Source organism: Euphorbia lathyris, chromosome 10 (assembly GCF_963576675.1).
Source record: "Euphorbia lathyris chromosome 10, ddEupLath1.1, whole genome shotgun sequence".
NCBI classification, from domain to species: Eukaryota; Viridiplantae; Streptophyta; class Magnoliopsida; order Malpighiales; family Euphorbiaceae; genus Euphorbia; species Euphorbia lathyris.
The window spans coordinates 25528016-25600104 of NC_088919.1; the positions used below are offsets into that span (position 1 = coordinate 25528016).

A 72089-nucleotide genomic window follows, 5' to 3' on the forward strand; every position below is an offset into this window, starting at 1 on the left:
TCTTCTGGTGCTCAAATGAGGAAAAAGATGGGTTGCATGTTAATGGGTTAAGAAAGAAAATTGGTTAATAGACTCAAATGGGTTTTCTAAGGATTGTGAAAAACAAGAAAAGAATAGAAAAGAATTAGCATAAATGGGATCATTTTATCATCTATCATTCCTATACCGAAATAGATGTACTTAACCCGGTATTTAATGCAAACCTTATGACTCGAGTAAAGCAAAAAATCTTAAAAATTGTGAAGAAAATAGAGTTCTCGTGTGAACTCTTTTTGGCTCAAAACATCTCACAACAATTTTGGGTTTATTTTGTGCTTTTTTGAGTTTCTTAAAAAAATTCAAAAATCCGTCTTTATTGCCTTTTTAAGGTTAATTAACAAAATAACTCATGAATTTGAAACTATTGAATTCGTTTTTGCTAGGTACGAATTTTGTCTACTCATAAATTGTCTAGTTTCGAAATCAAACTTAATATTTCTCAATTGAATCAATCCTTCGCATCGAGTTATTTATTTTTGAGGATAAATAACGAAACCAAATTTTGGAGATGGTGATATGTTCGATTTAATCTTGAGCTTATTTATTTTTATTTTTATTTTACTTTATTTATTATGCATTATTTTATTTTTTAAATTTTTTTTATTACGAAACATAACATAGAAACAAAATGATTTAAAATACCGAAAAGAATTAGCACACACAAACACTAGTGCGAGGGTGTCGCTACCCCTCCGCACAAACAAAATTTGTACTAATTCCAAAAGTACAAAACAAAAATCATAATAAAAAAAATGAAATAGAAAAACTTCCTCCTCGGTTTTGTTTCTAATTTACACGGCGTATATGCGACTCCATAGACCGTGTAAACTAGATTCACATCAAAATTAATTTTGGATATTAAGGGGGTTTTCATTTTTTAATTATTTTTAATTATGATTTAAAAATAAAAAATGGAAAAATAGAGAAACAATGGTTAGAGGAATTCAAACCGATAATATGTTTATAGTCGGGGTAGCTCGACTTTCTCGTGTTTGTAGCTATTATAGGGAGTCCGTATTGGAAACCGATGGATCCGAATCCTTACCATTTCGTAGAGTCACCGCTTGACCGGACTCTCTATTTTTGGACCGTGGGTTTTGCTCGGTGTTGGTCGGGAAAGACCCTAGTTGTCTCTCCTGCTGTTGACGATTTAACTGAGCCACTTGGTGACCCAGGTCCCTACAAAAAGCCTCATTATCAACAAGACGTGTTAGGATATCCTTAAGCAAGGAAGTTGTTGTTAGGCAAATTCCGCAAGTGCACGGTTCCGCTTGTAGTAATAATAAGATATCGTTCCCACAGAGAACGTTGATTAACTACTGTAACGGATTTAATTTATAAATTCGTTTTCTCTTGGTTATAGAAAATAATTAATTAAGTTTGTAAATAGTTTTGTTTAAAAGATGATAATAATACTTAAGTTAGATTTCTTAAGTTTCTATTCCGTGCATAGCTCGGGATACAAATAGATTTTCTTAAATATAAACTTGCAAATACTTTTCAATTTACTGCAGTTGTATCAGATAAGAATATTTAATCCACGATTAAATAACTTAGATGTCTTTAGATAGATAATCCTAATTCCTCGACCTATCGTAGTGAATTAGAATTAAGAATTAAAAACGAAACAAGTAGATTATGTGACACAATTATCCTTTTATGAACTGAATTTCTTCTAACTTCATAAAATGATAGCTATTCCTATGTCTTGCTTAAATGGATTTCCCTAGAATATTCATTAAAGCATTAACAGATTCAAATGATGAACAGAGAATAATTTTCATTGGATTAAATTGTGATTTTGATAAACAAGTGTTTGACAGGGCTGATCATATGTCAAAAGGTAAAGAATACATAGAATAAAGACTGTAACAGATGAGAGTATAGGGTTGTGAATCCTTTTACTGTCTCTGTAAGGATGTCAAGCCTCTGGGCGTCTTCTTCTTTTGTATCTCATATATCGTATCTCGAGGAAGTGTATCTCTCCATCTTGCTTCCTTCAATGCTAGAAATAAAAGCTTTAGAAATTATAGTATCTTGATATCTTCAATTTATCTCTAAATTTCTCTTAAGAATTTTTGTAGAGTATCAATCTGTATTATTTTTTATCTTCTTTCTTGTTGTATATTGAATGGAGAGAGGAGCATCCTTCTTATAATGGATGAAGGATTGTGTCTTTTCAAGATGATAACTCTTCAAGTGTTGTTATGGAGAGTCACAGCCCGTGGTGAAGAAGAATGATGATTTAGGTTGAAGGAGATGCCTTTGTACTGAAGAATCATGTCTTTTTTGCAATAAAGACGTCGGTCACGAATGAGACAGGAGTGTCACGTTCGTGAATTTGCTTTGCCATACAAAGTTGGCAATATTGTCTGTCACGATCGCGACATATGTTCTTCTGTCAATGGTTGATTTTGGGCATATCACGTCCGAGACAGGTGGGTCACGAACGGGACAGATGTTTTTTCCCTAATTCTGGCTCATTTCTTTTGTCTTTGGCTTGTTTCTTGCTACTATTATTTCATATTGAGTTTTTATCCATTTCAGACCTATCTATGTACAAATCATGAACAAACAAGTGAAATCTTTCCAAAACCTATTCTATTCTAAACTAAGCTAAATGCATTAATATCAATATGAATATGCATACGTAAATACGTAAATTTAGGACTTATCAAATTCTCCTACACTTAATCTTTTGCTTGTCCTCAAGCAAAGACATTTGCTTCTTCTTCAATCGTTTTAAATTACGATTATATAAATCCATATTTATCTGAAAATTTGGAAATTTCTAAAGAATTTCTTTGAAGACAATTTATATGCAAAATCTAAAGTATGTAAAAAGAATATGACTGTCAAACATCTCGTTTGCACTTTTGGTAACAAGATGAAGTTTTCAGGACGTTTTTGAAGCACACACTTATGATAAAAAAAAAAGCCTCAAGGTATTTTTAGGTATCCTAACTTCTATTTTCGCTCATATGGTTGCATTTTATGCTCCGTACCATACTCACCTTTTTCCGCTCTTTTTTTAACTCGTTTGCATTTGCTTTTGTTTTTTACTCGTTTTTCGAGTTGCAATCTGCATATATTTTTTCTTTTGGCTCACTTAAGTGGTTGCATCCATACCACTTCTCACCTTTTTCATATCACATTGGATATTTCTCTCAACTCGTTTTTTCTCTCAAACGCATATACCCTCATCCTTTATTGACTTAATGACCTTATATGTATTATGGCTGTAGTTTCCTTAGTTCCTCATCTGTATTTTTGAAATAATTTTGAGAAGAATCAAGTCAAAAACAGTTTTGTAAAAACATGTTTTAAGAAATCACAAGTTTAAAAATTGCATATAAACGCTCAATTTTAAAATAAAGATAAAGATATACAAGAATAATGTAAAATGACAAAGAGGACGGGTACCAGGATCGATTTTTTGATTTATTTTTTCGATCGCTTTCCCTGATTCAACTCAGTAAAGAAACACATATTTCTTGATTTTTTCTATAAAAAAAATCATTTCATTGATAATAATTTTTCTTTTTTTTTTCTTTTTCGTACATAGACTCGATGACGACTCCTCCGACACTTAAATTGGACAATGTCCTCATTGAGTGGGGATAATAGAAAAGTAAACATGCTAAAAACTAAAAACTAGAAAACGTAAAACTAAAAAGTAAAGAAAATAAAAAGAAAAATATGGAAAGATAGAACCTATTCTGCATGTGGTGAAGTTGGTGGAGATGGTGTGAACTTAATAATGTTATGTCGGAAACAAGAAAACAATTTCCGACGTGTTGAAGCATGATCTTTCTTCAATATCTCAACATCTTGGTCGATTTTGTTGACCTTCTTCAGTAATTTTTCATTATCTTCATCAACACGGTCCAACTGTGTCGAGACTTGTCTCTTAAGAATAGTTTCTGCTTCCTCCTCTTCACTCATTTCAATTGCAAGAAACTTTGTTGGGTCAATTTTCCATAAGCGATACATGATCATCATTTCGTGACGATGGTTGACAGAAGCTCTAGGGCGATGCGAATCCCTAAAAATAGGACAATCAATGATTGCAAATAAACTGTCGACCCATTTTTCCTTTTTCTTCGTGAGTTTGGGAAGCTTCAGTGCTACGCATGACCAGCTCTCCTATATGAAATTGCATGGGCCTTACTTTTTTTTATCGTAAATGGCCTTCATTCTCTAGCGGTAAGCTTCCATTTTTATCTCTGCCACCTCTCTCTTTTCCTCCATCATGTCTAGGTTCCTTCTCATATTGGTGTCGTTATCAACTTCCGAGTAGAAGAGCGTTCTTTCTCCTCCGATGTCCACGGGTATGTATGCCTATATTCCATAGCATAGAGAGAAATGAGTTTCTCCTATAGCCGTTCGGGGTGTAGTTCGATAAGCCCATAGAAATTATGGCAATTCATCTTCCCAATCCTTGCTCTTAAGCTTCAGCCTCTTTTGTAAGCCAAGTACTAAGGTTCGGTTTGTAACTTCTATGGACTGAGGGTAGGATACAAAAGTGAACGGAAGATTGATTTGTAGCTTGGAGTAGTAGGTCCTAAAAGTTGTAGATTTGAATTGTGCGTCATCGTCAATTATGATGGTGCGAGGGTTGCCATATCTAGTGAGGATGAGCATGTCTACAAAATCTATCACCACGACTGTGGTTATAGAGGACATGGCCTCAGTTTTGACCCCTTTGGTGAAGTAGTTGACCGCAACCAGTAGGTACTACTTTTGCTTCTTGACCTTCAGAAAGGCCCCCACAATGTCAATTCCCCAAGTCGCTAATGGTCAAACCGGGCTGATTACCTTCATGATCGAAGCAGGAGATCTTAATACAGGTGCAAATTTTTGACATATGTCGCATCTTTGGACGTAATCCATGGCATCACAAGTTAGCAAATGCCAATAGAACCCCTGCAATTGGATTCACCTAGCTAATGTAATCCATGACAAAAATTGCATTAATCCTTCGAAGAATGCTTGGAATTCAGTTGTCCATTAGAAGTCTTTTGCCCCCTTCAAACTTTTATAGAAGGGAAAACATATTTTTGTCGAACAGGAAATGAACCTTCCTAGTGCGTTGATCATGTCGTTTAGCTTTTGAATGTCATTGAGCTTCCGTTGTGGCTCTATGTCAATGATGGCCTGGATCTTATCGGGATTGGCATCTATCCCCCTTTGAGAGATCATGAAGCCTAAGAATTTTCCTAATTCTACACCGAATGTGCATTTTTCAGGGTTCAGCTTCCGGTTGTATTGCTTGAGGGTATCAAAAACAAGCTGGAGATCCTTAGCATGCTCCTCTTTGGTTCGGCTTTTAATGATCATATTATCGACGTATACCTCAACTTTTCTCCGATGAGGTCTTTGTAGATTTCATTCACGAGCCTTTAGTATGTAGCCCCTACATTTTTTGAACCGAAAGGCATTACATTATAACAGTAAGTACCTTAGTGACTGTTGAACCTCATCTTCTCCTTGTCCTCGGGATTCATAGGGATTTGATGATATCCATGTGCCACATCTCCGAAGGAATAGATTGCATAACCAGCTGTAGAATCAATGAGAGTGTTTATCATGGTTGTCAAAACCGGACCGGTCAAACAACCGGAAAAGACAAAAGGTCAAGGGTTTGAGGTTTAACCGGGATCCAACCGGGGTTCAACCGATATTCAAAAATCATGTGCAAATTATATTTTTTATTCATATTTAATCTTATAACATAGTATAATATCAACTATATTCATAAAAATTATACTAATGTAATAACATTTATTTAGTATCAAAACATGATATCAAATTAATAAATTTAACATGACAAATAAATATAAAAATTAAAGAAAATATATACTTTAAAAATTAATAGTGATTATTTTTTATTAATAACTAACATGTAAATATGCTAATAGGATGTGTATTTTATAATTCAACTTAAATTTAAATTTATTAGATTTTTAAAATTTATTTGTATATATTTAAAATCAAATGCTAATTAAACTGTATTAATATTGAGAAAATATAATAATTTTTTTAACCCGAAAATATAATAATTTTTTAATGATATTTATCTAAATTGAAAAAATAATACTAAATCATATTTTAATTATTTAAGTTATAACATTATTATTTATTCTTAAATAGTTAAAAATAGACATAAGTGAAATGCTAGTGTAGTGGTGTTTATTAGAGTTTATAGACCAAAGGTTCAAGGTTCGAATCCTACCTTTGTCAAAATTTATATATATATTTTTTTAAGCAAACATGCCTAAAGGCAAACCGAACCAAACTGCTTAACTGGCACTGGGTCAACCGGTTCATGGTTGAACCGGTCGGTTCGAGCGGGTTTGAACGGTTTTTAAGGATTTAACAACCGAACCACCTCCGACCCGAAATTGTGACCGGTTCTGGTCGAACCGGGTTGGACCGATCGGACCGGTCTGGGTTTGATAACCTTGGTGTTTATGCATAGCAAAGATTGTGAATCTTTCAGGGTCACCTTGTTCAGATCTGTGAAATCCACGCATAGTCGCCATTTTCCGTTGGCTTTTTTCATCAATACAACATTGGATGTCCACTTCCGATATTGAGTGCTTCCAATATGGCCGCAGTCTAACAACTTTTTGACTTCGTTACTGATTATCTTTTATCTCTCCAGACCATGATTCCTTCTTTTTTGGCTGATCCCTTCCACAGACTTATCAGTGTTGAGGCAGTGCATCATTACATCTGGTGAAATGCCCGTTACATCCGAAGGACACCATGCCAATGCGTCGATATTATCTCGAAGGCACTTTGTAATGTCTGCTTTAATGGGTTCTGCCAACCATTCGGCCACCTGACCAGGCTTGCCTTTGTCAAAATTTATATATATATATTTTTAAGTAAACATGCCTAAAGGCAAACCGGACCAAACCGCTTAACCGGCACTGGGTCAACCGGTTCATGGTTGAACCGACCGGTTTGAGTGAGTTTGAATGGTTTTTAAGGATTTAACAACCGGACCACCTCCGACCTGAAATTGTGACCGGTTCTGGTCGAACCGGGTTGGATCGGCCGGACCGATCCAGGTTTGATAACCTTGGTGTTTATGCATGGCAAAGTTTGTGAATCTTTCGAGGTCACCTCGTTCAGATCTGTGAAATCCACGCATAGTCGCCATTTTCCGTTGGCTTTTTTCATCAATACAACATTGGATGTCCACTTCCGATATTGAGTGCTTCCAATATGGTCGTAGTCTAACAACTTTTTGACTTCCGCACTGATTATGTTTTGTCTCTCCAGACCATGATTCCTTCTTTTTTGGCTGATCCCTTCCACAGACTTATCAGTGTTGAGGCAATGCATCATTACATTTGGTGAAATTCCCGTTACATCCGAAGGACACCATGCTAATGCGTCAATATTATCTCGAAGGCACTTTGTAATGTTAATGGGTTCTGCCAACCATTCGGCCACCTGACCAGGCTTGCCTTTGGCCAACCAAACTGTTTCTAAGGACCCTACGGGCTCATCCCTTTCTTTTTCCTCTTCCTGCTTATCTTTAAAACATGGCTTTATCCTCAAGGATGGGTACGTCTGATGAGCTGCCAGTTGGTTGCCTTGGGCAATTGCCATGCCCTCGTCTGTGGGTATCTGCCACACCAAGTGCATAATGGACAAGGCTCCTGCCGAACTAGATAAGAGAGGTCAGCCCACGATGGCATTATAAGGAAGGGCAATGTCTACCACAAGGAATTCTGCATTGCTTCGCCACTTGGGCCCAGAATCTCCAATTTCCACATTTAAATGAATACTACCAAGAAGGGGAACTGTGTGACACTAATCAGAGGGGATGTGCTAGTGGTTAGCTTTCCTTCCTCAATATTGAGGCCTTCGAAGACATTGCGGGGGTGATGATGTTGACTGAGTTACTCGTGTCTACAAAAACTCTCCTAACTTTATATTCGGCTATCATTAGTTCAATTTACTAATGTGTCATCATGCCATTCATATGGCTTATTCTTAAGTCTGCCAAAGCAGAAATCTGAATATTGCTCCTTTACCTGCTCTATCGTGGCATTTTCTTCTCGCTTCCTCTTAGTTTGCGAACCTCTTGCAATCACACCATGAGGGGCTCGACCATCCCTTTTTTTCTCCCTCTCCTTTTTGCTCTCCTTTCCATATTTATTAAGGAAGCGTCGAGTTTACCACTTTTGGCCAGCTTCTCCAATTCTATGATCAGTTGTACCTACAGTCTTCTGTCTCGTGCCCTTCACTTTTGCGGAAGTGGCAATACTTCACATTGCTTCGACCCTTCTTAAGCTTGGATTGATATTTGATTCACATCTTATCATCTTCTACCCAAAAGAGCATCTCCTTCTGAGGAGCGTTAAAGGATAGTTGCAGCTTATCCCTTTGCTCCTAAGGCTTATTAGTGCTTCAGTCTCTCCTATCTTTGTCTCTAGGAGGCTTGTCACTACCGGAGGCCGAATCCATCCTTAATAAAGGGTTCGGCTTATGTTCGTCCCACCTGTGTAGCTTCGAGCCCTCTTCATGAGCTCTTGGAAGTCCTTTGGTCTTGCCGTGATTATGCTTTGTTGAAGGGCTCTGCTTCGGCAATTACTCGCCATGGCGCCAATCGCTCCTCCAACACTAAATTCTTTATTTTGTATGGCCAACGCCTTTAATGTTTCAATGAACTGGGCCAATGTCTCCCCCTCGGCCTGGATCGTACGGTTGAGATCTTGCATCATTTTTCCCTCTAGTATCGATGTGACGAAATGATCTACGAATGACTCGACCATCTGATTGAAATCGTAGATTGATTCGGGCAGGAGTTGCTCATACCAAAATGCTGGAGAATCCTTCAAGGTTGTAGGAAAGAGTCGACATAACATTGCATCTTTGGCGGTGGTTGCCTCCATAGTCCTTCGAAAATTCTTTATATGATTGATTGGATCTCCCGTACCTCCATATTGGCTAGAGGTTAGAATTCGGAAACCTCGATGCATTGGTTGTCGTTAAATCTCCTCGGATAAAGGTGTGCACATTTCTGACAAGCCGAGTATCCATTGTTGAAACACCTTTCCACATGATTTTGATTTGACAAAATTATTTAAGTTAATTCATGATTAAGGGACAATTAAATTTAAGTGCTTTGATTTAATTGTACTAATATGTTTGTTCAATGTTGAGTATAAATATAAATACAAATAGAAATAAAAAGTAAGACAGGACGAAGTCAGCATAAGATCACAGCACAAGCTGAGTAGAGTGGAACTCATCGTAAAAGAAGATAAGTTATCTTCAGAACAGAAGCGTAAAGATCAAGCTAATCAACGAAGCTGAGTGGAACAAAACTCAGTATCAAAAGTAGAAAAGTCTTCTTGAGAACTATGTCTTGCAGAACAAAGGTGACCATGGAAGCTGAGTAAAAGAGAACTCGGACAGCATGAATGATCCGTTTGCTAAAAGACAACGACTATCAAAGTCAAGCTGAGTGATCTTCAGGACAGCATGAATGATCCGTTTGCTAAAAGACAAGATCCGACAACTGTCTGCACCAATCCAGAACCTTGGAATTACGCAAAAGCCAATTTCGAGATGCATGGGTCAACTGTTCATTAGCTAAAAGACGAACTGGCACAAGAAGACGAAACCTGCAAGAATAAGACAAGCCTGGCGACTGTGGAAATTCAGACGACAGGATTGGCCTGCAAATCTGAAGCTGACCAGGGCCTTGTCTCAAAAAGGAGCCGTTTGGATCAATGGACAAATCCAAGATTCAAATCATTTCTTCTTCAGACCTCAACTATAAAAGGACATGATCATTTTTGGATCATAAGCCGATCATAACAAGAACAAAAAGAGTATACATACAAAGCACACAAAAACCAAAAGAGATCTTACACCAAATTTCTATTCTTGTGTAAAAGCTAGATTGATTTTCTGTAATCATCTAAAGTGTTCTTCATCTGAAAAGAACAATTTGTATCAATTGTAAAATTGAGAGTGTTGTGCTGAGTACTCGGTGTTGAGTGCTTAGTGATAGAGAAATCTAGGTGTTTGGTTATAGCACTTAGTAGGAGTTGAGTAGACGAATAGAGGATGGTACTCTTGCATATTCAACTGCCTTGTAAACGGTTTGTGCTCTATCTTTAAAGAGCTCAGTATTGGATTTAAAAAGCCCGGAGGGATTCTGGGGACTGGACGTAGGCGGAGAGGCCGAACCAGGATAAGTCGTGCTGAGTAATCTCTAACTCTCTCTCAATATATGTATATATATATATATATATATATATATATATATATATATATATTTGTATGTGTTGCTTGTTATATTTACTCGGCATATAATTTGTTTAAACTGACACTGAGTAAATAAGAGTGCTGAGTTGGAAGCTGGCCACAAAAGTGTTAATTCCCAACTCATATGTAAAATAGTTCTAGTCAACATCTGACTAAAGCTGTCTTACGCTACAATCGGACGTGCTGACCAGAGCTGAGTTAACAAACTCAAGAAAATATATTAAATCAGCTTAATTAAAAAGGAAAAAGTTATATTAGTTCCTAACCCCCCCCCCCCCTTTGGAACTAATCACATGGGACCAACATCCATCTTGTAAGTTTACTTTTTCCAACGCATCCTTTCTAAGGAGCTCCAATATGTCTTCCTTGCTAAGCGTTGTGGCCTCCTTCGAATTCAACTTATATGGCTCCGGACGTCCATGCCGACTGTCGAAAGGTTTGGTAGTGGAACGATTCCTGCTACGACCCCGCGACTGATCCTTCCTCTTTGGTTTTTCATGACAGCATGAAGGACTCCTCTACCAAAAATATCTCCTAGTGGGTGATAGGCTTTACGAACATGCCTTTGGGGATTTAATGGATTACCGACTGGATTCCGCTACTTAAGCGGGCTTATTTCGGAGGTCCTCCTTTTTCCCAATTGCTACTGCAGGAAAACCATCTTCCTTTCATAGGACACTTTAGCATCGTCCATCTCCTTCTGCATAACAACCATATTCTGACTAAATCTCCGAGATACTTCTTCCGCCAAAAGTTGGTATTGGGGATCCAATTGGGGTTGTTGATGAACTTTCTGCTCGTTATTTTGATGGATTTCTGACTGAACTCGACTGGACTTGGCCATGACTGAATATTGTGAATAATCGTAGAGGATTCAAATTCACGCTCACCGCAACTGGTTACCTGGTATTGCTTACGTGTCCAAATCCGCTGGAGCAATCTGACATCGTAATGAACCTGTAAAACAGAACGTAGGCCAGACGAGACCGAAGTCCGGCGAACCCGCTCTGATGCCTGGGTCAGTTTATAATTGGATCAGATTAAATGATATGAACTAGTTGAAAGATAGTAGTTAACGTACCGAACCTTATGCCAATACATGTTTATTTATAGTGTTTGTTTAGGTTTAAGGTTTGTCTCCTCTTTCGGATTCCTTATCCATCAAGGAGTCCGAATCCTGGAAGGAATCCTTTATATCCTAAGATTCTGGAAGGTTCCTTTGTATTAGGAGGTTACTTCTGCTAGCCGTATTTGGGCCGCAATCATTGGACTTGGGCCGCTAGCTCCACATGTGCTTTTGGGCTTTGAGGAGGGTAGAGTTGACGTCATGCTTGTAATGTCATTTTGCATGATATCAAATGCGAAGTAGACTAACCTCAAAACCACCATAGAGATTAGAGAAAATGGCTGAAACAAGTCACGGAACCTCTAAGAAAAACTGCAACAGCACGACCCTCGTAAAAAGAAAGCAAGCTTAGTAGAATTAATAAAGTAATCTATATGTCCAAAATGTTTAAACAAAAGAGGAAAGAAGTCATATTTATAATAGATTGTGGAAAACCAAATGACACAGTCAATAAATGGTCATCATTAATAAAGGATATGTCACTTTACAAAGACGGCTAACACTTCGAAAACAGCGAGCGTGTTTGGTTAATCATTGAACCAATACATCAAAAGACATGTGTCAAACACTATGACACCAAAGGAAGAAGCTATGCATCCAATAAACCCTTTACAGTCACAATCCAATAAGCCCTCAGTGGTCACAATCCAACAAACCCTATGTGGTCACATTATCGCAATCCCCAACAAAGCTCCATTGTTTCAAACAGCTCGCACAAAGTACCTCGCAGTGGGAGGGGGATTATGATAAAGCATTTAGGCTCAGCCCCATTACAGCGCAGGCCAACCCCACAAAGCGCCATAGGTTAAACAGACAAAGCCCCTGCAACCACCAATAGGCATGCCCTCCAACTCCACTACTCCAACCCAAAAAAGGGGCACTATGGACATCTTACCTCCATCCAGTATCTACAGGGATCTACATTGTCTCTTATTCTACATACTTTTTCTCATTAACTTGATCGTCAGAGTGTTCTAAGGATTGTTCTCAATGCAAGTTAATTGAACCCAATGGAGTTACAACTATTCAATCTCAACACCTTATGAGGATGATTATACTAAAATGTAGATATTTAAGATATATGAATAATTGGAGAATTTTAATAGGCATGTTACAAATTAAATAATAAGTCTGAGTCTGTATTTATTGTTTCATTATTGTCTGTTGTGTCTCTTACATTATTGAATCTATATAGGTATTATTGAGTCTGTATAGGTATGGGTCTCCTTACTAGTCATGGGTCTCTTCCTACACCCATACTTGTTGGAAATTAGGCTAAGGCATTGCAGCGAAAATATAAAAAATTTAACCTATTTCCATAAACCATAAGATCCGTTAACCGTTATTTCATATAAAGAAGGATAAGAAGAAATACCTTTTAGAAGTTCTATCTACCGTTGCAAACGAAGTGCCCACAACTTCAAAAGAGATAGAAACTGTCTACCAATCTGCCCCTATCCGAAACAGACCTTCCAGACCTCCGAACGACAATCCCTTCGGTGGAAACGTGGAAGAATATGTCTAAAAGCTCATGTCCAACAATCGCGACGATCCGATGGTTCAATCTCCGGGAATCCGCGAAATCGTGAACTGACCTGATGTAGGAGTAGTAAAACGAATTTCTCCCCTTTTGTTTGTTTTTCTTCTTCGAGTTCCCAAACACGAAATAAAACACGGGAAGATTAATTTAGTATCAACCGTTGAACAGCAACCAAAGTAGATTGCCTCTAACTAATCAACACAAGATCAAGGATAAAAGAAATAGATGAAAATCAATTGATCAAACGAAGCCGTAGAGAAATCTCGTCCTCGAACTAGGGGTGTCGAATTCTCTCTCTCTTGGACTAGGTGAATTTCGAAAATCACAAGTAGGGTATGGCTTGCTTGGATTTTGAAAATCTCAAGGGAAGGGGTATTTATAATCTCTTGTATCTAATCCCTAGTTAGATAGAATTAGGTTACTGAATAGGAATTCCATTCAGAATAGAATTCCTAATTATTATCTCACTATATATCTAATATATTAAGGATAATAATAATAACCTTATTGGATAATAATAGGAGTATATTAATCTAATTAAAACTCCTAACTTAATTATCTCTTAATTAATTTAATTCATATTCCTAATCTAATTAGGATTAACAAAATCAAATTAATTATTCATGTATATCACTTGGGCCTTATTGGGCTCAATTGGGCTTCTATCAATTAATTAACATCTATCTCTCTTTTAGGTTCCAAGTCTTATGTGTGATCCATTAGGTTCTTATTGCTTCTAGCCGTATGCAACGTTATTAAATTAATTTTCAAAGAATTATATTTAATCTTTGCATAACGGAATGATGTACAGAGTATGTGATTAGCAAGTCCGTAATCATTCCCCCAGAGCTATAAGAAGACAGGTTGATTCTGTCGTTAACCTTTCCGTATTAGTTACAGTATAATTCGATCCTTTATCAACTACATCCTTGAACTGAATCTTATGACTATGGGTGATGTCAAGTCACATATAGCGAGACGTTCGTTTTACTTGTACAGGCCGAGTCAACTCAAAAAGATAGGTTAAGTGAAATCTGTATTTCTTACTCTTAAGCTATCACCATGCAAGGATTTAGAGTCGAGTCTTCCACAAGCGGTCCATGGATGTATCTCCCATTTATCGGGAGTGATAAATGCTCAATCCAATATATAACGACTTCGCAATTACTTCATGTGATACCCAACGTCTACTGTTCACACCCCAGAGTCATCTCTGTTAAGGATCGTGTTACACCAGAGTCAAAGCATCACATTCCGTAATCCAGAATACCAATTAATATTCCTTTGAGTCTGAGGATTAGTTATACCTATTAATACCAATGAGATGAACATGTGACAAGGATGAATCTACCCATCCTGTTATCTCAAATCGGATCCCCAATCCTAATGAACAACGTTTCATCGGATCTATGTAACTGTCCAGATATCTGTATATATGAAGCTTGTGAGATCAGCTTCTGTCGGACAGAAGACATTGTTACATACAAGTCTCAACAGTGATATGTCAATCCCAAACATATCACTTGACTTGGGGTGGTTTTAAGTTTATCAGTTTACTATAAAGTTTTGTCTCACTTCATGCTTGTATGAACACTTTATAATCACTTTAAATAAACTTACGGATTTCCTTTTATTAGACTTTATTTAGTGCTTAAAAGGGATTGCCTTTATATAGTTACAAAACATATATCTCATTAAACAAATGATATAAAGAACAATTCATTTACATTAAGTTTGTATCCTAGAACAATTGTCTATAGGACACTAAACCCCAACAATACTTTCATCATGTATATATATATATGTGTGTAAAGCTTACCTATCAAATGTATGAAGTAAGAAATACTTTCATCATTTCATGGTATCAGAGCTGCCCTTGTGAGCAGTGATTCTGGAATTTTTTTTTCCTGGAAATTTCTTTTTTTTTTCTTCGCTACATCTGGTTTGTGTCTTGTTCTGTCATAAGTACAGAACAGTTAGACACTTCTTTTTTTAGGGGTCTCACAGCACACTCCAGCAGCAAGTCCTCCCGGTCTGTGGTTTCGTACAAATCCGGTCACCGGAACTGAAGCGCGTCCGGCGACCCTCCGACGTAGTCCAGATTTCCGGCCTCTTTGGTTAGTTTCCGGTTCCTCCAACTTTCGGGTGTTTGTTGGTCACTCTCTACTGTCTGGGCTATTTCCTTCTTTCTTAGAAGCTTCTGATGCTGATTTCTACTTGCTGTTCCTTTTTCTTTTTCTTTCTTTTTGGGAAATTTGTTATCTATTTGTGATCCAGTGTCATGGCTGCGGAACAAAAACAAACCTCTAAAACTGTAGTCACTACCAGCATTATTCCTGTATCTCACAAGATCGCCGAACACAAATTGAATGGTTCAAATTATTTGGACTGGTCCAAAACTGTGAAGATTTATCTACGTAGTATTAGAAAGGGTCGACACTTGACTGATGAGCCCAAATCAGAGGATGAGGATTGGTCAGAAGATGATGCTCGTCTCTTCATTCAAATTAAGAACTCGATTGACACATCCATTGTAAGTTTGGTGCAACATTGTGAGTATGTTAAGGAACTGATGGATTATTTGCATTTTTTATATGCTGGCAGTGACAATATGTCGCGTGTATTCGATGTCTGTAAAGCTTTTTATCATTCCGACTGAAAGGGTCAACCTGTTAAGACATATTTTATGCAGCTTAAGCAAGTTTTTGAAGAATTGAATGAATTGTTACCTTTGGGTACTGATATTAAGGTGCTTCGTAAACAACGGGAACAGATGTTCGTAGTTAGCTTTTTATGTGGACTTGGATCAGATTATGAGTCTGTCACCTCTCAAATTTTGTCCAGTGCTGAAATTCCTAATGCAAATGAGGCACTCACTCGTGTTCTACGGAGTGACATTTCTTTTTCCACACCTTCAGCTCCTATTGTGGCTCCTGTATCTAGTGCACTTTTTAGCAAGCAAAGTGGGTCTGCTCACCCTTATCCAGGAAAAGCTATTGATGAAGGAAGAAAAGTTGTGTGCTATTATTGTCACGAACCTGGTCATACCAAACGTAATTGTCAGAAATTACAAAACAAGTCAAGGAGGAATCATTTTGCTCATGTTGCCACCACCGATGCCACATCCTCTTCCTCAGGTCCAACCTACACTCTTACTGCGGAAGAGTATGCCAAGTACCAGGAAACATTAGCTTCACAGCCTTCATCATCACCTATTGCTGCAATTGCTGAGTCAGGTAATACAAATACATGCCTCCTTTCATCCTCTTCCAAATGGGTCATTGATTCTGGTGCCACAGATCACATGACAGGTAATTCTCAAATTTTCTTTTCGTATTCTAATAATGTTCCTTCACATGTCACCCTAGCTGATGGAACAACTTCAACTGTAATTGGCACTGGCACTATTAAACCCACCCCTACGCTTTCTCTTTCATCTTTCCTAAATGTACCTGGTTTTGATTTTAACTTGATATCTGTGAGTAAACTTACTCGCTCCCTCAATTGTTCTATCTCATTTTTTCCCGATCATTGTTTGTTTCAGGATCTCTTGACGAAGCAGATTATTGGTAGTGGATGGGAATTTGGGGGTCTCTACGTGTTGGATACTCATGTTAGACGACCTATTGCTTGCTCCAGTGTATCCACTCCGTTTGATGAGCATTGTCGGTTAGGACACCCATCTCTACCCCTTTTGAAGAAGCTGTGTCCTCAGTTTCAAAATTTATCTAGTTTAAATTGTGAGTCGTGTCAGTTTGCTAAACACCATCGCGTGTCTTCCTCTCCAAGAGTCAATAAACGGTCCAATTTTCCCTTTGAATTAGTTCATTCTGATGTTTGGGGACCATGTTCGGTTATGTCTAACTCTGGTTTCAAATATTTTGTTACATTTGTGGATGATTTTTCACGTACTACATGGTTATATTTAATGAAAAATCGTTCCGAATTATTTACTCATTTTACTGCTTTCTGTGCTGAAATTCGAACTCAATTTAATGTTTCTGTACATACATTAAGAAGTGACAATGCAAAAGAATACTTTTCTGGACAATTCCAAACTTTCATGCTTCATAATGGTATTCTCCACCAATCTTCATGTGTTGATACACCGTCTCAGAATGGTGTTGCTGAACGCAAAAATCGTCATCTTCTTGAAACTGCTCGCGCTCTTTTATTTCAAACACATGTTCCCAAACACTTTTGGGCTGATGCAATTTTGACAGCCTGTTTCCTTATCAACCGAATGTCGTCAACCATTTTACAAGGTGAGACTCCTTATGGTACTCTTTTTCCTAACAAACCATTATTTCCTATCTCACCAAGGATTTTTGGTAGTACTTGCTTTGTTCGGGATGTTCGCCCACAAGTCACTAAACTCGACCCTAAATCCCTCAAATGTGTCTTTCTTGGCTATTCTCGTCTTCAGAAGGGGTATCGATGCTTTTGTCCCTCTCTTAATAAATATTTGATATCTTCTGATGTCACATTTATGGAACGTCTTTCCTTCTTTTCCACATCATCTGATATACCTGCTACTACAGACGATGATAACGTGTTAGTCTATCAGGTCCACCAAACTCATCCGCCTATGCCTACACAGCTGCCAAAACCGCCAATTGTTCAGGTATATTCAAGACGTCAAAATCCTCCTACTTCTGCTCCAGTACCAATATCTGTTTCGCCATCGGATCCACCGTCTAACACAAGTCCCGATGACTTTGTTCTCCCTATTGCACTACGCAAAGGTAAACATTCGTGCACTTACCCAATTTCGGCTTTTGTTTCTTATGATAAACTATCCTCGACTTCACGCTGTCTTGTTGCTTCCATTGACTCTACTTCTGTTCCTAAGTCCGTTACGAAGGCCTTATCACATTCTGGTTGGCGTGATGCTATGATCGAAGAAATGAATGCTTTGGATGCTAATAATACTTGGGATCTCGTAACTTTGCCCGTTGGGAAGAAGTCGGTTGGATGTCGATGGGTGTATGCAGTTAAAGTCAATTTTGATGGATCTGTGGCTCGTTTAAAAGCTCGTCTTGTCGCAAAGGGGTATGCTCAGACCTATGGGGTTGATTACTCCGACACTTTTTCTCCAGTTGCTAAGATGGCTTCTATTCGATTGTTTATCTCACTAGCAGCCTGTTCTCAATGGCCCTTACATCAGCTGGACATCAAAAATGCTTTCTTACACGGGGACCTTCATGAAGAAGTCTATATGGAGCAACCACCAGGGTTTGTTGCTCAGGGGGAGTATAGCAAAGTTTGTCGTCTCCGTAAATCTCTATATGGCTTGAAACAGAGTCCTCGAGCATGGTTTGGGAAGTTTAGTCAAGCAGTTGAGCAGTTTGGGATGAAAAAGTGTAAATGTGATCACTCTGTTTTCTATAAACATTCTGCATCGGGCATCATTCTCCTTGTCGTCTATGTAGACGATATTGTTATTACAGGAAGTGACATTTCAGGAATTTCATCCCTAAAATCCTTTCTTCATGGTCAATTTAATACCAAGGACCTAGGTGCTCTAAAATACTTCTTGGGAATTGAAGTATCAAGGAGTAAGAAAGGAATCTTCATATCTCAAAGAAAATATGTTCTTGATTTGTTGTCAGAAACAGGAAAATCTAGAGCTAAGCCAGTGCGCCTATGACTCTGAATTCGCATCTTACATCGGAAGGAGAGTTATTTGAAGATCCTGTGAGATATAGGCGTTTAGTGGAAAAACTGAACTATTTGACTGTAACTAGACCTGATATAGCCTATTCTGTTAGTGTCATTAGCCAGTTTATGTCTTCTCCCACCTGTGATCACTGGACTGCACTTGAACAGATCTTATGTTACTTAAAAGGGACTCCTGGACGAGGAATACTTTACAAGAATCATGGTCATACCCAAGTTAAATGCTTTTCTGATTCGTTCATTGAGATTCAATGTTTCTCCGATGCAGACTGGGCAGGAGATAAGGACAATAGAAGGTCCACTACAGGCTATTGTGTTTTTGTTGGAGGAAATTTGGTATCTTGGAAGTGCAAGAAGCAACAAGTTGTATCTCGCTCCAATGCAGAATCTGAAAGCTATGTCCCGATCAGTTTGTGAAATTATGTGGATTCGCCATCTTTTGTCTGAACTTGGATTCAAGGTCAATACTCCAGCTAAGCTATGGTGCGACAACAAGGCAGCACTTCACATTGCTTCTAACCCCGTGTTTCATGAACGTACCAAGCACATTAAAATAGATTGCCATTTTGTCCGAGAAAAGATAGAACAAAATATCATCTCTACAGCCCATGTCAGGACGATGAGCAACTTGGAGATATATTCACTAAAGCTTTAAATGGTGTTCGGGTAAACTATATTTGTAACAAGCTGGGCATGATAAATATTTATGCTCCAGCTTGAGGGGGAGTGTTACAAATTAAATAATAAGTCTGAGTCTGTATTTATTGTTTTATTATTGTCTGTTGTGTCTCTTAGATTATTGAATCTGTATAGGTATTATTGAGTCTGTATAGGTATGGGTCTCCTTACTAGTCATGGGTCTCTTCCTACACCCATACTTTCATCATGTATATATATGTGTAAAGCTTACCTATCAAATGTATGAAGTAAGAAATACTTTCATCATTTCAAGGCAAAAGGGCATTTAACTAAATGCGTAGTGGAGTTCTTGTGACCTTAAAAGACATGGTTGATTATGACTAACAAAACAAAAAGGTGGGTTTAAATTAAAAGGAATCATTAACAAATTGAATATACTTCTTAGCAATCTCAAAGTCAAACAAACCAAAAATATGGTATGTTATTATTACTGGTTATGAGACCCTAAAGATAAGAAATCCTTGCTTTAGTTTACTTTAGAGGAGTGACTCACAAAGCTTTTGTAGAAAAGAATAAGCTCCAAAATATGTGGGCATGTGATTGGATTGGGTTGTGCATCAACATACTTAACCCCTATTCAAATTTGTAAAAATCGCCTAAAAATATAAATATAGTTTTATATTTCTTTATTTAGACGTGGAATAAGTTCCAAATTTGTCTTTATTCACCCTAAATGTGCAACGGAATTGTAAGGAGCAAGTTAATGTTGAAAATCAATCAGGCGCTAAATGTGCTTAAAAGAGTAAGTTTCAGGCGCTCAATATGAGAATCCAATCCTGTTGTGTTGGGACTCAAACCCTCGTAATAAAACAAGGTTGTCTTTCACAAAGAAGCCATTCATTTACCATTAGAAGGTTGGTTTCTGATAAATAACACAAAAAGGAAATACAGTATATGTGTTTTAGTCATATGGGATTTGGATGTATGCAGCATCACAGGCAAAAGGGACATCAGCATACATGCCAGCAAGAGCACAGCGTATGCATTCCAAGACAGTAAAAAGATAAGCAAATGCTATGGCTGTCCAAACATGCATACCGAATTTACCCCAATAGAGAGCAAGCGGCAGCCAACGGCTCACAGTTCCTATCACTTGGAGAGCAATCTCCAATAGCATGCCCATCACCACATGAAATCTGAAAAAATGTGGCCATTCCTTCCTCCTCACAACTCCAAGATATGCAACAAAAAAATATGCCATCAGGAACCAGCTCGGCAATCTCCCAATGGCACCAAGGAATGGGTATGTCAAAAATTCAAAGTCTTCAAGGAATGGATGTAGATGATATGCTGTCTCAGCATACATCCAAGTCTCATGAAGAGGCATCAAATAAGGGAGACACGCTAACATCCTCCACCACCATCTTGGTTTCTTAGTCATGGGAGGGAAACGATAACTCGATGGGACGTCTTTCGCTGCTCGAGGGCATAAATTACATCTTCGTTGCCTAGGTAATGATGGAAGGGTGTGCCAAATCCGACCTTCATCTCCACTCAAGAATGGGGTTAATCCAGCAGAAAGGCCTGCATTGAACATGTGAGAATTAAAATAAATCTGATCCATCTTCAAGATGCTCTACCACACATGAACTCCATAGAACTAAGCACACATTATGAGCCAATTAAATGAGTTATGGCCTTGTCATACTCCGCTTGATCAAATCGTACCAAATACTGTTTGCCTTGACTGTATCAATTTCATTGTTTCCGGAAAAGAAAAAAGAAAACAGAAAAGGAGGAAATGGAAAAACTGTCAGTATCTTGCATATACCTCTAGATGACCAGAATTTAGACTCCAAAGGTTGAAAAGGAATATATGAACTCCGGATGTTCGAGAAAGCAGCCTTGGTGGTCAATGCAGAAACCAGGGTATAAGACCTTGGTTTACATGTGTTGGTACCTGGAAAGGTACATCCGCCACCTGCAGGCCTTGTGCACCCATTAAGAATCATCGCCAAGGACCTGTATGAAAATAAAAACATGAGAAATTAAAAATGAATTCCTTTTCTGCTTAATCAAACAAAAAATCACTAAAAAAAGAAAGGTTCTACCTATATACAAAATATCACTGAAATGAATTCCATGGCCAAAAGTGTACGAGTATGACTATAATCTTATTTGCGGGGATTACATTAAAAAACAATTTCACGACAATGCTAGAAATGCAAACTAAGACATGAACTTGGATATAGTGGAGATCAAAGTGCATCATCTGATACTCTTCAAAGGAGGAAATAAAAACAAGCCTCCTCAGTTCAGATCTCCAAAACAAAACCATAATTCAATTCAATTACATCATTTACAATTCTATCAATTGAGCTAGGTTTCTAATTAAATAATTGAATTTATTTCTTCCAAATGAAAGTTTCCGAACAAGGGGTTAAAAACCAATCGCAGTCAAGAAAACATAGAAATAAACATATATGAACGGCTAAAAAGACGTCTCTTCAGTTGAAGTCTCCATAAGATTCCGCACTGTAATTTCTCAGAAGAACGAAAGTAAAAAACTTTAAGAAACATCATTAGAGACGCCAATTATCGGATATTAAAAAACTATATAACAAGTTGAAAAATCATAGTACGAACTGAGATTATTAATTAAATGAGAGAAAGCATGGAAATCGAGAAATTAAAATGAGAGCTGGTAGAAGGAGTATACCTGGGTTAGTAGCTCACATCCGAAGAAGATGAAGTGAGGATTGGGAAGTCGACGGCAATTTACAGGGTGAGCCCTAGCCTCCGCTTTGTATTTAGTGGGTTTTGTTATGTATTGGACTTGGGCTCTTTTTCTTCAAAATACCTGTCCATGTTTTGTTTTTTAATTTACACTATTTGGTAAGAGTTAATAAAGTAACGTTTCATGTTTTGGAAGAAACGTTTACAAGGTAAGGGTTAATAAATAACATCCTATAAGGTCAGGGCCGGAACCTGCCCAGGGCTCGGGGGAGCCTCCCCGGCCACCGACTCCGCCCTTGAATACTGATCGATTTGTTCCCTGTAACCCTCCCTAAAATTAGTATATATTGACTCTATGTAGTATTATTCCAACTCTCTTCGATCTCATTTTTTTTAGAAAATTTTTATTTATTTTAACTTTATTTTTCAATAATTATAAAAACATGTTATCATTATTGATTTATTTAAATGGACTATTTATTTTGATAACACTTTTGAATTCATTTTTATTATGTCTTTACCATTAAAAAAAATAAACATATTTAATTTTCTATTAGTTCAATGCTAGTTTCTAAAAAAATGATAACATTTTTACAGTTTTAACATATTGGAAGCTAAAAAAAATTTGCTCTGGACTTTAAAAATTTACCGTCAACCGCACGGCTAAATTTAGCCCCCAAAGTCTAAATTTCTGGCTCCGCCACCGTATAAGGTAACACAACTCTTTAAATTAGCTACTCATTTAGAGGATGGGTCATTGAACATTAACATTAAGGGTGTACAAACAATCTGAAAAATCAAATCAAAACCGAACCGAGAACAAGCTTAATCAAAATCGATGGATTAGTGCACGGTTTTTAATTTTAAAAATAATGGTTAATTATTACGATTTTGGTATTCTAAAAATCATGGTTAACCAAAATCGATGGAATATTAATTAAATATTAAAAATATATAAAAATATATTTATTTATATATATATAATTATATATTATCTAACTATATTAATTAGTAAATAGCTATTTATATAGTTACACTTATCTAATTAAGTAATTCTTTAAAGGCTTAATACATTACAAGCCTCGTAAACTTATCCAAAAAAATTGATTGACCCTCTGAACTTACATAATGTCTCGTTAGCCCCCTCAACTTAGTTAAGATAACCTATTGACCACCTGAATTTGTTTAAAATGACATATTGGCCCCATGAACGTGTTTATAGTGATCCATTTGCCCGTTGAACTTGTTTAAAGTGACCTATATTATAATTTGTCTAAATCCGTAAAAAAAAATCAAAACTTAAAAGGTAAAGGCTTAATTCGTGATTTTAAGTTTTTAAAACAAAATAACTTTTTTTTGTACATTTGTATGGCGTTTTAGAGATTTAACCGTGACATTTTAAGTAAGTTTAGAGGACTAATGAGACACCATGTAAATCAACCTTTTTAAACAAGTTCAGGGGGACAACTGATGTATTGAACATTTTCTAAATATATATACTGATTATCTTTTTCAAAATAAGATATAGACAATACCCCATGTATCTTTTGTTTTGTATATAAAACAAATTATAAAATCTTACTGCAAAGGAGAAAGAATTTTGCTTTTCTTCTTACACTTGGTTCTTGGAAGACAAAATATTCGTTGACTAAATAGAAAAAAAATTACTTTGTACTAAAATTTGTTTATACGAATTAAAATATAAGTTGAATATCCAATATTATCCTGATAAACAAAAGTAAATACTTCTTATTTACATAATCCATTCACATATTATTTTTTCATTGCTTTGTTTTGAATCATATTTTTTACTTAGTTCATCCTTTCCAATTTCTGTCGATCTGTTCCTCATCTATTTCACTCTCCAGTTCATAGTCCTTACAGACACAATGTACGCACATCTCCCTCTCTATCATTAATCTCTTCAACTCGTCATTGAGGGACCAAAATATGTAAAGAAGGCGGCGGGTGAGCCCACATGCCAATTACTGCGTGCCTATATGGCATGCTGCGATTGGACCATGTGCGAAATTAATAATCTGGAAAACGTATTTATACCTTGTGGTATAAAAAGAACATTAGTAAAATCCCAAATGATCTTTATCTAAAAGTCAGGAAAACTATCCCAGTTAGAACAATATATATCTAAAAATATTTTAGACGAACTTCATTAGTTTAAGTTCAGTTGGTTAAGTATTGATGTTGGAAGATTTGAGATAGATACTAGATGTTTTAATGGATAAGATTATTAATTGTTTCTAATATTTGAGAAATGTTTAATAAAGTTTATCGTTTTGAATAATTTATTTATGAAATATTTTATTACTTAATTATTAAATGCTATTTATGAATAGATTTTAGCTAAAGATGAACTTGGCATAACATAGAACATTAATAATCTTCTTGTATGCAAGTACAATTGTCTATATAGGACATAAAACCCCAAGTTAATTTTAGGATAAAGTTCAAATAAATTCTCTGTGATTTCACTAATTTTCAGATAAAGGACTGTGGTTTACTTTTTGTCAAAACGAGGACTGAGGTTTTCAACTTTAGCAAAATAAGGACTTTTTCGATTGATACTATTAAAATCACCCTTAACAACTTCAAAAATGACATATTTTAAGAACTACTAATATTCTAAGCAACTTTAATTCTTCAACTTTTTTATTTCGAGATTATTTAGATGATGTTTGGTAAAGAGAGAGAAAGTTAATGTTTAGAGAGAGAAAATTCCAAAAAAGATGATTTTCTAAAATCGAAAATGTAGTTCCATAGAAAATATGATATTGAACAACTTTAATTCTTGAAAATTTTCATTTTCATGTCGTTAAAGATAGTTTTAATAGCATTATTAAAAGTGTGAAACCTCAGTCCTCGTTTTGACAAAAAGTAAACCACAGTCCTTTATCTGAAAATTAGTGAAACCACAGGGGTTTTATTTGAACTTTCTCCTTAATTTTATCCATGAAACTTGGTTTTCTATGCAAGTAGATATCTAGTTAGTAAAGCTTAACATTAGAGAATAAAGGTAATTAGAGACTCTTGGGTCTATTTTTCAAATCAAAATCTAGTATGCAAACTTTGGGGTTTTATGTCCTGTATAGACAATTGTTTTAGGATATAAACTATTTGTAAATGAATTGTTCTTTTATCAATCAGTTGTTTTATGAGATATAGTATGTTTAATTATATAAAGGCATTAATCTTTTATCACAACTAATCAAGTTAAATAAAAGAAAATCACAAGTTTATTTAAGTAATCATAAAGTGTTGATACAAGCATGAAGTGAGACTATACTTTATAATAAACCAATAAATTTATAGATGCCCCAAGTCAAGTAATATGTTTAGGGATTAACATAATGTTGTTGAGACTTGCATGTAATAATGTCTTCTGTTGTGAATAGAGAGTTGATCTCACAAACTTTAAATATTCAGATATCTAGGCAGTTACATAGATCCGGTGAAATATTTCATTAAGATTGGGGACCTGACTTGAGATAACATGATGGATAGATTTATCTAGTGTCACTTGTTTCGTCTTAAATGGTATTAATATGTATAAGTAATCCTCAGACTCAACAAACATTAATTAGTGATTCTGAATTATGAAGTGTGATGTTTTGACTCTATTCAAACACGATCTATAACAGGAGTGTTCTTCGGGTGTGTGCGAGCAGGCGTTGGGTATCACATGAAGTAATTGCAGGGTAGTTAATGTTAGATTGAGCATTCATCACTTATGATAGATAGATAGGAGAGGTACATACATGGCCTCTTATAGATAATTAACTTAAAATCCTTGCAAGACGATAAGGTTAAGAGTAGAAATGGAGATTTCGTTTAACATATCTATTCAGAGTTAATTCTACATGGACAAGTAAAACAAACGTCCCATTATATGTAACTTGACATGTTCCATACTTACAAACTCGTTTAAGGATATAGCTGATGAAGTTGCAGAATTACGATAACATTTTATGTACCATGTCATTGCCTTCGGGCATTGATGGGGAAAACTCTTTTAACCATGGATAAAGGTTAGAAAGAGCTTTTAGGCGAGTTTGTGTAATGGTGGAGGGTTGATCAAAAGCTTTGGGGTTTGTTTTCCTGGATTTGGCTTTCTTTCCCTTTGAGGAATTCTCACTCTCAGGGTTTTCAATGTTTAGGTCTTGAGAAGGGGAAATTTCAGTTTCTTCAACAAGGTATTCTAGGAGAAGTTGGGGTTCTTGTTAAAGGGATTTACGGATCTTCTTGGTGTCGTGTTTAGAAGAGGAGGCCATTTTTCGATAAGAAATAATTGAAACAAAGAAAAAAAAATAAGGAACTTACAGTTTGTAGAGAGAATGAAGATTACAGAGGAAAGTTCAGGGGAGGACAACTCTTCTCTGGAAAAAATATGACTTATGGGAAGATGAAAGAAAGAGTAGCTCAAGGGTTTACCTTGGGAATATAAGAAAAAGTTATTTATCATCATTACGACGCCGTCAAATTGAAAGGTTTTGTAATAATGATAAAATACCCCATGATTACACATGTCATATAAAAAAGCCTAAAGACGTTTTAAATCTTTCACTAGGGGGACATTTGTTATAGTATTAAATCATTTGGTCTTATGACAGATGGGCCCACTATGATTTAGGAGTTTTAGGTGGACTTCGGTCAGTATAAAAAGGAGCGAAGGGTTTGTTTACATGATGTAGGAAGGGACCGAAGCAATCATCCGATCCTCTTCAAGTTACCGAAGGCAGTTCTTTAAAGAGTATCTTGGGGGACATATGGACATATTAGGACACTGGATTCCAAATGCACGCTCTTCATTCTCATAAACACAATGGCATGCAAAGATAGGGTCCACTGACCTATCATTATCTTTCACGTGTCTGAGATACTACTTTTATTATCTATAAATAGTAGAGTTGTTCTAGAGTCGAGGTGATTCATTCTAATCATTGATAACCCTTTTTTTCTAGTCTTTGATATTCTCTTTGTATCAACTGACTTTATCATCGGAGAGGGTTCGCCAGTCTTCGGTCCCTTTTCTAACGGTTGTTGTGTTCTCGGGTAACCAGAGTCTTGATCAAGAAGTCAAGTTGCAAAATTATGATAACAACATTTAAAAATAGGTACCAATTTAGGCCTCAATAACGGAACGAGACACGTCATTGATATTACTCTGTTAAGTTCTGTCAATTGTACGTGGAGGGAGAAATCAGAACTTAACGGAGTAATAGGAATGGCGTATCCAATCCATTCTTGAGGCCTAAATTTATACCCTTTTTTAAATGTTAAGCCTATATTTGTGTTATTTTGTACGTGGAGCCTTGATACTTCCCCAAAAATCACAGGCTTATTTTGGTACCATATCCCTTTGAAAAAAATTACAAAGAGAATTTCAATTTTTGTTCAAAATTATACAAAGGGCAAAAATGTTCAAGAGGGGGCGGTGATAAGTAAAAGGGGGGGTATTTAGCAATCCACTTTATCTAGTGTCATCTGTCTCATCTCAAATGGTATTAGTAGGTATAAGTAATCCTTAGACCCAAACAAACATTAATTAGTGATTCCGGATTATGGAGTGTGATGCTTTGACTCTGTTTAAACACGATCCATAAGAGGAGTGTTTCTAAGGTGTGTGGGCTTTGGGTATCACATGAAGTAATAGCAGGTTAGTTAATGTTAGATTGAGCATTCGTCACTCCTAATAGATATGAGATATATCAATGGCCTCTTGTAGAGAATTAACTTGAAATCCTTGCAAGGTGATAAGGTTAAGAGTAGAAATGGAGATTTCGCTTAACCTATCTATTCAGAGTTAATTATACATGGACAAGTAAAACAAATGTCTTAGTATATGTAACTTGACATATTCCATAATTACAGTTTCGTTTAAGGATATAGCTGCTGAATGATCGAATTATATTGGGCCTAATGCTAAAAGGTAAACATCACTATCAACTCGGCTTCTTATCGCTCTGGGGGAATGTTTATGGTTCTGCTAGTAACAGTCTTCGAACTCATTCTGTTATACATTTAGTTGAAATTGTTTTGTTTAAATTAATTCGAATAACTATATACGGCTAGTAGCAGTAAAAACCTACCGGGTCACACATGAGACTTGGAATTGGAGGACGAAATGGTAATTGAGAGAGTGGAAACCTAGGGGCTGAAATTTAAGAATTAATGGGTTAATTTAATTAATTGATTATTTAGATAATTATAACTGGATTATAGTTATGGTTAAATTAATTATGTTATAATATTAGTTAGAAGGTTTAATATGATTATATCTCTAATTAAATTATTGCCCAAACATAAATAAATATTCTAATTAGGATTAGAATTATTATTTCTATATATATTAGATATAGATAATAGTAATAATTATATTTATTTATCTAATCAGTAAACCTATTCCGAATAGGATTATACTTAAGAGTTTTAACCCAATGCGATTAGGGTTAACATTCAAGAGGCTATAAATACTCCCCTAGCCTATGTATTTCAGCTAACTAAAATAAGAGGAAGAAAAATTCTACCAACTTCCCCTCGTCTAATTATCCTTTTCGTTTACTCTCTCTTTGATCTCATGTTGATTCCTTTAGAGGTAATCAATTTAAATTGTTATTCATTGGTTTATTACTAACCATTTTTTCTTTCATTGTTTCATTGTTCGTGAAAGATAGTTGATATCCTCGTGGGCACTTCGTTTGCAACTATAGATAGTTCTTCAAAAAAGGTCCACACATTTAATCCCTTTTAATATAAAATAACAATTAACAGATCTTAGGAAAAGAGAAATAGATAAAAAAAATTATATTTCTGTTGTGCCTACCTTTGTCTATTTTCCCTCACAAGCTTCATTAGTTAGATATAGGTTGCGTAGAGAAATTTCGTGTATTGAAAGCTAGACCTTCCTTTTGTCCCATGCAATTAAATTACAATGTAGATCATTTTTTACAATGCCAACTGCATCAAAATCAATTGTTGTTGAATTAAATAAACACCTCAAACCTCAAATTGAATGAGGATAATTATGATGCCTGAAATCTTAAGCACCTATATGTGATAGAGGAACAAGAAGTCCTCAAACCTTTAGAGACACTTGTGGTTGAATCCAAAGAAGGAGAAACTGTACAGTATAATAGGGATAAAGATGCTTATCTGGCATGAAATAAAAAAAGAATTCCAATATCCCTGTCATCATAGTTAGTGCTATGGATGATGACTTGACTTAGCGATTTTGTGAACATCAGACTACCAAAGATCTATGGAAATCTATGGAGTATGCTTTCCTCCAATATCTAACCATTAAGGTTGATACTTATAAGAACGACACGATGATACTATGAAAAAAGCATCTTAGATAGATGGCTAATGTGACCATCCAACTTAGTGCAGCGGGTCATAAGATGACATATGAGCAACAAATTCAAGTTGTTATCCGCTCTTTGCCTAACAGTTGGGAGCATATAAAAATGCATTTAACTCAATCTACAAATTTTAAGACTTTTGAAGAAGCTAGAAAACACCTTCAGTTAGAGGATGACTATTTGGCAGCATCTAAGATAAATGGTGAAGCAAACTTTGATGGTTCATCCTTTGTTGGAAATCAATCCAACACCAAGGAAAGAAATAGAGACATTTCTATGGAAAAGGCAGGTGGAAAGACAAAGAGACTCAGAAGTCTGAACAGAAATGGATTATGAAGCCCAAGAACAGAAAAAGGCGAACATCACTAAAGTAAAGCGTTACAACTTCCAACAAAAAGGGCATTAAGCAAAAGATTGCACAACCCCAAAGGTACATTCTATTAACTCAAAGATGAGTGAAAATGTGTATATTTACTACTGTTCTTTTAACTGAATTTAGTCCTATGTGGATTGTTTTAGGCTAAATATCACGACACCTTCGTTGAATTTCGATGTATCCTAGGAGGATCAAGATGGACCTATGTAGGAAATAACTCTAGAATTATAGTTAAAGGGATTAGAATCTGTTGATTGAACCTATGAGGTGGTCATACTTTACTCATACATGATGCCTTATTTGTTTCTAAAATGCGAAGAAATTTAATTTATGTTACTGTCTTATTGAAATTAGGGTATAATTTCTATTTTAAGGATAATAGTTTAAGATTATGTTTGGAAGATACATACTTTGGTTCGTTTTGTTTTAGATTGTTTAATTGTTGGACATTGATTTAAAAAATAATGGAAACAATAATTTTTCCTTGACTACTACTTCTTCTCCTATGTGTGATAAGGATGTTTTATTATGGCATGCTAGACTAAACTTTTGGTGCACGCCCTAGTTTTAAGACATTATAATCTTAACAATACCTTTAATCGTAAGGCAATAGTCTATATTGTTGATTCACTTATGCAAATCAACCTTATAGAGTATCCGAGATTAGTTACTTACTTATGTTTGATAGGTTAAAGACTCAGGCAAGTGAAACCATGAGGCAATAAGATACTATTATGAAACATCCCTAGTCTATTCTTGTCATGGAAATGACGATGAACCAAAGACTAGTATGTGTTTTGGCTGTTGATGGTGTTTCACCGATCATGGACATTTTATGCCAGTCAAAGGAGAATAGGCTTATAAAATAGTAAGCACTAGATCAATCTTCTATGAGAACACCATATGGTTACAATGTCATATGTGGTTCTCATGTAATAATCACAAATGAGTCCTTGGACTCAAAGTCACTATGGGGCCTAGAAGAGACACAATATGCTTAGATAATCCGCCTAACGGGCATGTGACTGGGTGGCAAGTATGGGTTGGTTGGGTATGCTATAAATCATGTTTAGAAACCATGAATGAAGCACATAGATTACTACTCTCCTATGGGAGAGAATATATCATCAGCCACTTGATTAGTGAAACTGAGAAGTGTGTGGCCATGCCCAAATGAGGCAATTAGAGCTATTTCTTGTTCGATCTTATCAGTTTACTTAGAGATCAAGAAATATCTGAGCATTAAATGAGGGTGATAATGTCATACCTCGTGCGAGACTTCATATCAAATAGTGGGGATCACTTTAAGGTTATTATTGGGTTCTCGTTCTTTAGATATGAGATATCTATCTACTTTGGGTTGTCATAACAACTTGCTAGAGTCTGCTTATGGCTCATGGGATGAAAGTATCTTTCGATCACGCTACCAAGATTAGATAGACCTACAGGATCACACACTTAAAAAATCTGGTTGGAATGCACATTCAAGGTTGCTTGGAATATATAGTTGTTATATACATTCAAGCATAATATATCAGTGATGAATTGCACTTGAGTGAACTTGAGTTTAATTAGATTAAAATCCATTTCAGTCCAAGTTCACTTAAGTGTAAATAGGAGAGTTATATGATAGAGCAGAAGGTGTCCGAGTTTTTTGACTTTGTAAAGCAGATGAACTCGGGGGAGGATTTGATTGGGGGGGATTTGGGTTCATTGGCGATGATTCCTGGTGAGAAAAAATGAGTTGAAGGCTTAATGTATGAAGTTATTTAAGCAGAGCAGTCGCATCGAGCGGTGCTGTAAGTTTTCTTGCATGGTTTATTTTCCTTTTTTTGTTCTTTTGGTAGGGTTATGAATGGTTGTCTTTGTGTAGACTATGGTCGGGTTAAACTTGGCTCTAGCTCAGCAGCAACAACATAGAAGGAGATAGAGAAGGTGAAGAAAAAGGGTCGAGTCTCGATAAAAGGAAGTTATACTCTTGAAGCGACATATTGGTAGACTGAACAAGGAGAAGGGGACACTCATGGAGCAGGTGGGAGTGTTATCCAAAGAGAAAAATCAGGTCGTGGCAGTCGCGGGCGTTGCCACTACGGAGAAGATAGCAGTGGAGGTGAACCTTTCCAAGTGCAGGGTGATCTATAAAAGGTCATGGAAGCAGCGCGAGGCTTCGGGAGTCAGGTTAATAAGTTGTACAAGCAAAATTGTCTCTATAAGCTCGAGGTGGATATCGCGTTGGCTAAATAGTCTCAAGTTGCACTAGAGGCCATTCAAATAGCCGAAGCTGCGGAGACTAAGTCCACCAATTTAAAGGGTAATATGGAAAAGCTAATGAAGGAGTTATCGAGGCTGAAGGATGTAGCCTCGAAGCGAGAGAGAATGCTATTAGCGCTATCAGTAATTCATGATTCTGCAGCACTTGGAGGAAGGTGGAATGTGAGTGGATAAGAAAGCTCTTTTTTTCTGAACTGGGACAAGGCCATCGCTGCGATGGAGTTTGTGAGCTTGGGGATTAACATTGGGTTGTGTAACTTCCATTTTCCTTTTTGTTGTGAGCTGTGACGGCCTTGTGTAAAACATTTTTTCCATTGTGAATAGATGTATGTGCTTAGAGATGCTCTTATTTTTTGTTAGTGGATGTGATTTCTTTCCATTCTTGTGTGTTTTTTTATCTTTTCTGCCATTGATTACTATATACTTGGTTTATTCTTTCTCTTTTTTGTTTGCTTCTTCGATAAAAGTGTTCTTATTGTGGCTCATGCGGCTCTCATTTGAGAGATTCAGATTAGAATTATGATCTTGGGTATGACTTATGACTCCATACTGCATTGGAAGATCCTGTGATGGTTATTTTTTGGGTGGTGAACTTTTTTTGGAGTTGTTGATAATGTGTAGTTGAATAAAGAATTCAGATTATCTTGAACTTGGTTTCTTACATGAATGAATGTTCATGATGTTACAAGTTTGAAAAAGCTACTAGTATTTTTAATGGGTAAATTAATGTTTGAAATTAGGTGTAGTTGGAGCTTCAGTCTTAAACAAATAAATTGAGTTTTTGTTTACTTTGAAGAAAATGATAATCCAATATTTCTTGACAACTAATCTATTTTTTAGGGTAATTTTGTTATTTTTATAAATTTTATAAAGAAAGATGAATTTATTTCTTGATTAATAGAAACTTTAGAGATTCCCTATGCTACTTTGATCTTATCCATCTTGCTTATGGAATGAATTATAGTTGATTGAATGTTTATTTTAAATAGGATGTGAGTGTGTTCAATTTATCAGATTGAACTCGATTCAAATTTGATACAATTACAGGAGCGAATATATCCTTTCACTTAAAAAGGCCAATTTAGTAGTAAGTGAGGTGTCTTTTTCTTATTATTTATAATTCATTAATGTAAAATAATTAAAGAATCTTTAATATTAGGGATAAATGTGTAAATATTGATAATAAAAACTAATTCCTTGCATAATATTAAATGATGGAATTATTATATTTGTAATATGGCAAGTGAGAGTGATTTTATCACTAACTACAATTAGAGAGTTATGAATCTCTATTTTTCTTGTTATGTTATGAGTTATGAAAAATAAACAGAAAAATAATGATGTTATTATTTTGAAATATTAAGTAAAGTTAGATATATTAATGATAAAAAGTAGTTATCCATTGAAAAGAAAGGAAAGGGTCCATAGGATTTGTCGATATGCAGAGGGACATGAAGTAGGGCATATTATCCTGCAGGGTTGAAGAAGACCCAAGATAGTATAATAATGATGTTTGTCCCAAAAACATATTATTACTCATGTGATGTGAAAATTAGTATTTTTAGAAAAGGCAAATATGTATGGGCATAGATAAAGAGTCATGTGCCCTTCAAAAGAATCTGACCACTTATTTCTACTTTTTTTTTTTTTTAAGTGGAAAGAGAATGAAAAATCCATAACCAGCATTTATGTTTTCTTCTCTCTCCTATTCATTGTTATATTAGCCCACTCTGCTCTTTTTTAATTGTTTCCTCTTTTCCCTCACTTTGCTTTGCTTGGACCATCATCTCCATTTCCATTTCTTCTTCTTCCTTAGCTTTCCCATATTTCTTTCTTTTTCAACTACTGGAGCTCCAACGAACTACCTATTTCAACATGTAAGCCCTTTTTCTGCTTCCAACTCTTTCTTTTCTTTTGATTTTTTTTTTTTGTCTTCATTCACTGGAATAGATTTACTTGATTTTTAATTTAGTTTAATCCTTGCTCCAGTTGTTGTCATGAATTAGTAATTTCCTCGTCTTTGAGAAGCAAAATTGCTCATACAGATTCCTCTTCTGTTTCAATTTCAAATACAAACGTTGAAGATAGGGGGGAGGGATTTTTGGGGATTTTCAGCTTAACATGGGTGCCTTTTTCCTAGTTATATGATGTTTTTTTTTTTTTTCCAATTCAGGGGAAAGGGAATATAGTTAAGTGACCTACCTCCACTTGTAGTTCTTTGTGGCCAAAGAATTCGACTTGGTCTAATAGGCCGTGTCAAGAATAGAATATGTCTAGGTTAAGTTGTTAAATGAATTGCTCAATTTCTGTTTTGATATCTCATTTCTTCGTCTGTGTCACAATTTCTATTCTTGGTATAGTTATCTACCAACAAATGTTGTAATATTTCTTGATCTTGGGACATGAACACCATTAAACATAATGAATCAACATAAAAAAGACCAAGGGATTCTAATGTACTCCACCATTCATATTGAAATTCCATAGAATAGGTTTACAAGAGATATGAAAATTCGGAGGTGGTTGATCATATCATGGAACCAAATTCGGAGGTGGTTGATCATATCATGGAACCAATTGAACTAAAAGCTAAGCTAAGCTCGTGGTTAAAGTTCAAAAATAGTTTTATTATAATCTCTAATAGACTCCTCAGGCGAATGCCCCTGGCTTGCAGGTGTACAATACATTCCCATCTCACAATGTGTTTTTAATTCCGCAAATTAATGAGTTTGCTAGGTTTCCAACCTCACCGTTTGGTCTAAGAGCTTCATTATATGGAACCAACTTAGCCATAGTTATTAAACGCGCACCTCGGCTAAGGCTCCAGCCTTATTGCCTTGGTCAGTCAGGCGTGCGCCTTGGCTACCTTAGGGTAATTTAGGGTATTTTAGGGTTGAGGGTATTTTAAGGTTTTGAGGGTGTTTTAGGGTCAGGGTATTTTAGGGTTTTTTAAGTTCAGAAAATAAAAGATAAACAGAGACAGACAATGATCGAAAGTTTTTACTACACATATCGGAGCAGATATTATGCCTTAATAGTTAACTAGAACTTAACTCATGCATTTTATGTTTATGGTTTTATTGTTGGTATTGACTATTTGTGACTAGTATTATGAATTTATGATTTTTTTTTTTTGTGCGCCTCGAGTCGCTCGGGCGCACGTCTTAAGTTGCGCCAAGGCTCCAGGATCCCCCTTGCGCCTTAGTGCGCCTTGCGCCTTTAATAACTATGAACTTAATTAAAAGCTCAAGCTGATAGTTAAGGTCCAAGAATAGTTTTGATAGTTAAGATCCAATAATAGTTCATTATTGTAATCTGACAGGGCAAACTTACCATTTTCAAGGATTGGAGTGTAAAATTCAATGATTCCAAAGCCTTAAATCTGAAAATTTAGATTGGTGAGTAAATTTGTTTGCTTACATTCTTTCAGGATATTTCTTTATATGACAAAAGGTGCTTGGGTGACACAAGTATTCAGTTCTTTCTTCTTGGCCTGCATTATCTAATCTGCAACTATAGGTATTTCATTTCATTTCTCTTCCTTTGTGTTGTATGTACCACTACAAGGAAAATGAGCAAATCTGTTGTGCATGTAGGTGATAAGAGTCTGTAACTTCTTTGAAGAATTAAATAGGCCAACATCCTCCAATGACGACAACTCCAAACACCAAATTGGAATCCGAGAATGATTCAGAAATCAGCAGCCAAGTAGCATCAAATGTTCATTTGCAAGAACTATCCCCGGATCCCTCCAAGGACAGCAATACCTCATCTTCCTCTCAAGCCGATTTTTCTAGGCTTCAACAGGGTCAATTGCCTGTTTCTCTCAATTTATCACTTACATTTAATGCTGATGAAATTGAATTGAAACCTACAGGAGAAACCAGCAGTGAAGCAGCTGTTCCAACTCCACCTGCCACTATTGCTAGAGTTTTTTCCTGCAATTACTGCAGGCGCAAATTCTACAGCTCCCAGGCGCTCGGGGGTCACCAAAATGCTCATAAGAGGGAACGAACAATGGCAAAGCGAGCAATGCGGATGGGAATATTTTCAGATAGATATACAAGCTTGGCATCTCTTCCGCTTCATGGCTCAACATATCGGTCCCTTGGGATCAAGGCTCATTCTGGTATGCACCAGAATATGTTTCCAACCCAAAAGCCTCTTGATACAAGAGGAGGAGGTGGAGCTCGTTTCGAGCAAGGGTATTACGGGATGCCAGTGTTTGTGGAAGATGAAGATGTGGGGTTACATTGGCCTGGAAGTTTTAGACAGGTTGGAGAATCAGTTGGTTTAGAATTTGATCAAAGGCCAAATATGAATTTTGTAGAAATGACAGCAGAGGCAAGGACAGATTCATCAGCACCGGATCTTACTTTGAAGCTCTGACTTTTGTATTTCCTAACGAATTTCTTTATCATTTTAGACATGTTATTATTCATATTTAGAGTCTTTGCTTTGTACAGAGAGATGCATTTGGTAACGGCAGCAACCATTAATTTTCACTTTCTAATACGTATTTATTTGTAATCACACTGCTGACTAGTTCTCTTGTCAAATTCCGGACATGGAATTCTTTTACTCCACTATCTAACTACAAATTTTCTGTTTGGTGGACTGCAGGCCGCACCTTGAGATTTCGACCGGACTGTAAATGAGCCGAGCCGCTCATGAGCGGCTCGGTGGTCGGCTGCTCGATAAAAGCTCGGCTCGATTTGTAAACGAGCCGTTCGTGAGCACGATTTATTGGTTCGGTTCGTAAACGAGCCGAGCTTGAGCAGGTCAAAGCTCGGCTCAAAAGCTTGCGAGCAGTTTCGATTAGAACATTTATGAACAAATTTTGGTTTTGTATAAAACTATATAGTTTTGTGTTACTTCACAAATATCTAAACTTAATATTATTTCATTTGCTATTAGATGAGTTCGTTCACAAACATAATAAATGAGTAATAGACGAACTATTTGTAAGCATCTTGTTTATTTATTTACGAACTTTGCTTGTGAGCTTTTTTATGTACATAATTAAAGAGCTATTTGCGAGCAAACTTCATAAATATAATTAACGATTTACTCACAAACAATTTATGGTTAAATAAATTTTTTAATGAACCAAGTTCAAAGAAGATTTTGGGCTCGAAGCTCAGCTCGAGCTTGTTATTTTCTAATGAGCTGAGCCGAGCTTGAGCAAGTCAAAGCTCGGCTTGGGCTTGAGATTGTTAATTTTATAGCGAGCCAAGCTTGAGTAGGTCAAAGCTCGGCTCGGCTCGACTCTATTACAAGACAAAACTTAAAAAAAAAATTTATTTTCAAGCAAATCATTTAATAGATAATAAATTTAAGGGTAAATTCTAAAAAAAACCCCTGTGGTTTGATGTTGTTCCAAAAAAACGCTTGTGGTTTGTTATTACAAAAAAATGACTGTGGTTTGCGCCGTTACAAGGAATGCAGAAATGGAGAAAATGCCGTTTAACTAAGTGACGTGGCAAAGGGTATATTTGTCCGAAAATGTTGGGAGACCTATATAAGCTCCAAAACTTGTTTTAACAGAGTTTATCTTCAGTGACTTTCCATATTTCAGTTGCATTGAACGATTTCCTAAATCGGAATACGAAGTGTCAGCTAAGGAAGAACTCATTCCTAAGCACTTCGATCATCGTTTCTACTACTGAAGGGGTTTGATTTCGTAAGCGAGGAAATTAGATAGACGTTAGAATCGATTGTTCGAAGTGGGTAGAGCAACCACATTTCAAGGCTCTCCAAGGGGTTACGTGTCAGCCAAGGTAAGCTAACAATATCCATGAAAGAATCGATTTTTTCTTATGTTACATCTGTTCTTGGTTTCGGGTTTTGTTTGAAATAGTTAGGGTTTTCTGTTTTGTACGATTAATAATCGGATTTGTGGTTTTTTTGTTGGGTATATTAATCATCAACAGTTATATTCCATGTATATTATCGTTTGTCGGGTTTTGTTTGAAATAGTTAGGGTTCTAGTTGAATCGAGTCGTGTATATTATCGTTTATGTCATTTGATACATCTCTCTGTTTCTATTTACGCGACTAGTGTAGGCTGTTGTTTGTTGTTGGTTTGATATTATGGTTTTGTTGGTCGTCAATAGCTATTTATTATTGTTTTGTTTGTTTTGTTGCTGGTATGTTGAATGAAGGGGTGTAGATGGCTGGATATGTGACCCTGGTTTTTCACCATGGAGGCAAGTGGTCCTCATTTGATGACTCCATGAAGTATTTAGGGGGAGATGAAGCTGAGATTACATTAGACAAAGATTATTTAGGGTATTATAGATTGTTGGAGTATTATAGGCAGTTAAAGTATACAGGTGGTTGTAGGATGTGGATGCATGTTATAGGACTTAGAGGTGAATGGAGTTATTGGGAGATCGTAGATGATAAATCATGTTTTAGCGTGGCAGATGCTAATAGGGGTTGGGATACTTGGGATGTATATTTTGAAGCTTTACCTAAACCCGTGTCAATGATTAGGGATGATGTTTTTGTCAATCTGGTTGATGGTGATGAACATGCACCAGCTGAGTCCAATGCATCCAACTCAGATAATAGCTTATGCTCTAACGTTGGTGGTCTTGAGTTGGTGATGGTAGGGGAGATAGAGGATTTAACTCTAGTTGATGATATGGTTGGAGTACAACTAGCTGAGGAAATAGGTGTGGATGGAGACGAACCAGTTGAGGATGTGAATGTAGATGTGGATGGAGATCACCAAGTTGAGGACGTGGATGTAGGTGTGGCTGGATGTGATGATAGTAAGGATAGTGAAGATAGTGAGGACAATGACTTTGAATTTGTTTCAGGTTTTGATAGCACAGAAAGTGATGATGTGTCATTAGATAGTGAGGGTGGTCCAGATGTATGTGATGAAGCCATAGTGCATGGAGTTGACCCAGTTGATGGTGTATATGTGACTGAAGGAGAAAGAGTTGATGAAGGAATTGTGAATGTAGGTTTAGCTGGTGGAGAACCAATTGTTGAGCTAGTTGGGGAAGATGAAGAACTAGTTGGGGATATAGGTGGGGAAGATGAAGAGCTAGTTAGGGAAGTAGGTGGGGAAGATGTAGAGCTAGTTGGGGAAGTAAATGGGGATGGTAATGCAATAATGGATGAAGCAGTGGAAGCTAGAGAAGAAGTAATAGAGGAGTTTGGTGTTGATGGAGGATACATATTTGATGAAACAATAGGGCTTGATATAGGTATGGATTGGGATGATATGGGAGCTGGTAGGGGGGAAGAAAGTGGTGACAGTCCTGATGAGGACAATGATGGTGAGGAGGACAATGAGGGTAGTGATGGTGAGGAGGACAATGAGGGTGAGGAGGACAATGAGGGTAGTGATGGTGAGGATAGTGAAGATAGTGATTTTGAAGTTCATTCAGGGTCTGATAACTCAGATAGTGCTGATGTGTCATTATATAGTGAAGGTAATTTATACAATGAATTTCCAAATATAGGGTCCCTAATAGAGAAATGCATAATGAGGGTGGCAATGAGAACCTATCAAACAGGAGGGAGGTGGAATTTGAGTTCAATGAGGTTGCTCCTGACTTAGATGATGAGTTAAGAAGCTTGCAAGGTTCCGAGGATGAGGGAGTAACACCTAATGTAGACTACAATGCAACGACTAAAAATTTGGCATTGGGTATGACATTTAGGAGTGCTAAGGAGTTTAGAAAGGCCTTGAGGGCTTGGGCCATAGAGGGAGGGCATACATTTTGTTTTAGTAAGAATGGACCATCATTGGTGCATGTGAGATGTGATTCCCAGGGTTGTGAGTTCAGGATTAGAGGATCTATGGTTAGAAACACTCAAACTTTCAAAATAAAGACATGTAATCTCAACCATACATGTCCTAGGCAATACAATGAGAAATTTGTCAAGGTTTCATACCTTTGTGAAAAGTATTTGGAAGACATGAGGGATGATAAGGATTTGAAAGTTGCATACTTGAAGAATAAGATCAAGAGGGATTTGGGGTATGAGGTGTCTATTCGAAAGTGCTATAGGACTAAGAGTGAGGCGAGAAAAATTATATCTGGTCAGGTTAGGGATCAATATAAGAGGTTGTATGATTATGCCGAGACTCTCAAAGTCACTAATCCAGGAACTGTTGTGAAAATCAAAACCGAGCTCAAGCTAGACCATGGGGTAGGAGTTCCTAGGGAGATTGTTCTGTTTCAACACATGTATGTAAGAATGGCTGCCCAAAAACAAGGATTCTTCTCTGGCCTACGACCAATTATATGCCTTGATGGTTGTCATTTGAAAGGAATGATGGGGGGGGGGGAGTTGTTGGCGGCAATTGGTAGGGATGGCAATGAGAACCTATTTCCAATTGCTGTTGCTGTTGTTGACTCTGAGTGCAAAGAATCTTGGGCATGGTTTCTACAAGTTTTGCAAGATGATTATGGAACGGTTAGAGAAACTGGATGGGTCTTCATGTCGGATCAACAAAAGGTTAGTCACGTTTAGTACTTACTTGTTAGTGTTGATTTATAATTGACTAATTATGGTTTGTTCTTCTTTTATAGGGGCTGGTGCAAGCTATGAAGGAGCTAATGCCAGATGTGGAACATCGTTTCTGTGTCAAGCACATGTACGAGAACATGAAAATGAGATTCAAAGGGAAAGGACAACACTACCTGACATTCATGCTGGAATTGTACTTAAACCACCTGGAAGACCAAAGAAGAGAAGGAATAGGAGGGCTGATGAACCAAGGAACCCTCATAAGGTTTCGAGGATAGGAGGTGGTGTGAAGTGTGGGCTTTGTCAACGGTTTGGCCATAATGCTAGGGGTTGCAAAGCTGGAGTTACAGGTGAAACCCCGTGGCAAAGAAGGCAGCGCAAATTAAACAACAAAAGGAGTGGTAACCAAGTTCAAGTAAGTCTATACAAATTTTGGATAATCAACATTATATAGCCATGTAACATTTCTCATGTTTGAGGCAAATGCGTATTTCCTTTTTTTATATTTGCAGGGTAGTCCACCTAGAAAGGTAGGCAGGCCTAAAAAAGTCCCTAATGCAACCACTTCTAACCCTGTACATGCTGGTGTAAGTTGGTTGAATTTGTTGGATTTGCTGTTTTCCTAATGATTGTTGGAATAATAGTGCAATTTAGTTATTTCTTGATGTAATATGATGCAGCAAGGACATGTAGTTGGAAGTTCTTCACAGCCACCCCCAACACAACCACGAGCAAATGTTGGTGGTGTTAGTAGAGGAAGTGCTTCACAGCCACCCCCAACACAACCTTCCGCAATAGGTCAAACTGAACCAGTGGTGAGAGCCGGAGGCAGAGGTAGGGGCAGGGGCAGAAATTTCATGGCACCAACAATTTCTACATCCAGGAAACGAGCCAACCCAAATGAAGCCGAGCCAAGTGTCCCAAAAAGACCAAGAAGGGCTGCAAACCTTGCTGATTTAGCCAAGAGGCATGGCCATTTCACTGGAAATGTTGAAGACTACTAACAAGTTTGATATGCATATTGGAACACTACTTTTTGCTGCCCATTTTGTATATTTTGTGAATTGTGACCTTTATGGTACACCACTTTGTGTATAGGGTAATCACAACTTATGCCCTTCATATATACATACACTACTTTTTGTTTGGCATTATAGGTACCTTCCAATGCCTTATATGTAATACCTTTTGTTTGACAATTAAGGTTCTTTCCAATGACTTATATGTAATACCTTTTGTTTGACATTATATGTAATTAAGGTCCTTTGCAATTTACATATTATGTGACATGAACTTGTGTAAGAACAAGTAACAACCCAACATTTAGGAGCAAATAAGTTGCACAAAATCACAAGCCAATAAGTTGCACAAAATTACAAGCCAAATTCATTTGGCTAACAATTAACACAAGCCAATAAGTTGCGCAAAATCACAAGCCAATAAGTTGCACAAATTACAAATTTGCATTACAATCCAACTTCATTTTTCACACAAGCATTTACTCAAACAGGTAAATGGCATTACAATGAGAACTACACAGTGTAGTATGCCTACCACTAAGGCAACAGAAATCTACCATCTACCCTACTATCATGTTCTATACTGGCAATCATCATCACAATCAATCCAATTATCAATACAATCCCAATAACAATTAATTTCTTCTTTAAACACCCATTTTCTGATTTCAATCTTTTGTTTTCTTCGTTCTTCTGTAACAGTTCCTTTCTCAGTCTTCCATTTTCTTCCTTCTCCTGCAACAGTTCCATCTCTACCTTTTTCTTACCCTCAGAAATAGACCGTAACTCCATCTCGAGTTCATCCAAGCGAGCACGACAAACTTCTAACTCATCAGGATCAATCCACTCAAAATAATGACAAACAGCTCGATCAGGATATTTCGCACAGCCAACGAACCTCCTTCCATTGTTTACCTTTGTTGATGCTCGGCGGATTGGAGCTCTAAACCCACAGAAGCAGTATGATTCCTGCCACTGGCCCAATGAAATTTGAGAAGACCCTGATGTTAGACAAGGTGCCGAACGGCCTCGCCCGAGCGGACCGGGGGGTGGACACCTCATGGCGACGTAAGCGGTGATTGGCGCGGAAAGCAACCAATCGTGGAATCAAGCTGCTCGGCGGGACCAGAGCTCGGAGTACGGAAGAGTCGCCACCCACGAATGGGAAAATGAACACCGATCCCTTGCGGGAGACCGGTGAGGGTTCGGGAAACTTAGGTACGAGCCGAGAAGGCTAGCTCCTTTCCGGAGAAAGGCTACTAGCGTGTTAGCTCCTTTTCGGGAAACTTAGGTACGAGCCGACATCGCCCGGTTATGAACCACCGGCCTCCTACTCAGCGTGTTAGGCGATAACGGACTAATCGCATATTTCTTTAAGTTTAAAATGCATTTGAAACCTTTTCTTTCTCGCTTTGAAAACCGTTTTGAGCATGTCATTAAAAGCCATTTTAGTAAAGAATCACCCATTTTGCATAAATTTAAAATACATAGGAGAGAGAGGGGGAGAAGAAAGAATTGATTTATTCACAGTGTGATTTTATGCTTTAGACTATACACTAACTCTAAGCTAATCTCATTCCCCAAAAATGAGTTTATTTACATGGTTCGTACCTTAATCGCCGTTGGAACGATTTAGGCACGTTTCAAAACCCCGTTAATGACGTTCACTCGAATCGCCGTTGGAACGACTCGAGCGTTTGAAAACGTTGAGCAAACATTTTTAATCTAAAAGCGTGATTAAGCATACAAGTCAATTTATTTTGTACAAAAACCATTTAATTAGGAAAACAATTCAAAACTTCATTATTCACAAAAGCAATTTTAATTACAAGGTTCGCTTAATCCGCCATTGGAACGAATTAAGGTTTTAACACGTGATGCTTTAGGAAACAGTTTAAAGTGATAAGAAAGCCTTTTATTTACCTTAGGAACTTCTTAACAAATTAAGTTTAAATAAGCAAATTAAACTCTCTTTTTTATGATTTATTTCCCCTTTTCCACTCAATTGAACCTTACTTGAATATATGTACAAGAATGAACCATTTAAATCCCCCCAAAATTCACCAAGTAAAACAAACTTGAAATATGTACATTAAAGTCCAAAAAATGAAGTGAATATACATATATACATATATACATTTTTATCTAAAAATAAGGATATAGTTTAAAAGATAAGTAAAAGATACTAAATATATGCATAATAATGATAATACAAAATACTAAGTATAATACATTTTTATCCTACAAAAAGACATATGAAAATGATTACGCATCCGCCTTTCTTTATGGGTATCTGGTGGTAACTGGATTTCACGTCGGTGAACGATAAAACTTCAAATCCTGTAGTTCCATCTACCAATATATCAATGTTAGGTAGCGGATACATATCCTTCGGACAAGCTTTATTCAGATCCTTGAAGTCGACACACATTCTGTACGTTCCATTTGGCTTTTTGACTAGCACCACATTGGCTAGCCACTCCGGATAGGTGACTTCTCGAATTGCATCTGATTTTAGCAAATCCGCCACAGCTTTTTCAATCGCCTTCTGCCTCTCTGGAGCGTGTCCTCTCTTTTTCTGTCGCACTGGGGTTGCACCTTTGTCCACATTCAAACGATGGGTTGCTATATCTGGACTTATTCCTTTCAGCACTTCATTCGGAGCGGCGAATGCCGACTCGCATTGGATCAACACCTCGGTAATGGCTTTCTTCGTTTCCTCGGGGAGTCCTGCCGCTATTCGTACATTCTTGTCATTTGAGATGGCGAATAGTTCTGTTTCTCCTAATGCTTCTGCCGGCAACTTCTCATCAACTTTATCCTCTTCACCTGGCTTTGGTTCAAGTGACAACGTATAGGCCTGTTGAGATACAAGTTGATCACCTTCAACTATGACTCGCCCTTGGTGTGTTGGCAAATGTAACGTCAAGTGCTTCATTGAGATGAGCGATTCCGTTTCCGATAGGAACGGACGCCCCAGAATTATGTTGTAGGCCAACGGGAGATCAACAATTGCGAATTCTAGATCACCTCGCCATTTTAGATTCTTATCGCCCATTTCTGCTTCCAACACCACTTGTCCACTTGTTTGAGACGATTGACCTCCAAAACCAGTTACATCCATGAATGTATGTTCCACTCGCTCGTCATTAATTCCCAACTTGTTGAATGCAGTCCGAGTAATAACATTACAAGAACTGCCAGTATCAATAAGGACCCGCTTGACGTCCCATCCTTCTACAGCCATCGTAATCACCAAAGCATCCGCATGCGGCTCCGTGATTCGCGCAAATGAGTAATTGAGGGCATCCCCCCTATGCGTGTTGCTTTTTCGCTGTTCACGGCGAGCCCTTTTTGTTGGCGGCTCATAGATCCCGCCAGCTATCATGTTTATCACCCCTTTCTTCTGTTTCTTTTCGGGCCTTGCTTCTCCTTCATGCGGGAGCGTTGTTTTCTCATCAATCGTTTCTTTTCTTACGAATTGGCCTAGCTTACCCCTCTCAATCAGCTTTTCTATTTCCTTCTTCAGTTCATAGCAATCGTTCGTGTCATGGCCGTTCAATCTGAGGAACCTGCAATATTTGTTAGGATATCGCCCCAAACTAGTTCGGCCTTTCGCCTCGGGGAACCGCACATCCTTTTTCAGGGGGCTCTTTTTGATCCAAAGTAACACCTCCTGGCGAGTCGTATTCAATGGTGTTTGATATCCTCCCCCTTGAAAGGAGCGATCGCCCCTGCGAAGTGGATCTAGCAGCATCTCTCTCTCTCCGGGTTTGAGCTCTATGTTCTCTGTTGACATCGTCCACTTCCATGAATTCCTTTGCTATCTTCATGAGTTCGGCCACTGTGCGCGGCTTATTGCGGATGATTTCCTCCCGCATGCTCCAATCCGTGGTTCCATCCGCCATGATGTTGCGGATGCTCACGATATCTGGGTTCTGCAACTGCACCAGAATATCGTTGAATGCGACAACAAATTCCCTTAGGGAATTATAGTTCCTCTGTTTGATCTCCTTCAGCTGCCTATCCGTCACATCTGCCGCTTTACAGCCCACGAACTTGGCACAGAAATCACGACTGTATTGATTCCAGTTGTGAATAGATTCAGCAGGTAAAGACCGAAACCAATCAGATGCCGCTCCGCCCAAAGTGGTCGAGAATAATCTGCAAATTATACTTTCACTCGCTCCCGCAACATCCATTAATTCTCTGTAGTTCCTGACATGAGCCTCGGGATCAGAATTAGGATCCCCATAGTATTTAGGTATCGCCGGGGCCTTTATCCTGTGATCTGGTATAAATTCTCGCAACGACGGAGCAAAAGGCGAATCACTCTGCACCTCTGCTCGCGCCCTAGGCATGTACCCCATTCGCTCCATCATGTTCCGTAGTTGATCTTCCAACTCAAGATTGGGTATTTGCCGAACTTCTTCCATCCGCTGCTGGTGAACTCTAGGTGGCATCCACCCGCCAATTGATGTTGAGATTTGTTCTCGCCGTGGTTCTAGCCGTCGTCCGGTTATAGGGTCAAAGTTCCAGGTGTGCTCCTGCCCAAACGTATTCGCCCCAGACGCCATTAATTCTGAATGCCCGTTAACCAAGGGTTCCGTGTGTTGTAGTGGAAGGATTCCTGGCATTCCCGATGTCGGTTGGGATGTTTTCCAGGTCGGATGGATCATCATACTAGGATCGTGGTACGAGTAGTTGCTTGGATGGCTGCGTGGGTTCATGCGACTACTCTGACCTATCTGGGTTAGCTCTCGAGATGGATGCGGAAGCGCAGATATGGCGGCAGTAGTCGATGGTTGTGTGGAGACAACAACAGGTTGTTGAGGAGCAGCCGCCACGGCGGTATTATGATCGGCCATTGCAGTTAACAAACTAATCATTCGATCCCCCGCCACTTGGCTCATATTTGAAGCCAAGACTTGTCCTGCCATTTGTACGAAATCGCTATTGGACATCTCCATTTCATTTTGCACTTGAACCTCCAATAAGGGACTCAATTGTCCCGAAGGGCTTGACGAGCTGGGCACCACAGGCTGCGTACTTGCAGGTTGCGAATTCGCAATCCGTGGACCCCTTGAGTTCATACTAGTGGATCTGGTTGTAACGCCGGTCGTTCGTGATGGTTCTGACATGTTCTTTGTGTAACTTTAACCAAATGTTGGTAAAAAAAGGTCCACGTTCACCGCACCAATGATAACTTGCTGGATCCGATTTGATGATCTCCGCCGTAGTTACCTGCAAAACAGAACCGGAGACAGGATCTCCGGGAAAACTCTCCGACGATCAAGTCAGTTTTTGTAGGAGGGTTGGTAAATTGGCAATAGTATTGTGGGAAAAAATGTGAATGTACCTTTCCCCCTTTGGCCTTGGGGCTTTTTATAAGTGTTCTTAAGTAACCGCCGAGGGCGGTTACCCCTTCCAGGCCATGTTCCGAGGGCGGTTACTCCTTTTTAGGAGATGCACCCACTCGTGGCTTTCGTGGCAACAAACGTGGTATCGTTTGTCCTGAGTGGGAGTTTTAGTGCTCCATTTAGGAATTCGGGGCGGTTACTCACTTCACCCGCTTCCTCTATTCGGGTCCCATCCCATCTTAGACCATGGATCTAAGTATGGGCTGGGCCCGTGTAATGAATTCGGCCCGGTTTGGCTTCGCGGGTCATCAGAAAATAATGGGCAAAATCCATAAATAGAAAATAACTTTTATCTCAAAATAGTTTTACATAATAAATATATGGAAAATAACTTCCACTCTAAATAATAGCCAATATAACTTAAATAAGCCAAAAACCATATATATATACAAATATAATGCTTTACAAAACCAAATCAAAACGGATTAAATTCCAAATGTGAAATATAAGCTATATAATACGTATTTAATAGTTAGAGGACTCAAAAATAATTTTTATAATTATGTTACATAATTAAATATATATATATACAAGTACAAATATCAAAAAGTTGAGAAAAGAGGGTTAAGAAGGGTAATTTTCGGATTCCAGCAGATCACCGACAGAAAATCCGTCGGTAATCTGCTGTTAGTGACAGAAAAGGCAGAATATCAACAGCAGTCCCTATACTTTCCAGATTTGTTCAAACACCTTAGATTAGATCTATTCTATCGTTTTGGACCTCCGAACTACCCAAATTGGATCATAGTCTATAACGGAGACTCCTAAAACGATGTTTTCTCTTAAAACGTTATTTAGAAATATTTTCAAAAACTTATAATTACAACGTTTCTTAATCCTGAACTACCTTCGAATCGGATCACGGTTTGTATTTGGATATTAAAACGAGATTTTTATTTCAAAACTAAAACGAACATTTATTTAATACGGGACGAGAATTAAATAAATACGAGAGAATAAATAAACGTGATAAATAAATAAATAAAATAAAGACTAAAAATAAAAATAATTAATTAAAATAATTAAAATAAATAACACGAGTCTAGTCCTCGGATCATACCTCAAGATCGGTATTGACAGTTGAAGTCGGCGGATTCCACGAATCGTGATTTTCCGGTGTTTTTGTGTTTTTAGTAAAATATTTAACTTTTTGGAGATTTTCAATTTTTAGGGAAAAAAAATGTTTTTTTCCCAAAAAAAATCAACTTTCTCTCTCTAGAAAATGTTCTAGTGTGAGAAGCTCCCCAAAATCCTCTCCCTTTTAATGCATGGGGATCCGTGCCTTTTATAGGCACGGATCCCAAAAAAATTTAGGCGTAGCCCGACGGGCGTCGGGCTACGCCAAAAATATTTTGGGCCTACGCCCAAAATGTTGGGCGGACAGCGAACGCCCAACTTGGTTGGGCGGATGCCCAACTTTTGTTGGGCGTACGCCCAACTTCTGTTGGGCGCGCGCCCGACGGCCGCTGGGCGCGAGCGCCCAACCTGCGTTGGGCGAACGCCCAACGACCCTGCGCTGTCGTTCGCCGACTGCCGCTAGGCGCTCGCACCACGTCGCTGAGCACTCACGAGCCGTCCACTCGACGACCGCAACTCCTACTGACCTCTCGTTTTTTTATTATATTTTTTTGCTTTAAAACTCCCGGAACCAACCGCTTCAACCGTCTTGTTACAGGTTTTCATCACAGGTCCTCCGACTCGGTGTCTACAGTTGCCCATACTTTCCTATTTTGACAGTGATGTGTGTGTTTTGAAAATGTTTTTTACTAACGCAACACATGCAATGTAAACATATTAAAGTAAAAGACACGTATAGAGTAGGAGGAAGAATACCTGATCTCTGCGTTGCGCTCCAGCTTCGTCTTCGATCCTCTCCGTCCTTGCCTTCGAATCGGCTGCCAGTGGACTTTTTTCTTAAGGATCCTAGCCTAAATCGACCGCGGGTAAACAGCTCTTTCTAGCGACCCTAGTCTCTAAATCGATCGCGGGTAAAAATGGCTCAAAAGCAACCTCGGTCGTGGACCAAAGGTAAGAAGGCTCAAAAGCAACCTCGGTCGTGGACCGTAGGTAGGATGGCTCAAAAGCAACCTCGGTCGTGGACCGAAGGTAAGATGGCTCAAAAGCTACCTCGGTCGTGGACCGTAGGTAAGATGGCTCAAAAGCAACCTCGGTCGTGGACCGTAGGTAAGATGGCTCAAAAGCAACCTCGGTCGTGGACCGTAGGTAAGATGGCTCAAAAGCAACCTCGGTCGTGGACCGTAGGTAAGATGGCTCAAAAGCAACCTCGGTCGTGGACCGTAGATAAGATGGCTCAAAAGCAACCTCAGTCGTGAACTGTAGGTAAGACGGCTCAAAAGCAACCTCGGTCGTGGACCGTAGGTAAGATGGCTCAAAAGCAACCTCGGTCGTGGACCATAGGTAAGATGGCTCAAAAGCAACCCCGGTCGTGGACCGTAGGTAAGACGGCTCAAAAGCAACCCCGGTCGTGGACCGTAGGTAAGATGGCTCAAAAGCAAAAAGGTTCTTTCTAGCAATTCTGAATTCTAAAACACTGTCGTCTGTATTTTCACTGGAGCTATTGTCTCGGGTATTTGAGTTGTTTGATAGGAACATCCTTATCTTTTCGTCTAGAACACTTCAGACTAAGAATTATTTTTCTGTTGACTGTTGTCTGTATTTTGACTGGCACCACTGTTCTGTAAAATTTCGACTATCATCTGGAGTCATATTCTTGGGGTATTAGTCACCTCCTGGAAAAAACGCAGGCTGAAACGGACTGCAAATCGGAGGTCTGTGCACCTGGTAATTAATTATTTACTTTTTACCTTTATGTCACGTCGTACCTTTTTCGCTATTTACGGGAATGTCATTCCCTTCTTCTATATAAGGTGGTGGGGTTTCATTTCAACCCCACACATTCTCTCTCTTCTCTCTCTCTAGCTTCTAACTTTGAGCATTCTTGTGATGGGTTCGGATAAATACGATGGCACGAAGGGTATGGATGCGGGTTTCGAGAACCTGACTAGAGTGGTCCCCTTTCAGCATCCTGCTTCTCATCTGAGTCGGACCAACATTAATCCGGTAAGTACCCCTTTACTCTTTTATCCTTTGACCAGACTTCTAGGCTTTAGTAGCCCTATTTTGAACATCATTTGCATGCTAACCTCTAAGCCGTTTAGAAGACCTTTAGTTAGCAAACGCGAATTTCTATGCACGTGAACAATGTTTTATTTATTTTTCGAAAGAATGGGGACTATATGCATGTGAATAGTAAAAATATGAATAATGCATGCCAACCGTAAAAACGTGAATAGTGCACGTGAATAGTGCGCGTGAATAGTAAAAACATGAATGATGCATGCTAATTGCAAGGAAAAACGTGAATAGTAAAACGTGAATAGTGCACGTGAACAATGTTTTATTTATTTTTCGAAAGAATGGGGACTATATGCATGTGAATAGTAAAAATACGAACAATGCATGCCAACAGTAAAAACGTGAATAGTGCACGTGAATAGTAAAAACATGAATGATGCATGCTAACCGCAAGGAAAAAACGTGAATAGTGCACGTGAATAGTAAACGTGAATAGTAACATGTGAATAGTAAAAACGTGAATAGTAAAAAATAAACGACTAGATTAAATGCTTTTAACCCAAACAAGAATTGGATTAACCTCCTTGCAAACACGCAGGAGAATGGAACATCAAAGAATAATGAATCAATCAAATTCTATACAAATGATCCTACGAATGAAATCTCACAAAATAACGATCCTAACTGATAGGAACTTCTAGGTTTAAACATAACCGAAAGAATAACCAGGTTAACAAATCTTTATTAGACGTAGGCATAGACACGAGGTTCTCGAGGAGTAATGACTTTAGTTTGGCCTTTTCCTTACCCGTTCCGTTCCTTCCAGGTCATTGGTATTTCCGGGACCACCGAGGAGATTCATATCTGGTATGCCATGCTTAGCCCGTCGGCTAAAGCCCGGGTACGAGAGTTGGGCTTAGAGCCTTGGCGTTGCCTCGCGCCAACGGAGTGTGCGACCGGTTCGGCCTTCGCGCCTTATGTGAGAGATGGGTAGCCTCGACCCATACTTTCCACTTCTCATTCGGGGAGATGACGATCTCACCCCGCGACTTCTCCTTGCTGACCGGATTGCGGGGTAGCGGTATCCCGGTTCCCCTCTTCTTTGACATGGTGTGTCCCCGGGTTGACCGTGCCGAGTTAGCTGCTCTGATTGGACCAGGAGTCTATACGGGTGTCAAGTCCACCCCGGCGAAGTTTATTACTACCTACGGATTACTGAGTCGCAGGGACTTCTGTGGCCGAGACGACACGGATCAGGCCGTTCGCAGCTTTCTTCTATATGCCTTGGGCGAGACGATCTTCCACACTAAGGGCGGGACGATACATGCAGGTCTTATCCAGGCCTTCCGTGATTTGGATGCGGTGTCGTCTTATGATTGGGGAGGAGCCGGCTTGGCTTTTCTGTACAAGTTCCTGGATTTGACTTGCCGGAAGCGCAAGGATTTCGGTGGTTATACCTTTGCCCTCCTGGTACGTCGTCTATCATTGGCTTGTCTCCTTATTCTTTTCGTGATTTCTGCTTTTGACATCCGTTTCTACGAGCAGGTTTGGGCCTACGACAGGCGGATTCTTCCGTGCACCCGCAAGAGCCGGTCGCGTGTGGTTAGGCTTCCACTCATGGCGCGGTGGAGTGATTTTGATTTGGAGGCCGAGGAGGGGCGGACAGTGGCGCGATTCCTAGCATGGATCGACTCGCGAACCTTAGGACAGGTGAATACCTTCTAACTATTCTCGATTTTCGTTCGATCACACCTGACTCTTCTCTTTGCTCTTTTTTTTAGATTCGATTTAGATGGGACGACCTCGACTTTGGTCCCGATTACGCTTACGTTACCCGCATCCAGGGGCAACAGTGCGTACTTACAGGTCCTTGTGCGCGGGCATGGTACTTGGACGACCGGGGCATCACCGGGGTTAGCGCCTCGCATTGGACACCTGGCGAGATTCCTGCATCCATGTTTGCGGTGAGGACCATGCTCTTGTCGGACATTCGTCACGATTTGACTAGCCGATTTGCCCCTCGGGATGTGTGGGACCATGCAGGGGGTCGCGCCCGCTATTTATCGACGTTATTGACTCCGGTGGACCCTCTTGAGGTTGCGATGGACGTGGATCCCGGGGCGGACGTGTTCTCAGCGGAGGCTGTTGCTGCGGTTTTTGGTCGTGAGGAGATCCCAGTGAGTGCTTGACTTTTTTATTCTTTATTTACGAGGTGGTTAGGGATGTTTATTGTGTCTTTACATGCAGGAGGGTTCCTTGAGGAGCGCTCGGACATCTGACTTTTTCGATGGTGCTCGGACCATGACTTCTGCGAGCGAGCCTTCCTATTATGCAGGCGAGTCCTCCGGCATTGCTCAACCCGAGCGGCTTCGCCTCGGCACACTGATAGGGGTCAAAAACCCCTATCTTTGGGTACGGTTTTAGGACGGTTTTTAGGTTTATTTGGCTAATAAGCGAGCAATTCTCGCATTTAAATGCTTTTATGTGAGTTAGTTAGAAATTGGAAGCATTCTATTTACTTTTCGTCGTTTAGGCTCGTTTTGTGATCAATTTAGGCAAATACGGCCGAAATAACACGCATAATAGAATTCCGTTATCTTTTGAAGCTAATTGGTCCGTCAAAAGTCGCACCAAACGAAGCGTTTGCTCAAAATAAGCGATTGACGGATCAATTCGGCTTTTGGACTAATGTTTTCTGGAGTTTTTATGCGTGTGCAGGTGTAAGTTCAGACGAAAAAGGGTTTGGAAGTCATCCGGTACGGATCGAGCGCGCTTCAGGCGAAAACGCTCGGCGAGCAGGGCTCCCCGGGCCATTTCTGCTCGCCGAGCAGGGCGCCAGGCGCCTGCTCGGCGAGCAGGGGCTGCTCGTCGCAATCCTGCTCGGCGAGCAGCCTTTCCTGCTCGGCGAGCAGACCTGCGGGAATTGGTCAAAAAGACCAATTCCGCCCCCACGAAGCCACGTTCGGCCCCACGTCTTCCTACACCAACAAGGACACGAAATTAGGTCAAAACGAGGCCCGAGACGCGTCTATAAATAGGAATTTTCAATTGTAAATTAGATATCTTTTACTTTTGTAATTAGCTTATCTTCCACCTCGAGAAATCCTCTCCACCTCCTCCAAAAACCTTCAAACCTCCATTGAAGACGCCTCCGAAGCTCCATTCACCGAGGATTGCTCGAGCTCCATCCTTAAGTCCTAGGAAGACGCCTGCATTGGTTGACAGGTTCCCTGAAAGGGATTTTTCTTCTTTTATAACTTGTTTATCCTATGATACATGCTATGAATCTTAGGCTTATTGTAACTTCGTGACAATGTTCTCCATCTTTGATTAATATAATAGTTTTGTTTCTTCAATTGTTTTAATGCTTTGAATCTTTGTCTTACGCTTTGTTTGATTGGTTTAACTCATTCGATAATCCCAAAATCAAGTTGGCACATATTGCGAGCTGAATCTGACCTAGTCAGTGCCTATAGGATTGACGACCCTATAGAAGATTAAGCCCAAATTACTGAGCCTTAGAGCTAGTTTCGGCCTTACAAGGGAATCACGAACTAGGAACTTTAGGAGGATAGGTCGGGTTAATCGCCTCGAACACAAGTGACTTAGGTTTTAATTCAATTGTTTAAACAATCTATTTCCATTATCATCGTATCCCTCCATGATCCTTTAGATGATTGCATTGACAAAAGATCACTTAGGAGTAGTTTAACTTAATTAGGGGTAGAGTAATTTAGTTAGGGTTAGAATAACTTAGTCAGAATTAGATAATCTAGTTAGGATTAGTGCAAACCAACCTAGGAGTAGTTTAATTAAACAAAACCAACTCAAACCCCTTAAGCCTAGATAACATCCGAGACTTAGTAATTCGGTACTTGCAGAAATAAATCCTGTGGACGATAACCTGGACTTAAACCCAGAAATTTATTACTTGATAACGACGGGGTACACTTATCCCTCAGATCGGGTTCTTCGTAAGAATCCGCATCACACACCCTTCCCGATCCCAGGGAGAGATTTTCCAGTGATTCATTACGATGAGGCGGGTGTGGCCTACTCCGGCATCGAGACAGCCCCTTCGGTTTTTACCTTGAGGATGCCGTTATATCCCCCTGATGCCCTCCATACTTCGAGGGAGACGTGTACTGATTATATGGGATTGTCCGGTTATTTCAGAGAGCAGCTCACTCTACGCTGCGCCGGCCACCTGGTGAGTATTCTTATTCTGCATTAGTGTAGTGAAATGTATGCGTGTGATGCACATATGTATGTATGATATATTTTTTTCTTCTTCTTCTTTTTTTTATTTGCAGAGCTATCTTCATGCCAATGAGCAGCGGCTCAGTGAGTCACAACGGGATGCCGATGCTAGGGTCGGGCACGTCTATCGAGAGAGAAATGCTCATTGGTCGGGGATGATGCGAGTGGAGACCGAAGGGCGTCTTGCTGCAGAGGAGAGGACGCGAGTGGAGACCGTGGGGCGCCTTGCCGCCGAGGAGGGTCGTCGGGTTGCCGAGGAGGCCTTATCTGCGGAGCGGGCTTCTCATCTGAGGGACTTTGAGGACTTCTGGGATTTTCCTCCTCATTAGGCTCATTATTTGCAGTTTTCTCATTAGTATTACCCCGATGTATAGTTTGTATATAGGGAGAGGGGTGGATAGGACGTAGGCTTTTTATGTGAAAGAGGTAGGAAATGTATAACTCATGATTCATAATACAATGCATTCAGTAGATTGTAATGATTCCAATCATCCTCTTCAAATATATTCATGCCTTTATTTATTTACAAACAATAGAAATACTTAGCCGCTTATACATTATTTTCATAATTGCTCAAGATATAACTACCGTTACCAGGACCCGCCTTTTTTCGGTTTTCAGATCCCAGCGATTTTTCATCTCTCCTTTTACTATCCCGGAATTTTCAAATGAGTGCCCTTTCGGGTTTTCACCCATTGGGATGTCCCTTATTGTTGCATAGGTCACCCTTTGCAGGTTTTCAACCTATCGGGAATTTTCATTTCTCTTTTTTTCTTTTTTTTTTCTTTTTTTTTTCTTTTTTTTACGAAAAGTATTTCTTAAGCCTATCCAGATTGGTAGGTTCGGAGAACTCCATGCCATCCATAGTAGTAAGCTTCACCGCCCCTTTGCTTAGGATTTTCTTCACGAGGAATGGTCCTTCCCAGTTTGGCCTAAACTTGCCCCTAGGGTCGGTGTGCGTCATTCGGATCTGTTTCAGCACCAGGTCCCCTTCTTTGATAGGGCTGGCCTTGACCTTTTTGTTGAAGGCTCGGGCCATCCTTCTTTGATATAACTGCACGTGGTAAAGAGCCTTCATCCTTTTCTCGTCCACCAATGCTAATTGCTCATATAGCTTCTTCACCCATTCCGTCTCGGGAATCTCCTCTTCTACTGCGATTCTCAATGATCGCTTTTCAATCTCAATCGGGAGAACGGCTTCGGCCCCATATACCAAGGAGAACGGCGTTGCCCCAGTCGATGTTCTAACCGTCGTGCGATAAGCCCATAAAGCGAGCGGAAGTTGCTCGTGCCAATTCCGGTGCGATTCCACCGTCTTTACAAGAATCCTTTTAAAATTCTTATTAGCCGCCTCTACCGCCCCATTAGCTTACGGGCGATACGGAGAAGACCTATGATGCTCAATACCGTACTCTTGGAAGAGACTTCTCACTTCTCCCTGAAACTAGACCCCATTATCTGTGATCATGTGATGAGGCACTCCGAACCTGGTGATCAAGTGCTTTTCAATGAACTTCCTCATCTGCCTAGACCCCAACTTGCTAAATGATTCTGCCTCTACCCACTTGGTGAAGTAATCAATGGCGACTGCAATGAATTTGTGTCCGTTCGATGCATTAGGCCTCACCTCCCCGATGATATCAATGCCCCAAGCTGCAAACGGCCAAATGGGTGCTAACACGTGCAGTTCCATAGCTGGTAAGTGATTATAATCTCCGTGGATTTGACAATCATGGCATTTCTTCGCATATTCGTTACAATCTCTTTCCATGGTGAGCCAATAGAAGCCTTGCCTCACGATTTTCTTTGCCAATACTGCTCCTCCCATATGGGCTCCACAAATTCCCGAGTGTACCGACTCCATTGCCTAACGGGCTTCCCCATCATCCAAGCACCTCAGTTGTAATCCATCGACATGTCTTTTGTAAAGCAAGTCATTGTGGATGACAAATTGCTGAGCTAACCTTCTGATCACTGCCTGATCCCTAAGTTTTGATTCTGCCGGGTATGTTCCACTTTTCATGAAATTTACGATATCGAAATACCAAGGCTTTTCATCTGCCCCCAACAGCATTACATCTTCATAGCATGGTTTGTGGGACCTCCTCAGCACCAAAGGTTTCGAGGCAAGATTCCGAGGGTTATCCCATACTGACACCAAAGTGGCCAAAGCATCCGCTGCCTGGTTCTGTGCTCGAGGAATGTGATAAAAACGACACTCGCTGAATCTCTGCGCCAATCCCTTCAACTGGTCTAGGTATGGACGCAACCTTTCTTCCCTTACTTCCCAGTTTCCATGCGCTTGTTCGATAATCAGTTTTGAGTCGCCCCAAATTTCAACGTATGATGCTCCCAGCGCTGCTAATGACTCCAACCCATAGATGCACGCTTCATATTCGGCCATATTATTGGTGAGAGGGAAGGATAGCTTCTTTGCCATTGGGATCCTTTCTCCTTCTGGTGAGATAAGTAGCACTCCTACTCCGGCTCCATTTGAGTTAATCGCTCCATCGAAGAACATTTTCCACGGTATAACTTCTATTGCGTTCAAGTGCTCATCGGGGAAATCATAATTTATCTCCTCCTCTTCTGCGTTCAGAGGCTGATTGGCCAGAAATTCTGCTACGGCTCTCCCCTTAATAACCTTCTTTGTTACATATTCGATATCAAATTCGGACAAGAGCAACAACCATCGGGCTAGCTTCCCTGTTAGAGACGAAGTTCGGTACAGATACTTCACGGGATCCATCCGAGAAATAATGATCACTTTGTAAGATTGAAAATAGTGCCGTAGTTTCTTTATTAGCCATACTACTGCCACGCACGTCTTTTCGATCATGTTATACTTAAGCTCGTATTCCAGGAACTTCTTACTCAGATAATACACCGCGTGCTCCACACCGGTGTCCCCTTCCTAGGCCAGCATTGCCCCGATAGATCGCTCCTCGATCGCTACATAGAGGAGAAGCGGTTTTCCAAGTTTAGGCGGTCTTAAAACCGGTGGATTAGACAGATAGTTCCGGACACTCTCCAATGCTTGCAGGCACTTATCATTCCAAACCGTTGGTTGATCTTTCCGTAGCAGCTTAAAGATCGGCTCGCAGATCGCAGTGAGTCGTGCTATGAACCGACTGATATACTGAACCTGCCCCAGAAATCCTCTCACTTCTTTCTCATTCTTGGGTGCTGGCATTTCCTGTATGGCCTTTACCCTATCGGGATCCACCTCAATCCCCTTGTTACTGATCACATAGCCTAAGATCTTCCCCGATGAAATGCCAAAGAAGCACTTCTTCGGGTTCAACCTTAGCTTGAATTCTGCAATTCGAGCCAAAAACTTCTCAAGTGCAGCGAAATGCCCCTCTCTCGTCTCCGACTTGACCATCATGTCGTCCACATAGACTTCCACCTCTTTGTGTATCGTATCATGGAACAGTGCCGTAGCCATCCGTTGATAAGTTGCCCCGGCATTTTTCAAACCAAACGGCATTACTCTATAGCAGTATGTTCCCCACTCAGTTGTGAACGAGGTCTTTGCCTTGTGCCTTTCTTCCATTTGAACTTGCATGTAGCCCATGAAGCCGTCAACATTCGTGTGCAAGACGCTCGATGCTGCACTGTCGATTAATACGTCGATGTGAGGCAATGCGAATTCATCTTTGGGGCAAGCCTTGTTGAGATCTCTATAATCGATGCACATTCTCACTTTACCGTCCTTCTTCGTGATTGGTACTACATTCGCAACCCAAGGGGGATAGTCGATTACTTCGATGAACCCTGCTTCTAACTGTTTCTTCACTTCCTCTCTGATCTTATCTGCCCATTCCAGCCTCATGCGTCGGAGTTTCTGTTTCACGGGCTTAGCATCGGGGTATGTTGGAATATGGTGAGTTACGATTGATTGATCGATTACTGGCATGTCTTCGTATGTCCAAGAAAACACTATTTCGTATTTTTTAATTATTCTCTCAAATTCTTTCCTCTCTTCAATAGTTAATTCTTGAGCAATTTGTATAAGTTTAGGATTTTCATCCGTGCCAAGATTGAAAGTTGACATTTCTATTGTATTGATTTCAAATGTAGGCATGTTATATGAATGAGAATGCATGGAATGATCAGAATCAACATCAAGCAAGTAAGCAAAATCAGAATTCATTCCATTGATAGTGTTGGCGAGTACATCATCGGATTCAAATAAAGCAGTAATACAATTTTCATCATCGGGGTTCTCGGGTTTCGCATAAGCTTTGGAGGTGTTGGGCTCGTCCGCCGCCCCCACAGTTGCCTCAATAGTGATGACCTGCTCCTCGGCATTCAGATCTAACATCATGATCTCCTCGATGAAGCAGCTTGCCTCTCCTCTGCCCCAGTTGGTAACATCATTGAAGATCTCAAAGCCCGGTAGAATCTTTCCTTCGGTGCTAGTCCATGACTCGGGAGTCCTAGAATAAACCTTCCCGTGTCCCTCATTCACAAAATACTTCTTTAGGCCCACCTTTCCTTCACCACCTGTGTTGGACGGACCTCCCAGCTCATATCCCAAACCCCTTCGGGTTTTCTGACTCTTGAAGTCCGGAAATTCTGGCAACCCTTGATGGTGTGCTCCCAAGCCCATACCGGGGATGAAACCCCCTTTCATCATCTTCACCACATCGGCGGTCATGCTAGACTCGTATATCCCTGAAACTTGGAATCCGGAGAAAAGCTGAGGCTCAATTCCTAACGCCGCCACTGAACTCAACTTCTCAGCTCTAATCGTCACTATCTCCTCCCCGAAGGGGAATTTGATCATTTGGTGGAGCGTGGAGGGCACACCTCCTAGCTTATGGAACCAGGGGTGTCCCAACAACACAGCAAAGGTGACCGGTATATCCAGCACAGTGAACTCAGCTTCTTCCTCATGCGGCCCTACTTTCAGCTTGGCCTTAAAGACTCCTTCAATGTGCCTATGGCTATCATCATAAGCCCTAATCATGGTTTCCGAGGCAGTCAAATCTCCTCTTTCTACTCCCAATTTGGACAAGAGTTTCAGCGGGCAAACATTAATGGCTGATCCATCATCAACCATTACACAGCTGGTTTTCTTCCCATTAATTTCAGCTCGGATGTATAAAGGCTTGTTGTGAGCCTTACCCTCTTCCGGGAGATCTTCGTCGGTGAAAGTGATTTCAGTCTTCTTCCAGGCCATAATCGCCCCTACTAGCGCTGCCGGCTCAGTATCGGTGGAAATGACCAAATTCTGCAGCTCCTTCATCAGATTCTCACGGTGGTACTTGGAATGACATAGGACTTCCCACACCGTAGACTTAGCTTGTGTTTTCTTCAACTGCTCGAGGACTTGGTCATCTGGCTTGGGGGCCGATCCTTCCCCTATTTCTGTCTCAACCACGGGTGCCTTCCCTTCGGCCACCCGACCTGATCTTGTCATAACGGCGATCTCCGGCTCATCATCAGATTCATCCCAAATATTGATAGGAATTCTCCGATCAGCATCCTCCTCATCCGAGGAACTGTCCCAAATGTCCACAACCATCAGATCCATTACGTGAGGGACGTTTGAATTCAAATACAAGGGATCTGCTGATCCATACACAGCCCAGCCTATCAAATCATCATAATCCCTGAGGGACACTCTGTTCATCCTTCTTGCCGCCATCGGAATTGTGCCTCTTTGTATGCACATGAGCTGCACCTTATCACTCATCGTCTCTTGACACCGCTCGTAGTGGTACCTCCACCTCCTGGCGTAATCCACAAACGGTTCCTCGGGGAATTGCCTGATCCTATCCAGATCGTCCAGAGATCCCGTCCATGGAACATACATCTCATACCTCGACACAAACGCATCCCGAAGAGGTATCCAATGACCCATTTCTTCCTCTGATAGGCCTTGGTGCCACAACAAGGCTTCTCCCATGAGAGTTTCCGAGAAGTGTTCATGTAACTCACATTGAGGGAACCCAGCGTCATACATATGATTGCGGAACAACCTTGCGTGCTCCACGGGATCCCGATATCCGCCATACTTGGGTATTGCCAACACCGTTTCAGGTGTTTCATAAGAGGGTGAGTCTGGTGTTTGCTCCGCAAGCATCCATACTGTATATTCCTTAATGAACCTCTTGGTCATTGCGGCCCAATCGCACTTGATACGCATCGATAGAGACATATACCACATCAGCGGCTCCCCCATCAGTGAATTGCAAAACAGACTGGTGATCTCTTCTTCTTTAAAACCCAACGGCCCCATGACCGACAAGTAGAAGTGAAGGTGCTCCATTGGATCCTTGTTGCCGTTATATTTACTGACAGCTGGCAACGAACACTTAATAGGCCCAATTTGCAAAACACTCTGCGGTCCTATCCTTAGCTTTCTTGTACTTCTCTAGGAATAAATCGGACAACTGTTCCCAATCATGCTTGCAGGAGTCCGACAATGAGTGGAACCACCCCAAAGGCTCGCCTATTAACAAATGGTGGAACCACTGAGCAATCTCATCCACCCCAAAAGATTCAACAAACATATCATGCATGTACTCACGCAAGTGCACATCGGGATTCTCTCCTCCACTGAATGGACTCAATTCTGGCACAATAGTTCGAGACGACCCTTCCCCGGTCTCTTCAGCACTATCTTCATCATACGGGGCTCCGCCGTCTAACCCTTCATCCATCGGTTCACCCTCCTGCTCCTTGCCAAGGAAGGACACATATAAACCATTTCCAACATTACTCTTCTCATCGGAGTCCAATAACTCCTCTTCGTTTTCCCCGAAGGATTCCATAACCATGCTTTCTTTCAGCCCAAATCCGATCATGCTCACCCTATGATTAGGCAGTGGATTACGCCTAGTGGAAGGGTTCGCTGACAAAGGATCAGCTATCTTCTTCTCCTCAATCAAATCTTGGATCTCGTGCTTCAACCTCTCACAGTTCTCAATATTGTGCCCATAATTACTGTGGAACTCGCAGTATCCCCTAGCTTGTATCTGCGGAGTAGGCGGTGCTTTGTTATAAGGAGTGAGGGCTTTCAACAATCCCTTTTTCTAGAATCGTTCGAAAACTTTTGCATAGGTCTGATCAAACTTGGCAAACTGCCTTTTCTCGATAGCATTAAGTTCAAACACTTTCACCGCAGCAGATTCTGTACTCGCACTTGGCCCTCCGGCACTATATCCAGACTTCGTCCACTTGGTATAAGCTTTCTTCGGCTCTCCATCCCCCTCTACTGTCAAGGCGCAACTATACATCTGATTGAAATCGGTAAAAGGCATATACCGCAGCTCATTCTTAATATACGACAAAGTGTTGCCAATTACCATTCGGATCTGGTCCTGCTCAAGCGGCTTCTGCTTCATAACTGCCGCCTTGGCTCTCCACCTCCTCACAAAATCGGACAAAGACTCCCCAGTCTGCTGCTTAGTACTCTCCAGCTCTTTCAGAGTAACCTCAAGCATAGTGTTGAAACTATATTGGGCGATAAATGACTTTGCCAACTCCTTCCAATCCCTCTTTGTTACCAATGGCAACGCATGAAACCACACGAGGGCAGCCCCCTCCAGGTAAGTATTGAAAAATCCAAGAACTTGTTCCTTGGTCAAGATCGTGTGTTTCATCACTGCAACATACTGGTTTATGTGAGCAGTAGGATCCCCAGTTCCATCGAACTTCTTCATGTCCGGGAGCCGAAATTTCAAAGGCAAAGCAGTTGCCGACAAACAATTCTTCAAACTATAAAAGTCCTGACTTCTGGAGCTTCCCCCACGCAGATCCTGCACCTCCTGAGTAATGTGCTGCTTCCATTCCTCTTCCTTAGCTTTCTCCTTCTCAATCTGTTTCTGGATGTAATCCTGATAGTCATCCTCATTCCCGAAGTGGGGACCAGTGTTCACCTCATTATCAGCGCGCTTACTACCACTCTTGTTATCCTTCAATGCCAGCTCAGCTAGCTGGGCCAAAATTGCGGCCAACTGATCATTAATGTTGTTCACAGAGTTTTCCAATTCGGCCACTTTTTCGTCGGTCGCAGGCATACAGGCCGAAGACTGAGTATACTCGGACGAAGATGATTCAGAAGCCACAACTGCCGATTCGGAACTATCAATTTGTAGCTGATCAAACTGCCTGACTAGCCGGTTACTCTCGCGAAACCACGACCGCTTAATGATGAAGTCTGCGCGAACGGTATCCATTAGTATGTATGCATGATTTTATATGCATGATTTGTGGTGTGTGCGTTTATTTATTTACGAATATATAAGATAAGAAGAACAAACGTCAGTCTAATTACACGTATCACAGCATCTCTCTTCCACCCTTATTCCTCCACACACTCGATGGTCCAAGTCTCTTTTCTAGGATTTTGGTTTGGGGCTCACATTGCGGTCCAGGGGACGCGTGATGCCGTCGATTATTGCGAAAAAGTAAATCATCCATCAGACAATACAGTTCGTTTTGACGCATCAACGTTCAGTGACTAAGATATCGACCAAATTGGATTGTCCTTTTGGAGTAACTCGTGCCTCGTTATTTTACGAGATGCATCAGTTCTGGTTTTGACACCCTTTGAACGCATCTCGGTTTTTAGACGTGGTACAAGTTATTCTTCTGGTTCAATCGTTCGTTATTGACAATGACTCGTTCCTTTTTATTCGCGTGGGTTCGTGTCTCGATTTTGGATTACAACGGGATCTTTTGGATCTATCGAGAGACGTAACCGCGTGTTTGTTTAGTGATGATATCACTTTATTTTAGGGAACGGACTCATCGCGTAACGTGTTTGTCTTTTAGCGTCAGGAATCCGTTTGCTCATTTTTGCTATGTGAAAAGACGGCGAGTCTTTATTTGAGCGCACGGTAATCTTTCGGCTAGCAACAAGTTTTCATTTCTTCCAATTTACGAGATATATCATCCTAGCGTGGTTATAGAAAATCAACGTCTCGTTAAATTGCATGCTTATTCGAAGCAGGGATATTACCGTTCTTTTTCAGTTAGGCACGAGTCAAGCAAACACGCAGATCGGGCCATACTTCTTGTAGTTTTGGTAACGGTCGAAATGATCGAGCCATTAATCAAACCCACAGTCTCGTCCATATGGCGCAATTATGCGGTTTTAGCTTAATTCGGCTTTATGATTTTAAACGGCGTATATACCGGCTCGAGGCACGTATTTAACGGCATTGGTTCATTTTCTTTAACTACCCTCGGGATGGATATACATCGTAGATACAGAATGACTTTGGTCATTTGTTTATTTTTGCTTTTCTTTTATTTTCTTAGTCACTTTTTGCGGATACGTCCATTTCTCTTTAGAACAACGCAAGGCATAACGTAAGAGCTCGTCTTTTATTCAGAAGGGACGGGCCATGTTTGCAAAACTCTTTACGTTACAACGGGGTCGTTCAAAATAGAAATGTTCTTCGTTTTTGTTTCGTCATAATTTCGCTTTATCCCAACGTATTTAAAGAATGTGAATAACGGCTATCGTTAATATAGTCTTTTGAATCGAGCTATAACTTACCTTAATATCAAACCGACTTGAACTAATACGTGCTTACGTCACAACGAAATTCCTGAACATGTGCCTTCTTCGGGACACGGAAAGGGACCAGGCGGGTCGTATAAGTTCATTCATACGAGATGACTAAGTCGTCTTTAGTTCGAATCGTTTCGATGTTTTGGGGTAGTTTGTATATCGGTTTAAGAGTATATATTAACGTATCGTTTCATTTTCTTTACATATTTTAGGATTAGACACGTATCATGGCAATTTGAAAACACGAACTGATTCATTCATCACATCAAAAATGGTAACGGGTAATCCTATGGCAACTTCTAAGGCTACTATATGCTGACACGGCTGATCACGGGCCCTCACAGGACCGCACAAATTCGCCCCTAACGAATGGATGGGGACCCTTTGGCGCCTTACTATAAGGGGGAACTTACACTAGCCTCTTTCGAGCGACGAATGGACTCTCGCTAGAGGTTTCGTGGAAATTACCCAAAAGGTTTGCAATAATGCTTATGAATGCATACGAAAAGAAATAATACGATCCGTCCCAGTTAAGGGCTTAATACACGCCTTCCAGAATCAAATTTCTCGCTTCCTCAGCAGAGTCACCACTTGTTAGACAAGGTGCCGAACGGCCTCGCCCGGGCGGACCGGGGGGTGGACACCTCATGGCGACGTAAGCGGTGATTGGCGCCGAAAGCAACCAATCGTGGAATCAAGCTGCTCGACGGGACCGGAGCTCGGAGTATGGAAGAGTCGCCACCCACAAATGGGAAAATGAACACCAATCCCTTGCGGGAGACCGGTGAGGGTTCGGGAAACTTAGGTACGAGCCGAGAAGGCTAGCTCCTTTCCGGAGAAAGGCTACTAGGCACCCCGACATCGCCCGGTTATGAACCACCGGCCTCCTACTCAGCGTGTTAGGCGATAACGGACTAATCGCATATTTCTTTAAGTTTAAAATTCATTTGAAACCTTTTCTTTCTCGCTTTGAAAACCGTTTTGAGCATGTCATTAAAAGCCATTTTAGTAAAGAATCACCCATTTTGCATAAATTTAAAATACATAGGAGAGAGAGGGGGAGAAGAAAGAATTGATTTATTCACAGTGTGATTTTATGCTTTACACTATACACTAACTCTAAGCTAATCTCATTCCCTAAAAACGAGTTTATTTACATGGTTCGTACCTTAATCGCCGTTGGAACGATTTAGGCACGTTTCAAAACCCCGTTAATGACGTTCACTCGAATCGCCGTTGGAACGACTCGAGCGTTTGAAAACGTTGAGCAAACATTTTTAATCTAAAAGCGTGATTAAGCATACAAGTCAATTTATTTTGTACAAAAACCATTTAATTAGGAAAACAATTCAAAACTTCATTATTCACAAAAGCAATTTTAATTACAAGGTTCGCTTAATCCGCCATTGGAACGAATTAAGGTTTTAACAAGTGATGCTTTAGGAAACAGTTTAAAGTGATAAGAAAGCCTTTTATTTACCTTAGGAACTTCTTAACAAATTAAGTTTAAATAAGCAAATTAAACTCTCTTTTTTATGATTTATTTCCCCTTTTCCACTCAATTGAACCTTACTTGAATATATGTACAAGAATGAACCATTTAAATCCCCCCAAAATTCACCAAGTAAAACAAACTTGAAATATGTACATTAAAGTCCAAAAAATGAAGTGAATATACATATATACATTTTTATGTAAAAATAAGGATATAGTTTAAAAGATAAGTAAAAGATACTAAATATATGCATAATAATGATAATACAAAATACTAAGTATAATACATTTTTATCCTACAAAAAGACATATGAAAATAATGGCCAAAATCCATAAATAGAAAATAACTTTTATCTCAAAATAGTTTTACATAATAAATATATGGAAAATAACTTCCACTCTAAATAATAGCCAATATAACTTAAATAAGCCAAAAACCATATATATATATACAAATATAATGCTTTACAAAACCAAATCAAAACGGATTAAATTCCAAATGTGAAATATAAGCTATATAATACGTATTTAATAGTTAGAGTACTCAAAAATAATTTTTATAATTATGTTACATAATTAAATATATATATATATATATATACAAGTACAAATATCAAAAAGTTGAGAAAAGATGGTTAAGAAGGGTAATTTTCGGATTCCAGCAGATCACCGATAGAAAATCTGTCGCTAATCTGCTGTTAGTGACAGAAAAGGCAGAATATCAACAGCAGTCCCTATACTTTCCAAATTTGTTCAAACACCTTAGATTAGATTTATTCTATCGTTTTGGACCTCCGAACTACCCAAATTGGATCATAGTCTATAATGGAGACTCCTAAAACGATGTTTTCTCTTAAAACGTTATTTAGAAATATTTTTAAAAACTTATAATTACAACGTTTCTTAATCCCGAACTACCTTCGAATCGGATCACGGTTCGTATTGGGATATTAAAACGAGGTTTTTATTTCAAAACCAAAACGAACATTTATTTAATACGGGACGAGAATTAAATAAATACGGGAGAATAAATAAACGTGATAAATAAATAAATAAAATAAAGACTAAAAATAAAAATAAATAAATAAAATAATTAAAATAAATAACACGAGTCTAGTCCTCGGATCATACCTCAAGATCGGTATTGACAGTTGAAGTCGGCGGATTCCACGAATCGTGATTTTCCGGTGTTTTTGTGTTTTTAGTAAAATATTTAACTTTTTGGAGATTTTCAATTTTTAGGAAAAAAAATGTTTTTTCCCAAAAAAAATCAACTTTCTCTCTCTAGAAAATGTTCTAGTGTGAGAAGCTCCCCAAAATCCTCTCCCTTTTAATGCATGGGGATCCGTGCCTTTTATAGGCACGGATCCCAAAAAAATTTGGGCGCCCAAAATTTTGGGCGGACACCCAACTTTTGTTGGGCGTACGCCCAACTTTTGTTCGCCCAACGGCTGTCGGCGCGCGCGCCCAGCGCTGTGGGGCGCGCGTCCAACTGTAGTTGGATGCGCGCCGACTGCCGCTAGGCGCTCGCACCACGTCGCTGAGCACTCGCGAGTCGTCCACTCGACGACCGCAACTCCTACTGACCTCTCGTTTTTTTATTATATGTTTTTGCTTTAAAACTCCCGAAACCAACCGCTTCAACCGTCTTGTTACAGGTTTTCGTCACAGGTCCTCTGACTCGGTGTCTACACCTGAATTCGATGAACTCATCTCTTCAAGCTTTTAGGGTTCACTCAATTCTACACGAATTAGGCGAAATTGGAACTCCAAATCTTGGGGTTTACCTTCGAAACATCAAGAGAATCACGAACATGTTAATTACTCAACATGATTTGAAGGAATTTTGATTTTAGGTTTTCGAACGAACGAAGAAATTGAGAAGAAGCAGATAATTGGGGAAAGAAGAACAAGTTCTGGAGCTTATATAGGTCTCCCAACATTTTCGGACAAATATACCCTTTGCCACGTCACTTAGTTAAACGACGTTTTCTCCATTTCTGCATTCCTTGTAAAGGCGCAAACCACAGTCCTTTTTTTTGTAATAACAAACCACAAGGGTTTTTTTAGAACAACATCAAACCACAGGGGTTTTTTTTGGAATTTACCCTAAATTTAATTTATTTAATCTTTTTTTGTTAATGGATTAATTATTTATTTTTGTCACATGATTTATCGCAAATATGATTTAAGTAACTTTAATTTTGAAAAACTCATTTTTACATTTTTACACATGCAAGGTGATAAGATGTTGGAGTCGAATGTTATTCTGCCTTCGTGTATGTGTCTACATGTGCTTGGAGCGATCCTTGGAATATGTCCCGACGATCAAGCTAGTAATCAAGTGAGAGAAAGAGTATGTTTAAAGTAGATGGAGAATATGTCTAAAGTAGAGAAAGAAAAAAAAAGATCATTTACTATGGGGTGAGATGCCTATATTTATAGGTATGAGCTGAGGATTAAAAAAGACCTTACTACCCCTAGCTTACCTCAGACCGCAGAACCCTAGTTTGTCCAAGGGCGGCTGCGGAGGGCACTTTGGTGCCCCCTTGAGTCTATTCGTGCCTAGGTGGCCAATTTTGGTGTGTTATCACTAGGATTGAGACCCAGATGCTCCATCAGAGTCCCCCTCACTCAGTCATAGCGACACACTAGGTGCGAGTTTGTCTGGGGTGGCAGGTCTTGACGAAGTAGAAATAAACAATCTTTGTTTAGAACGTTGAATCGCGCATGATTACCGATCAGAATCTTCAAAATTCAACAAAGAACTATGGAAACGAAACTCAATTCTTATTAATCAATATCATGCCTAATACAATCGAAAATATGTTTTAAATAGATAAATCTAACTCTAATTCTAAAGGCAGAAGAAAAATCTAACCTTAATCCTAAGGGTAAAAGGAAAGAAAATAGAAAAATTACAAAAAGCCATAAAATGGTAAATTTAGTTTTTGATGCCCTAAATGAATGAATTTGACCAAAAAGCAATGAACTCATGGTAAAGCGACGACTTTTGATCATTGGCCTGTTTCCAATCAAATTAGAGTCTAAAAACGCAAAAAAAGAATTAATGTCGCGAAGTCATCATGAAATTATCCATCATAATTGTCCAAAAACTTGAATGCTAACCCCTCCACTTCATCAGGTCTTCTATTCTCATGTTGTCTTTATGTTTTGAAGGTTGCGCTTGCGAGGTGACTGCGAGATGTTTGAGTTTTAGATAGAGGTGGCAAAAGTATACACGACCAATCGACACGTAATTTTAGTGTTTGAGTTCAGCTTAGTAGGCAATGTGTCACTTTTGGATTGACAAGAAACTGAAACAAAAAAAATTGGGTTGAGTTAGGGTTGATATGCTAACCTGAAAACGGCACGAAATGACACAAATATTTAAAATTATTGTTATATTCTCTCGTGTTTTTTATGTCACTTTATTAATAAAGGTAGTAAAATTACAATTATTACTTGCAAATATGATTTGAATCTCCTAAATTGTTATAAACACATTACATGACCCCTTAACATGATATCATCAGACTTTTCTCCGGTAGTGTTAACATACTAATATAAAATGGCATAAAGTATTTAAAAATAGTATGATATCTTCTTATAATTATTAAAAGTTATCATTAATATATGCATAACAAAAGTACATGTAACCCGAAAACACGACACGAAATCACCACTAACCCGAAAAGGTTAACACGATTGAGACACGAAAGTTTTTAGGTTGGGTTTGGGTTTACTCTTTTTAATACAAACCCAAAAATGACACGACACGAACACGAAATTTCTAGGTCTAGTTTTAGACTCGTGTCTTGTACGCGTGGAGTAGCTGTCTGGCGATTTTCAAAAGCACTTCTATGGACACATGTCTTATGCGTGCCAAAGGTAATACTTATTTTTTTAGGCATGCTGGCTCATTTTTTGAAGCGCCAACCATTTTTATTTAATGGCGTTTAAAATAAAGGTGAGCAACATTTGTTCTTTCGCAATCTACTATAAATAGGCCCTTTATTTGATTGTGTTGGTTTCTTCCACTTTTCTCTAAGTTTGAACCCTTGCTTACCAATATTGTTCTTTATTTTTGGAGGGTGCTGTAATTTCTGTTCTTTCGATGAACTTTTCGAGAGTTGTTTCTGCTGGGAATAGCTTCGAAGGCATTTTTGAGGTTAATCCATTTTGCCTTTTTCTCTGTTTTTCTTTTACGAGTAGTTGTTTTTTCTTCATTTTTGTTGCCTTGGGTGTTGGTCCCTTTCTTTTGTGTGAAACTCTTTAGACTTTGGGCGAATCCAGTGTGTCCATCGGGGAGCCATTTACTTCTCGTAGTCCTCGAGTTGAGGGAGAATTAGATTCACAAGATCAAGTTGGTATCGAACAAACTAGGCTTAAACATGCCAGGAATAGACTCTAATGTTCCATCGACTTCGGGTGCGACAAAAGAAAATAAAAACAAAGTAGAGCCAAAACCGATGCATTGTGATGAATAACTTATCCGAGGTCTATAAGAGGATTGATCGTGATATTGGGGCAATCTATAGAGGCTTGAGAGAACAGATGTGGCCGCAAGGACCGGGGAGCAATAGGCAGCCGTGTGTAAGGGGAGAAAAATCCTTGTAATCATATTATGTAATGGGGGGAAGTGACTATAATGGTGAATGAAACATTGTAACGGTCGTTGGCTCTAGACCTCAACTTGGTATAAGGAACACTATAGGGGGGAATGACCCGTCACTTTTGTACTTGTCACTAGGTTTGCTTGTATTCCACCATCTCTAGTAGTTGCCCCCCTACTACTACAAGAGGATGTATTCTTTTTTATTATATATTAAGAAGATCATCTGCGTATTATTCACTTCCGTGTCCCTTCTTTGTTGCCTATGATTGTATATGAATATGCTTGATTGTCCTATGATTATGTTATTGTTGTGACCTTCATATCTCAGATATATGGCCGATATCTAACCCCTATGTGTGAATATTGCAGATAAGGTGAATTATATATGGTGGTAGGCTTACTTCCAGAGGGTTAAGTGAGCGCTACACGGGTCCAACAAGTTGGCCCCGTGACATTTGGTATTAGAGTCGGAAAGCGGTAACCGGCAAACGTTATGGCAAACAATGGTTTTAAACGGATGGAAGCGATTAAGAGGCACTTGGATGAACTTGAATTAGAGAATCTAACCGCAATGGTGTTTAGATGATGAAGAACGTCTTGATGGCCTTGAAGAGGCAATGCTTGAACTCCAAAGAAAAATTAGAGAAATGAATCCGGCAGAGGCCGTGGAAAATAGCAAAAAAATTAATAGCCTAGAGGAGGCAGTGTCGAAACTCCAGTGAGAAAATGGAGGCGTGATTAATAATAATAATAATCTTTTTTTAAGAAATCAATAATAATAATAATCTTAAGAGAGAAATTAACCCCACACCTCCCTCTCGACACCCCCTCCCCCAAAGAACAATAAAAATAGAAGAAAACATATAAAAGAGAAACAATATATGGGCGTGAACTAGAGTGTTGGACGAATGACCTAATTACATGCCTCATTGTTGGAGATTAGGGCTTTAATTTGTTCAATTATACAATTCATTGTATCCTTATTGCTACTGAAATCAGTTGATCCTTCAAAATTGGCATTCTTTCTCGCATTCTAATTTGTTGAAATGAATTCTTCCTTGTAAAGGTACCGTCTTTCTCTTATGCGATTTTCATTTTTCTTTGATAACCTTGTCATCTTTGAGGAGTTGAGTTGATTTATGGTATAATATTGATGCATACATATCATCATTCCTTTTATTTGGAAGGTTCGAGAAGCAAGAAAAAGAGCCATAGATACCAACCCCACCCCCTCCATACTAGGACTGCAAACGTGCAAGCACAAAATAGGTGCCAACTATATTCCACATCAATTTCACACACTACACAATTATTCGACGTGTTAATGTCTCGTGATCTTAGAAGTGGTCATAATGTTAAACAATTAGAGCATAACTTTCACATAAACCATTTAAACCTTAGTGGAATCGGTAAATCCCACATTCTACTCCAAGCCACTTTTGGTATATCTCCCCATCTTTGTTCCTCTAGGACGTTGTACCCAGTTTTGGCCGAATATGACCCATTTGTTTTTGTATGTTTCCATATTAACCTATCAGAAATATTTTGAAATGGTACAATAATTTTACAAATCTCCCCTACTTCTTGTCCTGAGAATAGCTCCTCCAATTTACCCCTATCCCACACCCTGGACCATTCCATAAATAATTCATTCACTCCCATCCCTTCCCTTCCTTGCACTCCTCTCCCTTCTCCTAGCCTCTGATTCAAAACCTCTACCCATTGACCCTTCCATACTTCAATTTTCTCCCCATTTCCCACCTTCTATTTTACCCTCTTCTCACCACTTCAATCAAGTTACACACCCCTCTCCAAATAAAACTAGGGTTATTGCCCAATTTTGAAGACAGAAAAAACTCATTAGGAAAATATTTAGCTTTGAACATTCGACTCACTAATGACTGTGGACTCGATACTAATTTCCAACCCTGCTTACCTAATAAAGATAGGTTAAACATCTTTAGGTCCATCTATCCTAACTCTCCTTTATTCTTACCTTGACACAACTTCTCCCACCCAAACTAATGAATATTCTTTCTACCATCTTCCTTTTTACACCACCAAAATGAA

General features: G+C 39.2%; 2 protein-coding genes and 1 non-coding gene across 4 annotated transcripts; 1 reads left to right on the plus strand and 2 right to left on the minus strand.

Moving 5' to 3' along the window:
* Positions 1 to 20024: 20024 nt before the first annotated feature.
* Positions 20025 to 22179, minus strand: LOC136209909 (protein TIC 20-I, chloroplastic-like). Its single transcript, XM_066001537.1, has 3 exons — positions 22042 to 22179; positions 21154 to 21344; positions 20025 to 20906 (listed from the first exon to the last, which is right to left on the minus strand). Exons 2-3 carry the CDS (start codon positions 21332 to 21334, stop codon positions 20284 to 20286), a joined length of 804 nt encoding a protein of 267 aa, XP_065857609.1. The 5' UTR covers positions 21335 to 21344; positions 22042 to 22179; the 3' UTR covers positions 20025 to 20283.
* Positions 21824 to 21912, minus strand: LOC136210203 (small nucleolar RNA Z159/U59). Its single transcript, XR_010677913.1, has one exon. It is a non-coding gene; the product is annotated as a small nucleolar RNA Z159/U59 (small nucleolar RNA).
* Positions 22180 to 33750: 11571 nt separating the features above from the next.
* On the plus strand, positions 33751 to 36614 carry LOC136210036 (zinc finger protein 4-like). 2 transcript variants are annotated; one of them, XM_066001712.1, is made up of 3 exons: positions 33751 to 33958; positions 35404 to 35600; positions 35678 to 36614. In XM_066001712.1, the coding sequence occupies exon 3, from the start codon at positions 35730 to 35732 to the stop codon at positions 36468 to 36470; it is 741 nt and encodes a 246-aa protein (XP_065857784.1). In that variant the 5' UTR covers positions 33751 to 33958; positions 35404 to 35600; positions 35678 to 35729; the 3' UTR covers positions 36471 to 36614. The 2 variants fall into 2 exon arrangements, with proteins under 2 accessions (XP_065857784.1, XP_065857783.1); XM_066001711.1 differs by having other exon boundaries at positions 33752 to 33958; positions 35512 to 35600.
* Positions 36615 to 72089: the final 35475 nt, after the last annotated feature.

Bases quoted from the DNA above. Each gene is read 5' to 3' on its own strand.
- LOC136209909 (XM_066001537.1), bottom strand. From the start codon at position 21,334: ATGATTCTTAATGGGTGCACAAGGCCTGCAGGTGGCGGATGTACCTTT. The intron at 20,907-21,153 runs GTATATGCAAGA...TGTTCAATGCAG, and splicing joins TAAATTCTGGTCATCTAGAG to GCCTTTCTGCTGGATTAACC.
- LOC136210036 (XM_066001712.1), top strand. From the start codon at position 35,730: ATGACGACAACTCCAAACACCAAATTGGAATCCGAGAATGATTCAGAA.